General features: G+C 33.7%; 1 protein-coding gene and 1 non-coding gene across 10 annotated transcripts; both read right to left on the bottom strand.

Annotated features, from left to right (window-relative positions):
- Window positions 1–2,093: 2,093 nt before the first annotated feature.
- Window positions 2,094–2,200, bottom strand: LOC124827002 (small nucleolar RNA R71). Its single transcript, XR_007027913.2, has one exon. It is a non-coding gene; the product is annotated as a small nucleolar RNA R71 (small nucleolar RNA).
- Window positions 2,201–12,278: 10,078 nt separating this feature from the next.
- LOC148194038 (transcriptional corepressor LEUNIG_HOMOLOG-like) lies at window positions 12,279–40,085 on the bottom strand. Of its 9 annotated transcripts, none has more exons than XM_088096528.1 (18): window positions 39,739–40,085; window positions 39,512–39,572; window positions 39,279–39,376; window positions 38,953–39,062; window positions 38,547–38,827; window positions 38,387–38,462; window positions 38,187–38,301; window positions 37,233–37,282; window positions 36,871–37,143; window positions 31,369–31,443; window positions 31,005–31,232; window positions 23,558–23,705; window positions 23,367–23,476; window positions 21,931–22,080; window positions 20,337–20,492; window positions 20,134–20,250; window positions 19,831–20,028; window positions 12,279–12,797 (listed from the first exon to the last, which is right to left on the bottom strand). In XM_088096528.1, exons 1-18 carry the CDS (start codon window positions 39,752–39,754, stop codon window positions 12,654–12,656), a joined length of 2,406 nt encoding a protein of 801 aa, XP_087952654.1. In that variant the 5' UTR covers window positions 39,755–40,085; the 3' UTR covers window positions 12,279–12,653. The 9 variants fall into 9 exon arrangements, with proteins under 9 accessions (XP_087952654.1, XP_087952657.1, XP_087952656.1 ...); XM_088096531.1 differs by having other exon boundaries at window positions 23,558–23,699; XM_088096530.1 differs by having other exon boundaries at window positions 38,187–38,298.
- Between the last annotated feature and the right edge of the window lie 21,448 nt (window positions 40,086–61,533).

The following is a 61,533-nucleotide window of genomic DNA, read 5'->3' as shown; positions in this document are numbered from 1 at the left end:
CAAGTTCTAGCTTCCCTTACCTCACAAGACAACTACTCAACCCAAGGAACATTCCGCCAATTACTTGAAACACAAAACTCTAAACAAACCTACGAAATACCAATTTAGAAACGGATAGTGTCCTTAGAACTCTAGATCAAGAACAAAGGAAGAAGACCAATTGATACATGCAAAACAGTTTCTTTGCATGATCATGGACCGAAACTCACAAGTAAAAAGGAGTAGAAATGATAAGTGTGAAAAAGAGTTGTTTTTACACTTATAAATGATCTCAATCTTATAATTATTCATGTTATTACTCAGTGAAATGTTGTAACAGGAAGTAGATTGTTTTGTAAATTATTGTACAGGAAAGGATGTATAATTGGGAGTCTGTAAGCCAATTCTCGCATAGCGCAAGCCAAAACTCGCACTGCCAGGAAACGAAAATTTGCATAGCGTACCAATACTTGTGCGCTGTGCGAATAACATCAGTTGAGAGGCAGCAGTTACACAAAATTCGCATAGCGCACACACACCGGTGCGCTGAGCGAATTAATGAAGTTATGTGGTTTTAAAAGACGTGACAGCAAGGCAGAAACCATCTTCTGACACACGAAAATAGCCAGAGAAAGACTGGAGAATTCAGAAAACGATCCGAAGACCTGTCAAGACATCAAGACTTCACTTTATGCAAGGAATTGCTGTAAAGAGTACGTTTGAGATGTCTAGGATAGGCTAAATTTTCTGTTCATTGGAATTGATTGTATGACGAAACATTAATGTAAAATTCCTGTGCAATATATGTTTTTGTTCATGTTATTTTCTTGACTTGCTTTTGATTATACGGAAGTATTAATCTCTTTAAAAGTTCTTTTGTACTGGAAAGTATTTTTAGAACCAGAAACGTAAGAAAAGAAACTAAAAGTAAATGACGCTAGGAATAGCTTCTGTGCTTTTGGTCATTCTCACATATGAACTTAATGCAAAATTATCTGATGAATTAATTAAGGAATTAATAATTTAATAGATAATTTTAGAACTTGTTTTAAGGAATTGAACCAAGATACTCTCATGTGAATGCTTGAACAGAGAATATATGTTGTCCAGGATCTTACTGTAATGTTAGTCAAAGACCAATTCCAGTGATCTTTTATCGCATTTTTCAGTCTTATTTTTTTTACGTTGTTAATTTCATGCTTAAATCCAAATTGAAATCACAAATATCATCAGTAATTGATCTTGATAAATAATTTTAATTGATTAACGTAACTCAAATTCCCTTGGGAGAACGATACATTTTTACTTATCCACTGTATTACTTGGAACGATTTGGTATACTTGCCAAAAAGTTATCAAGTTTTTGGCGCCGTTGCCGGGGAATTTGATTGTTATTGTTAACTCAGTCATTTATTGTTTATCAATTTCAATTCTGTTCCATTATCTGTAAATCCATTGTTTTAATTTTTGTATATCTGTATATATACGTTGTGTTTTATTTCTGTTGTTATTTCTTTGGGTTGATATCTTGAGATTTTTGTTCTCTGAATGAGTAGGAGAACAAAATTTGAAAATTTATTGTTTGATTCTGAGATTGAGAGAACAGCCCATAGGAATAACAGTAGACGTAGGAGAGAAAATAGAAAAAAGAAGCTAGAGAAGCTAGCTTGTCTGCTATCTTCAACACTTTTTCTTCATTTGATCAAAAGGATAAGGATATGGAGGGAAATAATGAGGAGGAACGAGTTAGGCGTACGTTGGAAGATTATGCTTCTGTGTCTATACCTTCATCTTTCAACAGTATAGCCCGACCTGTGGTAAATGCTGGTCATATGGAAATGAAACCTGCACTGATTCACCTTGTTCCAAGTAATCAGTTTACAGGAATGTCACACGAAAATCCCTATGATCATCTGACAACTTTTAATGAGATTTGTAACACTGTAAAAATTTTACATGTGCCAGATGAAGCAATTAGATTGAGTCTATTTCCCTTTTCTTTGGCTGGAAATGCAAAGCTTTGGCTAAATTCTTTTTCTAAAGGGAGTCTGACTGCTTGGGATGACGTAGTGGCAAAATTTTTGACTAAATATTTCCCCCAATCCAAGATCAATAAAGGTAAACAGGAAATATCCTCCTTTCAACAAGAGCATGAAGAGTCGTTGAGTCAAACATGGGAGAGGTTCAAGGGGTTGCTGAGAAAAACTCCAATTCATGGATTTGACATTCCCACTCAACTAAACCTTTTCTTAGGAGGTTTAAAATCTCACACAAAGCTTATGCTAGATGCCTCTGCTGGAGGTAACATTAGGTGGAAGACACCTGACGAGGCACAAGAAATAATTAAAAATATGGCATCTAGTGATAATGATGTCCAAAGTGAGAGAGTGCAAACGCAAAAGAAAGGCATGTTTGAATTGCAATCCCAAGATGCCTTATTAGCCCAAAATAAAATCATGACTCAACAACTTGAATCAGTAATGAAAAAGTTGTCACAACTACCAAAGGAACTCCAAACTGTATCACAGGCACAACATAATCCAACTGTTCAAGGTTGTGAACTTTGTGGTGGAGAGCACCAAAATGGACAGTGTGCTATTCAGTCCAATGCTAAGGAAGAGGTTAATTATATGGGAAATCAAGGCCGTTCAGGAAACTATGGAAATTATAATCAAGGCTGGAAACCTCATCCTAGCATGGGTCAGGCTAGTTCTAGTATACCACCACAACAGCAGTTTCAACAACAACCTACTCTTTCTGATAGGACATCCAAACTTGAAGAAACACTTCATCCATTCATGCAAGTATCCATCTCCAACCATAAAAGCATTGAAGCTTCTATTAGAAACTTGGAGACACAAGTGAGTCAGCTTGCAAAGAAGCTGGATGAGACATCTGAAAAGAAATTTGTGGCTAAGAATGAAGTTCATCCCAGGGAGGAATGTAATGTCATAATAACCAGAAGTGGAAAAGAAGTGGGGTTTGATTCCAAGGAGAAGCCGACAAATAAAGAGATTCCAGCACACAAAGAGGATGATCAAAAGAAGGTGATTGAAGAAGAAGAAAGTAGAAACAGGAAGGAAGATGGAAGACAAAAAGAGAAAGTGTTGGTGAAGCAACTTCCTTATCCTAAAAATACTTCACAAAAGGATAAGGAAAGACAAATGGATCGGTTCAAGAAGATATTTAATCAACTTGAGATTACTTTGCCCCTGACTGAAGCACTGCAACAAATTCCTGCTTATGCAAAATATGTGAAGCAATTCCTCAGTAAAAAGAAGTATTTAGATGAGGAAACAATTGAAGTGTAGGGAAATTGCAGCGCAATTATGCAGAAATCTCTACCTCCAAAAGTAAAAGATCCAGGGAGTTTCACTATCCCCTGCACCATTGGAAATCATGATATAGGGAAGGCTCTTGTTGACTTAGGGGCTAGCATCAATTTAATACCCCTATCTATGCTCAAAAAGATTGGTGACCTTGAAGTCAAGTCAACAAGAATGATCTTGCAGATGGCAGATAGGTCCATTAAGCATCCTTACAGTGTAGTGGAAGATGTGGTGATTAAAGTTGATAATCTAAAATTCCCTATTGATTTTGTAGTAATGGAAATGGAGGAAGGTTTAGATATACCTCTCATTCTTAGAAGACCTTTCATGAAGACAGCTAAGGTTGTCATTCATGTTGATGATGGAACTGTGAAACTAAAAGACCAAGATGAAGAGGTGATATTTAATGTTTTTGAGGATGTGAAGCAAAATCAAGAGGAAAAGACTAGTTACAAAGTAAAAGATGAAGTTTTAGCAATTACTAGTCTTCCAAGGCAAGTTGTCAAGTTGGCCAAGAAGAATCTTAATTGTTTCAATCCAAAAGTGAAGGAAAGAGATGAAGATAAGGAGAAGCAAAGAGTTAACCAACAAATTGCAGTGAAAAGTGATGAACTCAAACCTAGAAAACCTGTGAATCTTAAGAACAGGTTATGGGTCATCAAGGACATAAAGGAAAATGGAGTACTCGAAATTGAGGCTCCATATTCAAGAAGAATTAAGTTGGTGACAAGAAAGTTACTCAGAAAATGTTGGTGTCATGAAAGGAAAAAACACACTAACATCAAGAATCCAACTTAACCATGAATTGTCTGGGTCAAGCTAGTGACATTAAAGAAGCGCTTGCTAGGAGGCACCCTAGCACATGTTTGTATATATCTGTGTTTTTTTATTTTGTTTGTGTAATTGTTAAGTTTGAGAGTGGAGAGGAAGTGTTCAGGAAGCTTGAGCAATAATTTCTGACGCTCTATTCGCATAGCGCACAGTTGAGGTGCACTATGCGACTAGATTATTTTATGAAGCAGTGATTTATTCGCACAGCGAATTACATGCGCTATGCGAGAGAGAAAAAGAAATTATTTTGAGATTGTAGTTCGCATAGCGCATTACATGCGCTTTGCGACTAAAAAATTGAATTGTCTTTCTGCAAAAGGATTCGCATAGCGCATTGGATAAGTAAGGCGAATAAAATCATTAGAGCAATTGAGGAGAAAGTGAGCATTAATTCGCATAGCGCACACTTTACGCTATGCTATCAAGAGTTTAAGGGACAACTCTGTTAAAATATTCGCAAGGCGAAATTTTGAGCAAAGCGAATTATATGTGAGAAGGGAAGTTTTTATTTTAATTCGCATAGTGCATAGCTGAAGTGCGCTCTGCGAATGTTGTTCTGTTCATGTTCAAAAAAAAAAAAAAGAAAAAGTTTAGTCGCACAGCGCACAGCTGCGGTGCGCTCTGCGACTGAACACCAAAATTCAAAAAAATAATAAATTAGTCAAATGTGCAGAGAACGAGAGAAATTCGCACAGCGCATAGCTGAGATGCGCTATGCGATTAACCTCTCAGTGAATGACATTTATTACGAGCTTATTCGCACAATGCACAACTGTGGTGCGCTATGCGAATTTACTCGTTCAGTTTTTTTTTTTAATCTTACTCCTTCCCCAACTCATTTTACCACTCTTCATTTTACCCTAGCCACCACTCTTCTATTCCATCTCCGCACATCGAACGTATCTTCCCTCTCTGCCAACTTCTCCACTCCATTGCCACCATTTCACATTCTTGACTCTGCTTCTGCTTTGCTTCAAGTGCATCTTCACTCTCTGCTCTTGGTCACTCTCCACAGATTTCACTCCTACTCCATTTGCTTCTTTGATTCTTAGTGTTCATGGAACTATAATAGGGTTTCTTGTATATCTGACTTGATCTATTTGAACCAAATCGTGCATATAAGTTTTCAAGCCAAATCTGTTTGTGTTTAAACATGAATTTGCACTGTTATTTGATCTCTGGTGGATGTCCTCTGCACTGTCTCTCGCTAGGTGACACATTCGCATAGCGAATTATAGGTTTGTTTTCTGGTATGAAATTCGCTTGGCGAGAAATTCGCAAAGCGAATTACATGTTTGCTTTCTGATACGAAATTTGCACAGCGACTCTAGTCGCATAGCGAATGGCATGAGCGAAGACACCTATTTCTCATTTTCGCACAACGATTCGTGTCGCATAGCAAATTGATCTTGACAGTAGGCACTGAAAATGAAAATTCGCATAGCGGACACTAGCGCATAGCGAATTTCATCTGGCAGTATATTTGATTTGTGTCATTCACTTGCTCTAACCCATCTTCCACAATTGGTTGCACTGTCTATTCTTTCTTGCAGATGGCACCTCCCAAGAGCACACAAGAGAAGAAGAGGAAGACCACCCGAGGGTCTTCATCTCGATCCCAACCTTCAGAAGCCCAAGAGGAGAACCTTGTCCTGAACTATGATCAGGACCGTTTTATTTCAGAGGCCAATTCTAATAAGTTTCATCAGAATATCATGAGCAGGGCATTATTACCTGAGAGGAGGATTGAATTGAAACCTGGAGAATATGACCATATCCAAGAAGAACTGGAGAAGAGGAAATGAAATTTTGTATTGGCCAACCTTCCTGATGAAATTGATGAAGTATTGGTCAAGGAATTTTATGCAAATGCCTGGGAACCTGACCACTCTCAGCCTCACTCTAGAGTCTCCAAAGTGCGCGGCAAGCTTGTACGCTATGACCGCAGATCATTGAACAGAATTCTGAATACAATGATGTTTCAGTCGTGCTCTCTAGGCGTTTTCATGTCCAACTATCTTGACCATGACCTTATTGCCTCCACTTTATGCCTCCCAGGATATGGCTATCAGCTAGGAACTAGTGGGACACCAGTGAGAATATTAAGGAAACATTTGAATTCACTGGCCACTATCTAGAGTCTCTTCACGTTCACCAACATCTGTCCCAACTCTCATACTTCCGACATCAATCTGGAAAGGTCGTAGATGGTATATGGTATTATGACAGGGATTGATATGGATGTGGGAGCTTATATCTCTCAAGAGATGGCATTGATTGCTGATAATGAGACATGTAAGCTTGGATTTCCTGCTCTGGTGACAGCCTTGTGCAAGGCAAGTGGAGTCGCTGGAGTCTCTGATATAACTTTGAAACTTCAACCCCCTCTCAACAAGAAATTCTTTGATAGGAATTGCACTAACAGGGGAGAGTTTTCTGCTATGAATGCCCCTCCTTCAGTTCCCCCTCCACGCAGAAATGTTAGAGCTGCCAGACCACCCGTAGCGTCGTCCGTTCCTTCCCCTAATCTTTTCACTCGCTACATGCAGCAGAGTTTGGCTCGACAGGATGACATCCGCGACTGGTGCACTACTATGCGGCAGGGTCAGGTGTCCTTACAGGATAACATGTATAACTTGTCCCTGGGAATCCCTGATTTTCCTCCCGACTCACTGATGACTGGAGCCCAGTTTGCAGCGCAGATTCCATGGCCTGAGGGCATGCCTGAGTCCAGGTGGGGGAGTGCTTATCCAGGAGCATCAGAGCCAGAGATAGACGAGCAGGAGGACATGATGGCAAGTGATGGTGATGAGGAGGAAGAGGAGCCAGATCCCGGATGGACACAACAGAGTTATCATTCACAGGAGAACCAGTGGAGATCAAGAGCTGATGGGTCGTGGTAGAGCGACTCCTGTTGTTTATGTTGATTATCATTTTGTATTTCAGTTCAGTTGTTCGTATGTGGAACTTTGTTTAGTTGATTTATGTTTGTGGTTGTAAAGACAATTGTGTTTTGATTTAATGATTTGGCATTGTGTGATTAAATTATGTGGGTGTGATTCTTGAGGATGATGACATGTATGTTTGTGGTGGCTGTGCTTCAAAATTTTTATCTGTGTGTATGAATATGACCAGGTCTGTGAGTGTTGAGAGCATATGATGATTGAGAGATATTGAGTTATCTAGATATGGAATTGGCTTTTGCACTATTTTGATTCTACGTATATACACACACTTTTTGGTTAAGGATGAAAAAGGCCCTGTTGATTATTGATTATAGCTACTTGACCAGATAGCCAACCTTTAGACACTGTGATTCATTTGTGAACCTCTTTGAGCCTTGATTTATTTCTTTCACCTTGAGTCTATTGTGTGATCCTACCTTACACCTTAGAAGAGAACATGTACAATGCTTTAAATGAGGTTACGGTTGAATTCAAGTTTGGGGGAAGAAAAAAAATATAAAAGAAAAAAAGTAAATGAAAATGATAAAAATGATGCTCAAAATGGAAAAGAAGGTTGAGCTGTGAAAGAAAATGGTATGTAATGTATGATATATTTTGGGATCTGAGTACTGGATTGGGAATTGAAGTTGTTCTCTTCTTAATAGGTGTCTTTGAATCCAAGAAAAAACCATGATTCTTTTTCTAGCCAAGCCAAGCTTTAACCTGAAAAGACCTTTGGACTTAACCAATAGTGTATGAAGTGAGTGAATCAAATGAAATGCAAAAGCTGATGAAGTTCTAGGTCAATTCTACTGTCATGTGAGGACAAACACTTGAGTGTGAGTGATGATAAATGCTGATATGGTTGTTCATATTTTATGCACAAATGATTTTGTGAGTGATGCACCATGTCATACTTGTTGAAATCTTTAGAAATGCATGTGAATTTTTTTCTGATGTGCCAAGTCATTCTATCAAAATGTCAAATGTCTTTTGTGTTGTTCAGTTTCTTTCTGTCATTTCCTGAGGGTATGAAATAGTTCAAGTTTGGGGGAGTTGATAAGTGTGAAAAAGAGTTGCTTTTACACTTATAAATGATCTCAATCTTATAATTATTCATGTTCTTACTCAGTGAAATGTTGTAACAGGAAGTAGATTGTTTTGTAAATTATTGTACAGGAAAGGATGTATAATTGGGAGTCTGTAAGCCAATTCTCGCATAGCGCAAGCCAAAACTCGCACTGCCAGGAAACGGAAATTCGCATAGCGCACCAATACTTGTGCGCTGTGCGAATAACATCAGTTGAGAGGCAGCACTTACACGAAATTCACATAGCGCACACACACCGGTGCGCTGAGCGAATTAATGAAGTTATGTGGTTTTAAAAGACGTGACAGAAAGGCAGAAACCATCTTCTGACACACGAAAATAGCCAGAGAAAGACTGGAGAATTCAGAAAACGATCCGAAGACCTGTCAAGACATCAAGACTTCACATTATGTAAGGAATTGATGTAAAGAGTACGTTTGAGATGTCTAGGATAGGCTAAATTTTCTGTTCATTGGAATTGGTTGTATGACAAAACATTAATGTAAAATTCCTGTGCAATATATGTTTTTGTTCATGTTCTTTTCTTGACTTGCTTTTGATTATACGGAAGTATTAATCTCTTTAAAAGTTCTTTTGTACTGGAAAGTATTTTTAGAACCAGAAACGTAAGAAAAGAAACTAAAAGTAAATGACGCTAGGAATAGCTTCTGTGCTTTTGGTCATTCTCACATATGAACTTAATGCAAAATTATCTGATGAATTAATTAAGGAATTAATAATTTAATAGATAATTTTAGAACTTGTTTTAAGGAATTGAACCAAGATACTCTCATGTGAATGCTTGAACAGAGAATATATGTTGTTCAGAATCTTACTGTAATGTTAGTCAAAGACTAATTCCAGTGATCTTTTATCGCATTTTTCAGTCTTATTTTTTTTACGTTGTTAATTTCATGCTTAAATCCAAATTGAAATCACAAATATCATCAGTAATTGATCTTGATAAATAATTTTAATTGATTAACGTAACTCAAATTCCCTTGGGAGAACGATACATTTTTACTTATCCATTGTATTACTTGGAACGATTTGGTATACTTGCCAAAAAGTTATCAAGAAACTTATTTGCTCTATGGCAGAAAGTGATTGGTTAGAAATATAAACCTCATCGCGGAGATCAATTAGATACTTTCTGATCGTCAAAGAGATGACTCAGGGTCATAACTCTTAGAGAAAAAGTAGAGAACTCTAGAAAAGTGGTTGCTAGAGAGATGATAAGTTTTAAAATAATAAAACTCGTTTATAATAAAAGTATTTATAAATAAACCATTTAATATTAAAATAACTGAATTTGACTATTTTTAAATATCATCCCTTCTAATATATTATTTTCTAAGGTTTTACACCCTACTTGGTGAAGAAGATGAAGTGGTATTGAGAAAGATGAAAGATAAAGAAAAAAAAACACAGTGAAGCTTAATGCTAGGAAACCATATTCATTATCACACCATCCAACACCAAAGAGTTTCACCCAATGCAACTTCGCCTACCGCCTATGGATTTTGCTTGATGGCAACTATGATATTGTGTTTGGGCTTTTCGCTTGAATTGCTATTCTTGATTATTATTCTAGAAATATTTTGTGGGATTTATTGATATAAGATAAAATATTATTCACTAAAATGATAATAGATATAAATAAGATTTATAGTCCTTATATATATATATATATATATATATATGAAACAAATATTAAATATAAATCTTGGAGATGATTTTAGAGATAATGTTGAGATAAATATTAAAGATAATATTAGAATAATAGTAGAGATAATATTTTATCATAAATATAAAGCTCATTGTAATCTTCGTGACTAAGTTCATTTACTTCAATAACCTCACTCATCGTCTCTCAATCACTTCCTCCATCATCATTCTCCTCCATGTCTAGGGTGGTTTCATAAAAAAAACTAATCCATCTTGGTTGATTATGTCATAACTTCATGTTGAATTATGAGGTTGATTATGTGTAATTAAATAGTTGTTCTTTTAATTTAGTTATTAGAATTTATTTTCATTTTTTTTCTTGAATTTTCATTATTGCTTTTAGAATTGTCTTAGAATCCGCGTAATAATTTAATTTTAAATTTTAATTAGGATTTCTTGTAAATGTAATATATTTTGTAAGTGAAAAAGTAAATTTTAAGATGTGTATATACTTAAAATATGTGTAAAGTAATATAGATTGCTTGACTTGTTTACCTTAAAACAAGAGAAGTATTAATAGGTTATCATATGTACTGAAACAAGTGATAAACTAGATGAATTAATTCACACTTGTTTAACTAATTCAAACTTATATTCTAATTTTCTTAATCAAATTGTTACTTCAGTCGTAGATGCTTAAAATGAGTCATGTATAAAAAACACTCAATTATTATTTATGTTTGTAATAAATGAGAGTGTTGACGAAATAATTGAAGTTTATTTAAATTAATTTAAGGTAAATTAATAGAATGATAATAATATAATAATCAGTGAAGAGTTTAAATCTGTGAATAATTAAAAAAATGATATTGAGCCATTGAATCAAATTTGGTAGAAAACAAATTGGATTGGTTTTAACTTTTTATATTTTTATTCACTCTAGGTAACAAAAACATTAGAGAAGCAACATTTGATTGATAACTTCAATAACAACTTATAAAACTTTTGATATTTGCGGTACCTTATGAAGGTGCTGGAAGAAAGAGTTTCATTTTCATTTTTGCTTACAACAGATGAATGAAGAAAGTAATTCTGAAATATTTTCATGAATTAGAGACATTTTTAATAAACTTAAAAATCGATCAGTAAGAAACATTTTCACAAAAAAGTTTAAAACTGTCCCGAATGCAATTTATATTCTAGAAGTTCCAGAATAGATAATTCGAATAAAAACAAATATTCTGGTAATTTAATATTCCGGAGTTTCTGAAACTTATATGCCAACATTACTTTTATTATTTTTTTAAGGATTAAATATGTTTTTAGTTTCTTAATTATCATGCGATTTTGGATTTAGTCCCTATTCAAAAATTTTGTTTATTTTAATCATCTTAATTGAACAACATTAACTTTTGAGTGATGTGGCAAATGGTAAGTCCACGTCTGATGCTACCTTTCCTGACTACTATGTGACGTGGCAGTAAAGGTCTGGTGGTCAGTCGACCACTCGGTCTGGTAGTCGGTTGGCTACTCAGTCTGGTTTGGAGGACCGAACGGTTAGTGATGTGAACACGAAAAACCAAATGGTTAAGTGTGTAAGTGTGCAGGACCGAACGGTTAATTGTATGTTTCTGAGCAGAACCGAACGGTTAAGTGTGTAGGTGTGCAGTACCGAACGGTTAAGTGTGTGTTTGTGTGCAAGACCAAACGGTTAAGTGTGTGTTTGTGTGCAGGACCGAACGGTTAAGTGTGTGGATGTAAAACCGAGAGGTGAGTAAAGGACCGAGAGGTGGGTAAAAGACCGAGAGGTGGATAAAAGACCGAGAGGTGAGTAAAAGACCGAGAAGTGAGTAAAAGACCGAGAGGTGAGTAAAAGACCGAATGGTAAACGAAAGACAGAAGATTGACCGAGGCAAAACAATGCACTAGAGGAGAAACCGAACGGGAAGACAAAGGGAAGTGAGGTCGAACGGTTCGTTGGAGTAGATGCCGAGTGGCCGATTAGGCCGAGTGACCGACCAGGCCGAGTGGGCGACCACCACACCTTTACTGTCATGTCACGTCAATTAAAAGTAGCCAGGAAATGTGACAACATGTGGCTCACCGTTTGCCACATCAAAGAAAATTTAACGCCGTTCAATTTTAAGGACTAAAAATAAGAGTTTCAAAACTAAGAGGACTAAACGGAACAAAATTTTCGAATAGGGACTAAACCAAAAAGTACGTGATAGTTTAGGGACTAAACATATTTAACCTTTTTTGAAATATCCATTCCAGATTTGTTTTTCATCGCAAAAGTACGTTCTGACACTACTCTGTATAAACAAAAATAAATGCTACTTCATTGCATCTCCCATTATTTAAACAAAAGTAAATGTACAATAGATAAATTGTGGGGCGCAAGAAGCAAGGACATGATAATATTATAGATAGGACTTCTCCAACAAATTAATATCATCAATTATATATCCCTCACTGATTCATTAATGTAATTTGCTAATCAGTAAACAGACAATGAACTTGGACAACATACATTTTGGATATTTAAAACGAAAAGGGGCTAATAATAATGACAAAACCCTCATTGCACAATAACTGGCTATAAAGCAAGACTTTTAATTGAAATATTTTTAGGAATAAAAAAAAATAAAAAGATTAGGAAACTAACCAGGAACATAGAAAATGTGCTACTGAGCCCCTTGTCACAATAGATACAACGAGAGAAGTTGGGACTGGTGGGAGTAAGTGGAGGCTTCTGGTATCATTGTAATTTGTAGAGCCCTGTTTGTTTGAAGCATAAAATAGTAAAATTTATTTCCAAATCTTTACAGATTTGTCATGGCTGGCAGAAGCAACCATCCCTGTGACGGGTGATTGTGCTAACGCAGATATCACACAATCATGAGCTTGAATTGTCATACATCTATTCTCAACCATGTTCCATAGCTCCAATGACTGCAATGTATCGGTGAATAAAATGAGAACATATAATTTATTAATTTCCATAACACACTAAATAATAAAAATAAATTAAATCATTGGATATTTTAAACATAAAATTCAATTTAATAAACAATTCAAAAAATAATCAAGGACTATACCTTTTTGTTTTTAATTATTACAACATTAGCTTATTTTATTGAAGATGTTCTTAAGCCCATATAATATTTTCCGAAGAAGATCCACCCTTAAATCAATTACCGCCACACATCAAAGAATATGTCCTATCCTCCAAGATAGAACAACATTCTCTGACAGTTACGTAAGAAGAGCAATACATCACCATTGAGATTCCTAAAAAACTCATTACACATTTGCAATTACAGTGTTTCACTCATCTTCACTATGGTGCAATTAGACTCATCCTTTCTCTTCATGGAAGAAGAGGTTTTAATGTCCGAGGCAGAGTCTCCGTAGAAACTATTATGTTCATTATGAGAATGATGTTATTAGAGTTGCGTTTAACATTTAAAGGAATAAACACAACTCTAAACAAAACTTCTAAGATTTAAAAATTGAAAGCTAAGTAAGGCATGTAAAAAGACAACACAAAACTTAGAGCATTGGAAGAACACAAAAGAAAACTTTTCCCAAGTTTCTAGATTAAAACTCAGCACTAAGGCTCTCACTTCCAAGGAAGGTTCCTTGGCAGTGAACCTAAGAAAAATACTCTCATTTAAACAACTTCAAAGAACAAGGACAAGAAAAATACATAGCAATTAAAAGGGAAGATGACAAGGGGGCAAGAGCTCTATATAGATAGGAGAGCCTCTTGTAGTAAGTGATCTAGGGGCTGTGGGACTAAAACATAAAAGTACTTCAGCTGCACTAGTTTAGGTGCTACTTATGAGAATTAAGTCATCACTCAATACTTGCTCTCTTCAAGTGTTTGCCTTGAATACATGATGTGCACAAGCTTGAGGCTCGTGTGCTAGCTGTGTGCATGCCTTGTTGACCTCTTAAATTAAGGTTTTTGATTCCCTAATGAAGAGGGCTGAAATTGACTCACATTTAATGCCTAACTCACTCTAAACGTGAGAGTTTATAAGGATTCGCTCCTTATTTGAAGGTGTGTGTTAGGATATGGGGTGGCAGGGTATAATGGATAATGGATTTAGGATAAAAGTAAAGAGCGGAAAAGTTTGTTAGGCTGTTAGGGGGAGAAAGAGAGTATAAATAAGCCTTTTGGTAATTCTGTGAAGGGAAGTCATTTTCTTAGTATAGACAGGTCTTGAACCTTGTGAGGGGGATTAGGCCTCCATTAGCGCTATCTGTGTACTTTCTTTGAATATCAATACAAATACTCATTCTTTTTTCAGTGTTGATTCTTGTTTGTGTGTGTGATTGGGTTGTCTTAGTTAGGTTTCCAACTCAGGAACCTAAGTGTGTCTGAGTGAAGAGTGGTCTTGGTCATGTCTTGATGTGCCTTGGCTGAGTCTAACCATGTGCTTTCGGATCTTGGCAACCCAACATTCCCTTGATGAGGCCCATTTGCAATCCTACTCATGTCTATTATTTTTACCAAAGAAAAGCTATAGCTATACATGCATATTACTGTTATACATTTGTTTACAAAACTAAGAAGAAAGAAAATCTTTTTATTCTACTTTTCAAATGTACAGTCTTCTTCCATGAGGCTTCGTCTTCTTTTATCTTCTTAGCCAAAAGTGTGGTGGTCGGATGGTCCTTCATCAAGAACATTTAATCTTAGCTTTCTTGGATTATAATTAAGATTAAATCCATAACTTCACCTAGAATTTCCCCAATTGAGGTTAACTAAGCTTCAACTAAAATTAGTGACAAAAATCAGTTTTTAAACCCTAATGGACTGTAGACAGTCTAGTTATACGAGCTCCATTAGAAATCTAGTCAAATGAGCCTCATCAGACTATTTAGTATGTTGAATTTCACTAGACAATTTGATGGATTGACTATCTACTGAATTTTGATGACAAGTGATTTATATGTTTGAATGCATACATTGTGTCTTGTGCAACTAAGGAAAAATGGAAGTCACATTGTGTCTACGACTTGTATAGCGATAGATTGTCTAGTGGACCTTTTAATCTGCCAACAATTTATTGGATTTGCTGATTTAAATTGAATGATTTTATTTAGAAACAGCGCACAATCCAATTGTGGGAAGAAACGATTGTAATCAGTTGTAATTTGTAATCATATATGCGATATTGTTTTCTTAAGCATAAAAGAGAAAGAAAAACGTTTCCAAAAGGAAGATACAAGCCTGATAATGCAAAATCAATTTTTAACTGATTAGAACTACAAAGATTTCATTCCAAGGGCTACATAAAAAGTTGAGGGCAGAAAGTGTCAATCAATTCAACTCTTACAACTCTAAATGAACATCATTCGTTTAGCATCGTCTACAACAGAAAAACCCCATTTTATTTACTGTTCTTTCTAATTTATGCTTTTCAAAATCTGGTTTACTAAGATTACAATTGAATTCGTTAGAAGACGAATTTGGATTAACTATACTTGGTTTCTATTGACATTTCTTGCAGTAGAGATCTAGACTCTTTTACATTCGGCAATCTAATGCTACTTTAGATGTCTACTCCTTTAATTTGATTGAAAATGACAATGATCAACATCTCTATGTAATTATACTATGATAACAAGTCCATCATGAGCATTGTCCATAATGTAGTCGAACATGAAAAGACCAATCATATTGAAAGTGACAAACACTCTGTCAAGGATAATCTTGAAAGAGGCCTAGTGGTTACAACTCATGTTGCTATAGGACTTTTGGTAGAAAATATTTTCAAGAAAGGGTTTCTTCAGGGCAGATTCTAAGATCTTGTAGGCAAGTTTAAGAATAATTGATATTAATTTACCAACTTGAGAAGAAGTATTGTAAACACCATGTTATTAGGATTAAAAATATATTCTCAATATCAATAGTAATTAGGAAAAAAATATCTTCAGAATCTTCTTATTTATTTCAGCATATTTTTATTTCCTTTTTTAAAGGTTTTGCTTATTACAAACAGAGATGATGAGAATGTAAGTTGAGTGATTGATATCAATAAGATAAATCTTTAGTTTTCAATTGAAACAAGCTCTTCCATTAGAATCATACACTTTCATACCTTCCTTTCTTCCTATTTATCAATCTCCTTTCCCAAAACCACCTTCTCACTTGATCCCGTCACCTTAAACCTCGTCCCAGAGCTTCTACTTGCCAAACCAAGACAAAACCTGAGTCTAGTTCAAGACATTCCTCTTAAATATCTCCCCAAGAATCTCTGATATCCTCTCCTAGAAATCAACCATCATCTAGTAAGAATGTTCGTCAAGATTCCCAGGACCCATATACCCACTTTGCCTTAAAAAACCACATCGTATTCTTGATAAAGATTTACAAGATGAAAACTCTTCCTATAGTGGAACCACACAAATATACTCATCATTTCAAAACTCAGAAGGGAGAGACCCTAGTTATGCTGATTTAATTAATATCTTGATGGCCACTACAACGGGATTAGAGACCAAAACTAAGGCAATATATGACTCTCCTGATGATAAAGTTATTTCCTCTCCCATAGTAGAAACTACAAGTCCAGTCAATGGACTTTGGTTCACCCTAGATGATATCCCTCCTAGCAGGTGGAGAAGACTGACCTCGAGATCAGGTTAGACACCAGATTGATGAAACACTCTAATTCATACAAAGTGATTGAATTTGTGGTCGAATGACTAGCACCCTAAGAATGCTATCATGATTTAGGTGCTATCCAACAAAACCAATTCCATGAATCAAATACTAATGTGGCAATTCTCAGCTTTGCATGAAGAATTCATTGGAGACAGAGTCATCAATGACATGGAAATCCGGCAATATTTCTTTGAGATGATTTTTTTTTTCAATCAGGATGAAAGACTTAGACAAGCATTTTCATAGAATGAGCCATAGATTTTATCTTCTCAACGGTGTAATGATCCATGTCTAAATAATACTTATGTGGGATCAGTATCAGAAATACTACCTCAACATAACCAAATAGCCATGGTCACTCACAACAATTTCTCAGCGTTGACTATTACCAGAGTCAAGAAACATATAAACTCCAATTAATTAATCACATAATGGAAATCAACAATTTTTCAATTGAATCAGCGTTCAATTCATCTCAAGTAACAAAATACTCCTGTAATACATTGTTAAGTAATGTGTAATACAATTTATGACAAACACATAATACTCCTGTAAGATAAGGTGTGATAAGTGTGTTTGTAAAATCCCCCAATCAAGAGTTCTATGTAAAGATGTTTTCTCCCAAAGCTCTCTCTGAACACCTACTTTATATGATTCATATTATTAGTCCCCTCCTTAGATGCTAGTATGCTCTACGCTTGCCTCTATTGAAAATCTTGAGTATCAAAAAACGCTTATGAAAATGATATATTTTTTATCAAGTTAATTATGATTTGACAAATAGGAATACCCACGATGAGACATTATATGCCATGGAGACTCGTGATTGGCTCAAAGACGTGGTATTTCTGTTTATCCTAAGAGTAAGGGGCTTGGCACCAAAATGGTATCACAGCCTAACCAATTTTTCAAGCAAAGGGTCCAGATAATATGAATCATAGGTGGAGGGCACAAACCATGGAATGATTAAAAATAAAAGCAAATGATTAAGAATGGAAAACATATGTGCAACAAAGGGGAAAATGCAAATAGTGTGCGAAAGTTTTTCTACTTGGAGTATACTATAATTAATGGACTTTGTTTACATAAAATTTAAAAATGGAACTAGGCATGAAAAGCAGTCCAACTAAATGGATTTAAAGTAGTTTGGACTGATTATGGACTCATGAGATAATTGGATTGTTTTATCAACATCAGAATAGCTTAACCATCCTTTATTTTTATTTCCAACAACAATTTTCTTTGGTGGGTGGCATGGTTCAATATCTGTCACATATTCCTGTTTTCTTCCCCGAAACTTAACAAAACTTAATTGCCTTTAATTTAATTTCCACATCTTGATAACCTAAAAAAAACTTAAACTCATTCTACACTGTCAAAGTATGCAAAGGTTATTGTAAAGAATTATATATAAGGAAGGATAACTGCAAGAGTACTAAGTTTTTATTTATTTATTGAATAATAAGGATCCTCCGATTAAATATATTTTATAAAATTATTTAATATATTTCTATTATTTAATGGAAATTTAAGTAAATTATTAAATTATTTAAATCAGACTTAATATTTAATAAAAAATTGTAAGCACAGAAATCAACTAGAAAAAATTATTTAAATGCAGTGCAAATCAGTGACAAAAGAAAAATATCACTTAAACACATACTCAATGCCAAAAAAGTATAATTATTAGTGAAGGTTGAAAAACAGATGAACAACTCCACTCCCAACAATGCACATAATGTGTGCATGTTTTTCTAGTTGAAAGTGTTTAAATAAAAATAATGGAGTTTATATTTAACCAAAATTAAAAACGGTACTTAGAAATTAAAATCAGACCAATAAAATGCATGTAAAGTGGTTGGAATTGATGTTATGGACCGGTATAAAATAATTGACCTTTTATTGTCAGCCTTAGAATAGTTTAGCCTGTATTTCTTATATCTCCAACTAAAATTTTCTGCGGTGTGATGGTATAGTCTCTATCACACATTCCTCGTTTCTTACAAACTGAACAAAGTTAAATGCCCATGAACTTAGTTCTTACAGCTTGACAACCCATAAAGTAAAACTTACGCTCATATCCTACATATAGTAAACAAAGTTTATTGTGAACAAAAGACACGCACACTGTTATGGTATAAAGTAGGGGGTAATAATAAGGTTTGGAAAGTATATGAAAAGTATATGAAAAGGAGAAGGAAGGTAGGAGGGAAGTGAGGCTGAACGGTATTGACCGTAAAGGCCGAACGGTGGAAGGCGTGGAGAGGTCTAGCCGAACAGTGGAAGGTAGTGAAGAGCTGGAGTCGAACAGTGGGAGGCAAGGGAAAGCAAGCCAAACGAAGGAAGGCGAGGAGCAACTAGGCCGAACGGTGGAAGGCGAGGAGCAACTAGGCCGAACGGTGGAAGGCCAGGAGCGAGCAGGCCGAACAGTGGAAGGCAGGGAGCGAGCAGGCCGAACAGTGGAAGGTAGGGAGCGAGCAGGCCGAACGGTGGACAAGGGAGAGCGACCAGGCCGAACAGTGGGAAGGAGCGAAGGACCTGAGCCGAACGGTTGAAGAGCTACCATCCTAACTGTCACAACTGTGACAGTTAGGATGGGTGAGAACTAAATACAGTAAAGGGAGCTATATTTGAGGAGAATATTCAGTATAAGATAATTAGAGTAAATAAATATATATTCCAGGGAAATATACAATATAAGATATTTATAATTAATGATATATGCTAGGGAAATATACGTGGAAATATTTACATTAAATATAGGGGTATTTATATTAAATATAGATATATTCTAGGGAGATATTTAGTATGAGATGAGCGAGAAACAATTAGTATAAATAAAGCTAGAGTCTAGGGTTAAGGGTATGCTTTTGATTATTGAGTTTTGTTGATTGGCAGCTATGCGTCTTGTGAGGGAGGTTATGCTCCCAAGTAATTGAAGGAGGTTATGCTCTCAATTATTGTTTACTTTTGTTTATCCAAATATTACAATCAATAAAAGAAATTCATTTGTTCATTATCATTCATTCTTTAGCTTTATTTCCTATTGTGTTCGTGGATCGTATCGACCTCAGGTACGTAACACACACCCAAATATAAATGGAAGGGTTACACTAAGATTAACTATAAATCTTCATCTTCTATGTTTTTTCTCGGCTTAGTACGTAATCACTTTTAACAGTTTGATTATGAGAAAAAATGAATGGAGTAAGTAGCATTTTTATAATAACTTCACACATATAAACCAAATAAACAATAAAAGAAGTGACAATGAATAGCAAACAACAAAGCTTCATAGGCACATACCTGGTATCCTCCAATAACCAAGAGAGTTGAGTAGCTTGGGTGAAAGACACAAGAATGATACATGTTTCCACTGGAATTAAGTTCATGAATGCACTCCCCAGATGCAAGTGACCACACTTTGACAGATTCTTGACTCACAGAAGCCAAGTAATCTCCATTTGAATCCCAACAGACACAATGTACGTCTGCAGAGTGTCCCTAGCAATGCATTAAAATATAATTATTACAATATATTTATCACAAAACAATAGGACAGGAATTTTATTATTTTCTTAGATTTTGAAGTTGTGTCCATGTTAACACCTGAAACATGTGCATCTGCCTATCAGTCTCAACATCAAAGAGAGACACTAGACTCCCACTTGCTGCAGCCAGAAGTTGACCAACCCTTGGCTGAAACCTCACCTGGGTAGATCCTCCCTGCTTGATTAATTTAATATTGTTTAGAATTGAGGAAAAGCATAATTCATATATCTAGATAACTGAAAGTAAATTTTGTAACTGACCTTAAAAACTCGGCTGCAAGAATATTGGTTAATATTCCAGATACGGATCTCATTGTTATCATCACAGGAACAGAAAAGATCATTTTTCTTTGGGTGAAAATCAAGGGACACCACGTGTGAAGTATGGCCACTATATGCCTGTAAAGAAAAGGTTGGCTGCAAAAGTAACAGTCATTGGTAAGTCCACTTACAACGAAACCAATACTTGAAAAAGCTACTTCTTTTCCCAGTGCAAGAGGATAAGATTTAGCACCCAATTTTCATGTATAGCTTAAAAGCTCCAAAACAATATATTTAATTCAGAGCAACACATCTTCAAAACAAGTTTTATCCATAGGGTAAAAGAAAAACTTCTAAAGAAGGACACCTGAACATACAACAATAACAATAATCAAACCAGATTCTAACGTAGTTAATTCTGTTTTATAAATACAGTTCAAACTACAATCTTTTGAAAAGCCAGCAACCGTAGAAACAAACCATCAACATAAAAGCCAGAGAAGAGTTCTAACTTCCAAAATATAACTTTCACAAAAATACCATGGGTTCTCGATTATACCACATTTTTAAAGTTCAACAATCATTGGTCAAGAAAGAGAGGTTTACTGAAAGTTGCACGTCTTGACTAGCAAACATGTATGTCTTAGTTATTTATAGTATAATTAGAATCAATCAATGACCTAACTAAAACAATTTTTGTGGCCACCATACAATCAACTACCTATTTATCAATGTGCAAGATATGTTATTATTTTATCTACTGATATGTACCATCAGGGTCCATAAGATTGGAGACAAGAACTAATGAATTATATTTTGCTTGAATCTGTTGGAGGTTTGGAGCCCGGCCAACATAGAGAAAAGTTAAAATCAAGGCTTTCATACAATCTCTTTTAGTTGTTGACTCTGAAACCTGAAGATAAACAACACTTTCCAAGACATAAAATGATACAAGGTGTCTGTGACCATTGAGAGAGAGGAAGAGATTTAAGAACTAAGTTGAAAACCAAAGCACGACATAGACTCAATGGACAAAATTACACAGTAAATACAATATAAATCTATGACTATCAAAAGGAAAAGAATCTACTTATTTCAAGAGTACTGATAAACACCACTGAAGGACATTTTGTAAATTGAATCTGATAAACTCAGTTCTTTAGATTAAGAGATTGAAGTGGATAAAGTGTACAAAATTTTAAGAAATGTAAAATCTTGTTGATAAAATATAAACTAACTTCATTTTAATGGATATTTTACTCTTTGAAGTATAGAAGTAAATTAAGTTGCAAGATTAGAAGTCTATGAATGCTTAATTAATCTAACATTTGGTACGTGATCATGAACATATAATCATTCAAGAAAGTTATCAAGAAAAGTAAACATTCAAGAATTACACTTTTTCATGGAGTAAATTAATTCTTTCATTTTTCCAAAGTTCTCTATTACTATATTTTATGTACCTAGACATCATATGTTCTGAAAGTAATCAAACTACAGTCTAGTCTCCATTGACACGGCATTTCGTTTAACAGAAAGCAGATGTAATTCTGAAAGAAAAGGAAAGGTCTGCAATAAGAAAAGAATAACTTACATCAGCAGCATCCCACAACCGAACAGTTGTATCAAATGAAGATGTTGCCAGCTGAGTGGAATTCGGTCTGAAGCGAACATCAGTAATAATAAGGCTGTGTTCCTCTGGTGTACTCTCTGTTTGCAGTGTCTCCATGTTCCACAGAACAACCTAATAACAAGAAATAGAATGATAAGTATAATTTACATCGTATTACTAGGACTTTAAATTAACAAGGACCAAAAATAGAAACAAAAAAATTGGAGAACTAATATCAAAATCAAAATTTGATACATTTGCAAGTACAAGCAAACATACCAGACCTGCTAGAAATATTTCCATCACAATCTATAAAACAAATTTACAACTTGTAAGGACAAACAACCATTTTATCGATCTGCTCAAAGGCCAGATTCTTTATTTGAATAAAGTATTAATCCAACCGAAGGGATGATAAGTTCACCAAATCAATTGGGTATACTATTTCTCTTCATTTTTTTCTCTCAAAATCTCTCATTTTGTTGGACTAAACCTGGAGATCCCACAGAATACGAAGACCACAAAATGCCTGCATGAAGCTATCTTTTTTTATTGAATATAGTATCTCATAAAGGGGTATGAATTTTCATTGTCTAGAAATAGTGCGAATAAAAAAATTCAAAATGTTTTTCTGGGTATTTTTGAGACAGACTAATTTTTGCAACTCAAAAAGTCAATTAATTGATGGTCAATGTTAAGTATAAAACAACCACCAATCAGTCTTAATATAATAAAAAAGGCACTATGACTAAATGGTTGATAGTTCGGCCCCATCCTATTTTCTAAGTAATTGTTTAATTACAGCAGGACAAATTTATTGCATTAGGGGGTGCAACGGACATAAATCATTCACGAACATTCCTCCATTAGCTTATGCTTTCAGAACTTACTCTTAACATTAAGTATATGCAGCAAACACAGGAAAAGACAAATACCTAAGCTTTTAATTTTTAGCTTTTCAACTTAATTGGAAGGTGCTATTGGGTAAACTAATTAATGCTTGTTCTTGTCCCAAGTGTTATATGCTGATGAGAAGAGTAAAAGTTGCGTTTTCTCCCTATGGGAAGGGACACCATGCCTGTTAAAATCACAAGGCATATATGCCCATTTTATAAGATTTCGCATGAAATGTACGAATGCCTAAAAGGTACGGGCAGTTATCACGTCAATACGAAATCATCAACTGCAGCTGATTCATTAATATTGAAATGCATCAAAAAATTTAAAATAGGTAATTAATCTTGTTAAGTTTTAAACTACAGAAAAAAAAAAAAAATATATATATATATATATATATATATATTCAAGTTTACATTTCACAAGCAGAAATATAACTGGTGATGCTAGTGTCTTTCAACTATTTTGAAGCTCTGCTATTACTTTAAATCTGTTAAGTTAAAAAACCAAATATGTTCTACCTTTTTGTCATGTCCAGCACTAGCCAATAATTTCCCATCTGAAGAGAAATGACAGCAAACAACTTTGCTATTGCTTTTGCGGATAGAACTAACTTCACTGAAGGAAAAGCCTGAAATGGGAAGCAATATAGACAGCAACCTGGTTAACGTGAATGGTAAAAATATGTACACGCATAAGAACATGAGATTACCTTTCGAAGCATCTGTAGCATGCTCAGAAGGGTTCCGTTTCAACGTGCCAAACAAGTCCCTTCCATCACCATCATCCTGTGAGAGAAATGATTCCACATTATCCTCTAAGGAACCAACATCCCCAAAATGTTCCATGTCATCCTGCAACTAGAAGGATATACATTATTAAGATTCAAGAACTATGATCTGTAATTTAAAAGATTTTGCTGATGATTTGCGTTAGGTAAACAAAATATTCTAATGATACTTTTAGGAAACAATATTATTTTCAGAGAACTACGAAAAGAAAATCCAAAGTTCCTTATTTCAGCAATTGTACAAAATGGTTAAAAAGAAACACTTTTCACTAGATTATTCCAGTTACAAGAATCTTAAATCTAAAAAAACTGCCCACTTTTCCCTCCTAGCTTCCTAATGGGCTCCTTTCAACTAACTCTTAGTTGTAAAAACTACCTTACAGCTACATTCTTAGTTTTTCTTTTAAAACCTCTATTACTTGTAATCCTATCTCTGACCTAACAGTACCACCCTCTTCAAGATAGTTAAAATCGAGATTATGGTTAGGATCATGAAAGATCGTAAAATTGAAATACAGATCATAGATTTTACTTTATAAAAAGTATGTTATATATGTGTATATATATGTGTGTGTGTGTGTGTATATATATATATATATATGTTTGTGTGTGTTTGTGTGTATCTTAATTGAGTTTTATTTTAATTGAAACTCATTTAGCAAGGAAGGCAACACCTTTAATTTTTAATTAGGTTTGTATTTTGTTTTAATTGAAACTGCATTCACAAAGAGAGTGAACAGGTGGTGCAGCTTAAAAATAAAGGCAAATTTTAATTACCTTAATTTTTAGTTGGTGGTGTTGTGGATAACAAGACACATAATAAGGTGAATTTTTAATTGCATTATCTTTTAATTATGTTTAGGTTCAATTTGAATTGAATCCACTCACCCAAGAAGGTGAACAGGTTATGCAACGAGTAATTTAGAAAAAATGGCAATCCACACAATTTTACAATTTTGCTCCACAATCCTAACGAATTTGTTGTGCCACGATCATACCTGGAATTTGAATCAGAAATGCTACTTAAAATTGTATGATCTTCTCGTTTTACGAGTTAAATATTGATTTTGATTACAATGACCATCTTCATAAACAACCTTGTCCTCAATGTTAAAATTAGGAAATCAATTTTGAGTAGAAGTTGAATTATCCCACATGGATTCCTCAACTGGTACATCAATTGAGTGATCGTCCAACTACCTTGAATTTAAAAGCTGGAATGAACACAATTGTAGGTCCTTGCAATTTTATTGGTAGTGCAGCTTCCACAAAAATGATGCCCTATTGCCTTCCTGAGTTGCGTTACGTTGAACATAGGATGAATTCAAGCTTGTTGCAAAATTGTAATTTGAAAGCCACCTCATCGATTTGCTTAAGAACCAAATATGGTCCATGGAAATGTGCCGACAATTTGGGAAGAATCTTGATAGAGTTTTGTCTATGTGGCTGAATTTTTAGATACACCAAATCACCTAGTTTGAATTTGGAAGGTTTGCAATTAACATTAGCATGAATTGTCATTTGAGCTTGTGCTCTTTGTAAATGAAATTTCAGTTGTCTCAAGTATAAACCTAGTTGTTGAAGGGGGAGGATGACCATAAACCACCACAACAGGAATGCAGTTAGTAGCACTTTGAAAACTGGTATTGTATCATTTTTCTGCGCAAGGGATAATTTATACCCAAACTTTTGGCTGATCAGAACAAAAGCAGTGTAGATAAGTTTCTAAGCTCCTGAATGTCCCCCATTAAGCAAATAATGATACTCATAGTAACTCAGGAATCCACTATTATGATGCTGCAAACACTAGTCCTCCTTTGTAATATAGCCACTCACGTTGCAAAGTATAATGGGGGTACTGGTTTGGAGCCTTGGTTAAATCCTCCTAGACTTTTTGACGAAAAAGGGTCAAGATTAACCTCCTCGTCAATAGATTTAATATCCTACCGAAAAGTTCAGATATGGCTTGCAACTCCTTGCCTTCTTCTTTCCTTGATAAGCCATCTGCTACCTGATTTGCTGCTCCCACCTTATATATGATTTGAAATTCATACCCTAATAGTTGGGCAAACCAATTACATTGATTCTAAGTTGTGATGCATTGTTTTAACAAGTGCCTTAGTTTTTTTTTTCTGTATACACTGTGAATTTATGTCCTACCAAGGGCGCCAATTGATAGAGAACTATCTACATGTATGAGAAGAACTTGAGGAAAAATATTTGTAATTCAAAGAATCTATGACAAGGTCAAAGATCAAAACACGTCTTCTTGAATTTTATAATGATCCATGAAGGAGGGAACTTAAAAATCACGAAGATTATGAGCACAATTAAAAAATAATTTAGGAAATTAAATAAATTGTAATCTATGTTAATTTTACAAAAATGTTAAATTCGCTGAGCGAACCAATTTGTGTTCACTGGCGAGCGCATCTCACTAGGCAAAAGTTTGCGTCTGTAATTTTTGTTTTATGTTATTTTTATGTGTTTTCGGCTTTGGGCTTTATTTTAGTTTTCTAGGTTTTCGTAAATTTATGTGACTATAGATAGAGGTACCAAAAACTTATGTAAACACTGAGTCATATTATATGCATTTGCATTCTTGAGAGAGGATTCTCTTGATTTTTGGGTTAAAACTCTGACTCTTATCAAAGATTAACATCCTCATGGCGAATCTTCACTTGACTTATCAATCTGGTAGATTGTGGCATCCTCATCCCTGTCTTATTCCGCATTCTTCTTTGATTCATTTTTGTCATGTCTTTTGAAGATTCAAATTCTAAAAAGATTGTACTCTTTCTTAGGCAGGATCGTATCACCAATGCTGAATGGCTAGGACCATAGCCATAAAGTTCTTTTTCATATATAGACTTTCAGAGAGAGGTGTTTGACAATGATTCTTTGCTGAAAAGAGCTATGGGTCTTTTGTCTTGGAATAAGACAACCACCAACCTTTTCCCAAAAAGTGTTGCATTCCGTGGGAAAAGCTTAGAAAAATAGAGCATCACCAAAATTGTAGTAACAGCGATTGGAAGTCCTACATCGACTAAAGATAAGGCCAATTTATAATACATAAGTGGGTAAAAACCTCACCTTAAAATCCAGTTTTGTTGGGTTGAGTTAGGCTTAAAGTCCACTTTTTAACATGGTATATCAGAGTCATGGGTTAGAGTCTATCCTAGCAAGATTTGTGTTTGGTAGGCATATCATTCCACCTGCTATTGGGTCACTATTGGACCACTCATTAATGTCTAGTCTCACGTACAAGATGTATATACCTCGACGTGAGGGGGTGTTGAAAGTGTCACATCAACTAGAGATAAAGCCAATTAACAGTATACAAGTAGGTGCAAACCTCACCTTAAAAGTCAGTTTTATAGGGTTGAGTTAGGCTTAAAACTTACTTTTTAACAATAACTATCTGCAACTGTCTAAAGGCATCTAGGCTATATTGAGTCCACTCAATTTTGTTTTATGAAGTTGTCAAAGGTATGGCTATCTTGCCATAATTCCATATAAAATGTCAATGATATTTGTTAGACCAAAAAAATCCTCTCAAGGCCCTACTGCTCTTGGGAATAGGCCACTACAGTATAGTTTCAGTCTTTTCAGGGTCCATGGGAACTCCTTTTTATAAAATAACATGACCCAAATACCTAGTACAATTTTGTCTATCAAAATATCATTAAAAAAAACTATAACACATTGACTAAGAAATTGCTCTAAAACTGATTGCATTGCACAATGAAAAGTAGTTGGGAATTGATTAAACAAAAGGCACAACCAAACATTTATAATCTCTTGATGTGTTCTAAAAGTTGTTTTGTGTACATCTAGCTCATACATCCTAATTTGGTGATATCCTCTTCTCGAATAGAAAAATATTTAGCTCTATTTAATTCTTCAATCATTGGAGTATGGACCTTATTTGAAAAAGTTGCTTTATTTAGGGTTCTGTAATCAGTACAGACTTTACAACTTCCATTCCTTCTCTTGACTAAGAGCATAAGGCTTGAGTATGGGTTGTTACTAGGACAGATGATGCCACTTGTCAATGTTTCTGCTACTTGCTTCTCAATCTCATTTTTATGAAAATGAGGGTACAGGATTTGTTGAACTGCTACAATGAGAGTCAAACCAAAGTTCTACAAATACCACCGAATACTCATTTAAGATTTGTTGAGTACAGGATTTGTTGAACTGCTACTAATTGCACTATCTACCCTGTCTCATTAATTAGTTCATTTTCAGTCAAAAGATCAAACCCCAAAACTCTTTTCTGGATGACACCGATGATTGGACAAAAAGCTCCAACACACCGATAACAAAGATTCCCTTCTCTTGATGTATTCGTTCAGGAAATGAAAGATTCCTGGTTTCCCTAATCCTTGTCCCTGCCTAGTCTGAACCAGGGTTGGCCACTGATGATCCGAAGAATGATTTTTCACCCCCTTGCCATGTTTGACAAGACCCATTGGACAAGTGTCCACTGAGCGTCCTTCCTTGAGGGTTCATTAGAGAAACAGTTTCTCTTCCACCTTAATATCAGAATCCTAAATTAAGTTCACAATACGAAGGTCCACTTATGTGTTGTGTATCCTTCATAGCCTCCTCCATGGCTCAAATCAGGTCTTCTGGGTCATATGGATGAACCTGATTTTGTATATTCTGTTGTAACCCTGCAAAAAAATACCCAACCAATTGATCTTTCATGTTTGATTTCATTGAGATACCAGGATTTCAATTCTTGCATGAAATCTTCTACACTCCTAATCCATCTGTTGAAATGTAATGTCTTTATTATTATTAATATTTATGTAAGGGTTTTTACTTTTAGGGTTTTTGTTAAGGGGCTTCCAGCCCTTTTACTTTTTTACTTTTCGGAACTATTATACCTATAAATGCAGTAGTAAGTTGTACAGGATTTACTAAGTGAAACAAAAAAAATTTCTTCTCTCAACTCTTCAAGTTGGTATCAAGAGTCAGACCTTTGTGTCTTCCTCGTCTATCGTCGGCGTCTCTCTATTATCATTTTTGTCCGCTAGCAACCGTCGTTGTCCGCCGTCGTCTTCGCCGCTGTCTGCCATTGCTGTCAACCATCGTTTTCTCCAACGAAGTCAAGGATTAGGTTTGCCTTGAGAAGCGCAACCCAACCTTGGTGGTCCCGTCCTCAGAAGCCTTTGCACATGCCGCCACGCGCCGCTTCTCTCCGGCTAGTCTCGGGCGCGTGTTCCTCACGCGCCGCCTTCCCGGTGTCGGAGTTCCACCGCGCCACTACCGATCGTCTTGGCGGGGCTTCCTGAGTGTCTTTTGGTACTTGTTTCTCCGTTTCGTTGGTTGGGGCTCATACCTAGGGTTTCCTTCGTCAAGTTATTTGGAACCCTAAGTCTTGCTTCTTCTCACAGTTTTAAAATGGCCTCTTCTACTGGAATTAGTTCCTCTTTATCTGCTACCCCTAACATTAGGTCTTTAAAACTCAATTGAAAAAATTATTTATCATGGTCTTCTGTTGTGGAATTATTGTTTCTTGGTCAAGGACACCATAATCACCTTGAACAAGATATTTCTATGGTCCCAGATGAAGAAAAATCTCAGTGGAAGAAACTAGACTTTCAGTTATGTGTTGTTTTGTGGCAATCGGTTGAACAAGAGGTTCTAGATATCTTGAGACCCTATAAGACATTACATTTCAACACCATCTAATTGCAGCTAATCTCTTAGAAAATATGCTTTGCCCACTAGCTCCAGATCTCCATAACAGTGTTGTTGCAAGATCTTCCCAAGAAGGGTTCTTGGAATTTTGTCGCCAGAATCTGAACCAATGGTCAGTGTTTCCTTCCATGCCAATTAAGGTTATTCATAACTTTCCCAATCTTTTGATGCTCCATACTACAAAAAAATTTACACTCTGGCTATACATCATAGTAGATCACTCCTATCAAACATGGGCAACTCTACCAATTTTATCCAAGGGCAGAGTTGTTCTTCCTTGTCCCTATTAGATCCATTATCGTCGATGTCCTCCTCTTCTCTTTTCTATTCACCATTGACTAAGCTTTCTCCTAGTTTTGACAGTTGCTTTCCTTTCTTAACTTCAAGAAGCAATTCCTTTGTTTCAGTGTTTGATCATGGGTAGTAGCATACTCTTGTGGCAAGCTATACAAGCCCATGGTCATAAATAATGTCTTCTGGTTCTCAAGATCCTTCATAAAAGGGGCTCAAAAAAATCACGTAAGGCAACATGATGTCAACCAACACAAGAACACAAGACCCTCAATTGTCATGGGGCAAAAAGTGTTCTAAGATATTGGAAGACACCAAAGTGATATTGTGTGCCATTGGAACAAAGGACACTAGCCTCACTCCAAACTGATGCACATGTCTCATGCGTATGGAAAATACGTTTGAGTGAGACATGAATAAGTGGATTTAATAGCACTACAGAGTTAAGCATCAATCTTTATCCATTGTTCATGCTTTTTCGTAGGAACAGATTTGGCACCGGTGGCACAACCCACTTAACCATAACCCGATTTTGGAAGAATAAGTAGAATAGTTAAACCCATCCATCTTCTCAATACTAAGAATATGGTTAGAAAATATGGGAGTATCTGTTCTAGAGGTTGATGTGGTGTTGAAAGAATTTTTTTTTTCTGGAAAACAACAGAAAAAACAATACAGTTAACCGGATTTTGGAAGCCTAAGTAGAATAGTTAAACCATCCATATTCTCAATACTAACAATATGGTTAGAAAATATGGGAGAATCTGTTCTAGAGGTTACTGTAATGTTGAAAGAATTTTTTTTTTCTGGAAAACAACAAAGGAAAACTTGCCAGAGAAAAAGGTGGTTGTTGGAAAACTCGCCAAAGTCGGCACCAAAACATAGAAAACAAATCTGTAAGAGGTTCATGAAAAGAAATCCTTCAAATACATCAGGTCTATCAGGTCAACATGATTTTGAAAAAGGCTCTAGAAAACATGTTAAACTTTATGGAAGAGAAAAACATTAAGTTGAAACCATATGTTTATGAGACAACACAAGTACCTTAATTTATATTAGGAAAGAAGAACCAATACAATAAATAGAGAATTATCTCATAACAAATATATGATATGGTAGTAAATAAAAAATTCCTAATAATAGATATAAAATCTAGATATTCCTGATTATATAGGATTAGCTCCGTATTTCTATAATTATAACAGTCTCATAAGGGTACTACAAAATGGTATTTCTATAATTATAAGGGTACTTGATCATTAAAATTAAAATACTACAACAGTTTTTTACAACAAATGTTTAATTTGGAAGCAACAAGTGAAGTAGATTCATGCTCCTCAAGTATAAAATTATCAATTTGATTTACCAGTTGATTTGTGGAAGATGCAAGACCACCCGGTCCATCAGTACCATACATCATCAAGCCTTTGGATACGCCAGCAACATTCTGCAAGTTACCCGTCATTGCAACTCCATCACCAGGAGTATGAGTCGATGGAGTTGATGGCTGAGAATTAGAAGGGCCAAGTGTATTTCCTGTTCCAGTACTGTTTGCAGGTCCTGAAGATGTAGGTCCCTTCCTTTTCCGATTATTCTACAAAATGGTTGGCAATTGATTATCGCAAGCAAGGGAAAAAGCATTTAAATAGAAACTGCTAACTCGTATAACTTTGGTCAAACAAAAAAGCAGAAGTATCTAATACTGATCATTTTAAGCATAAAAGTAAAACCTGAATCAATTGTTGTGGATGCAAAGGATCCTGTTGTTGCTGGGAGGTGGATTGTTGGATCTGTGGCATGTTGATCTGCATCAAAAATGACAAAAATAATCATATTAACACAGAGAACAAATGAAATTTCTATTATAAAACCAAAATTGATTATTCTATCAAACTTCTATAAACAAAATTTTCTATTTAGGCAGAGTAACAAGCTAAAATATTTATGGGTACCTTTAATAGAAAATTCTTTAAACTTTCTCATGGCTAGAGTATATCAAGAAGACAAAGTCTGACTTGTTCTACAATTTGTCACTCCCGTAGTAAGTGCAACTAATTGTTTCAATCAAATCTGTGCCATGCCACATTACATGACTACAAGGAATATTTATTTAATTTTCAGAAAAAATGAATAATTGACAACTTCACAAAACTAGGTCTAGTTATTCATATTAGGAAATATTCAGTAACAAAGTATACGCCCTAGAATTAGGCTCATTTAATTGTATTGTTTTATTTTGATAGGAAGTCCCATAAACCTTGGGATAATATGAATCTAGTTTATCTTTTTTCTAAGGAGCTTTCGGTAGATATTTAACTCTTTATCTATCTTCTAAATTGTGAATAACATTCCACATTTTCCAATTTCATACATGATCACAGCAGTTCAGTTCAGATATAGGACTGCATCTGCTTTTATATAAGCTAGCTGAATGCATTTTCGGTCAAACTATAACAAGTCTTAGAATTTGAGTTTAGATCCTAACTCACTTGTAATGTGAAAAGCCCAAGCTTTATAAGCTCTATAGAAGCCACATCTCTAGTCAATGTGACTATATCAACAGTCTTGAGGTTGCAATCAAGGAATTCCCATAGAGGCCACAACTATAGCAGGCTAGGATAACCACAATTGAAAAGGCATTCCAACACTTCGAAAAATCATCTCTAGTGAATATGGACTGTACCTTAATTGAATAATCTATATTGGTCTATGTTAGACATCTTATAAGTAAGCACTATAAGAGGAGAAACCAGAAATAAAGAGTCTGTAGGGTCTATAGTAAATAGGACGGTTATTGTAATAGTTTTTGCAGTTCTGTGTGCAGTCAGTTTGACAGTTTTCCATATTTTATTAGGGCCAAGCATAACTGCTTTTAGGTAGTTATCAGACTGGAGAAAAAATCTGGAAAGGGAGAGACCAAGCTCTCAATAACTTGGAAGATGCATACTGTCCTAAGTGTTGTTCTATGTAATGTTGAGAGGGGGAGTTCTCTCAAGTTTGATAAAGAGTGCTTTTGATGATGAACTTGTTAAATGTTCTTTCTTAGGTGATTAGATTGTTAGATTAGGATTAAATTCATATAAGATAGATTATTGGTTGAATAGAATAGCAAAACTGCATAAATCTGGTGTGGTGCTACTAACTTAATCGATTAACTTAGTTCATAATCAGTTAAAGTGAGTCAGAGGCACACCAAGATTGTGTTGTCTATTTTAATCGATTAAGGAATTAACATAATTGATTAAAACAGAGATTTGGGCCTAATTGATTAAGGAATTAACCTAATCGATTAAATGCATCAGTTTCACATCTTTGGCTATATATACGCATATAATTCCTTTTGTAAGCACGTGAAACATTCTCAGAACTATCATTTCTGAAACAAGAACACTTTGTGAAAATTCTTGGAGCATTCTTGGAGGAGCCAACATAAATTGTGAAGATTCAAAGGTTCAAGCTTTCAAGAGTGAAAGGGAAGATCCAGGAAGTGTCTAGATCCTGAATTCTTTGTAAGATCTGCGCAAGGGTGTACCAGATTTTGTTTGTTTTTGTAATTCTTTGTGAATTGTGATTACCTTTGTTGTGTAGGCAAGGTTCCTAGTGTGAGTGTGTAGCCTCACCCTTAGGAGTGTGTTCTTGATTCCTAGTGTGAGTGTGTGTAGCCTCACCCTTAGGATTTTATATTCTATAATCTTGACACTTGTTATTAGTGGATTTCCTTCCAACTAAGTTTGTTGGAAGAAGATTGGATGTAGACTCTTGAAAAGTTGAACCAGTATATAAATATTTGTGTTGATTTCTTTCTTTATTCTTGCTTATTATATTGTTGAATCTTTGATGTGTAAAGATCCTTTGAAAACAACCTTATACACCTGAAAATCTTTAAAAACTTTAAAAAGTGTTTTCAAACAAATTCACCCCTTCTTGGGATTGAGATATAAGGGCTTCAATTTTAACAATTGGATCCAGAGCTAGTTATCGAATTTTAATCAATTAAAAGATCTCGTCATGGCCAATATATCTCAAACTTTCTCTGAAGGGGAATCCATAAACAGACCATCTCTGTTTGCCGGAGAAAACTACACTTTTTAGGAAAATTAGAATGAAAATCTCCTTAGAATAAGTGGACAAAGGTGTATGGGATGATGTTATCAATGGACCCTTTCAACCTACAAAGATTGAGAATGGGAAAACTATGCCAAACAAGTTTTCACAATGGACTCTGGATGAAAACAAGAGGGCACATTATGATGTGAGGGCTAAAAATATATCATCTGCACTAACCCTTGATGAATTCTATAGAGTTTTCGTGTATGAAACAGCTAAAGAAATGTGGGAAGTTTTTGAAGTCACACATGAAGGCACATATGAAGTTAAATGGGCATTCAAGGATGAACAACAGCCCACTAAAGAAGAGGATGTTGACCATATAAATGTGGATATGTCTCTGTTAGGCTAAAGAATGATTTTGAAAAACATGTGCTCAAGCAGCTGCAAACCTTGGCTGGCCATCACTCTACTCACATATCCCGTTTTGACAAGCTGGATAAAGAAATTGTTGCTCTTCAAAGGAAGTTGGGAAATCAAAATCTTGAAGAGGATGGAGAGGTAGCAGATGATGAGGATGAAGAAGAAGATGATGAAAGTTCAGAAGAAGAGGGAGAGCAAGAGGAAGAAGGAGACGAGGAAACAAATTTCTACTTGATGGCCAAATCTACATCATCTGAAAGCAGTGTGAGTAGTTTTGAACTTGAAAGCATTGAAAATAAGAATTATCAACTACTTGATTCATTTAAAGAATTGCATGAGGAAGCTAGGAAACTCCAACACTCAAACAACAAGTATAAAAGTGAAAACAAGTGGTTGGAAAATAAGAGGTTCTAGGTAGTGAAAATGAAAGTCTAAAATCAAAACTGGAATCTCTAGAAAATATTTCTAAAAACACCATGCATGAGAACAAGAAATGTGATCAAAATTGTGAAAATTGTCCAAGACAAATGGAAAGAATCAAATATCTTATGAACACCTTGTCTAAGTTTACACTAGGTAGTTCAAATCTTGATGCTCTTCTTGGTTCACAAAGGAGCGTGTTGAATAGAGAAGGAATAGGGTATGCTGGTAAAAATAATCGATTAAAAACAAGAGGGTTTATTGACATAAGCAAACCCTCTTCAATTGTCTGTTTTTATTACAATCAGTTAGGCCATGCATCAAATTCAAGTTATTACAAAAATTTTGGTGTTCCTAAAGGAAAGTTTTAATGGGTTCCTAAGAAACCATTGAAACACCCTAACATAAAAGGATCCAAATTTAGTTCGGTACTTGCCACCTCTGCTTAATTTGTGTTCCAGGCTAATTTTGAAAACACATTGTTTGATTCTATTGTATGTTTGTTTGCTAGAAATGATGAATCATGATTATGACAAAGGAGATTAGCTCATTTATCATGTCACAGTTAAACAAACAATTTTCACTAAACCACTACCTAAGGATAGGTTTTACACTATTAGAAATGAACCAAGTATCGTAGATGTTGAATGTGCATCCTAAAACTGAAAATACCCTTGCTCTGCATATTTTAACCGATGTCATAATGGATTAATATGTTAAGCTGTCAAAAACCATTTGTTCTCTGCTTTAATCAATTAGACCACTTATCTAATCGATTAATACACTTAATACCATCAACTGCATCTGCTTAAAGCCCAAAATATTGATGAAAATGAATGAAATGAAGAGGAAGAATCTGACTAAATTTTGTGTTTTAATTCCTGTGTCTTGATTCTGTTTTTTTTTTTCTTTGTTACTTTGTTTTGTTTCAAATTTGATAGATTGTTTGACAATTATGGTTAATTTTGTTGGATGAATGTATTAAACATATATATATGCTAGTTAATCTGCTTATATGTCTAGGAATTACATAGCTAATGTGCCTATCCTTTATGGTTAATCATTCTCTAGCCTTGACTTTTTTGCTAATGCCCAAAGACGGAGAAAGAGTATGTTTAATGATGCAGGTTCAGAAAGAACATGTGATTGAAATGGAAGTGTTGGTCATCATCAAAAAAAGGGGGAGATTGTTGAGAGGGGGAGCTCTCTCAAGTTTGATAAAGAGTGTTTTTGATGATGAACTTGTCAAATGTTCTTTCTTAGGTGATTAGATTGTTAGATGAGGATTAAATTCATGTAAGATAGATTCTTGGTTGAATAGAATAGCAAAACTGCATAAATCTGGTGTGGTGCTACTAACTTAATCGATTAAGTTAATTTAGAATCAGTTAAAGTGAGTTAGAGCCACAACAGGGTTGTGTGTTGTCTATTTTAATCGATTAAGGAATTAATATAATCGATTAAAACAGAGAATTGGGCCTAATCGATTAAGGAATTAACCTAATCGATTAAATGCATCAGTTTTGCATCTTTTGCTATATATATGTATATAATTCCTTTTGTAAGCACGTGAAACATTCTCATAACTATCATTTGTGAAACAAGAACACTTTGTGAGAATTCTTGGAGCATTCTTAGAGGATCCAACATAGATTGTGAAGATTCAAAGGTTCAAGCTTTCAAGAGTGAAAGAGAAGATCAAGGAAGTGTCTAGATCCTGAATTCTTTGTAAAATCTGCACAAGGGGTGTCCTAGGTTTTGTTTTTCTGTAATTCTTTGTGAATTGTGATTACTTTTTTTGTGTAGGCAAGGTTCCTAATGTGAGTGTGTGTAGTCTCACCCTTAGGAGTGTGTTCTTGATTCCTAGTGTGAGTGTGTGTAGCCTCACCATAACATCCTATAATTAACCTCTTTTCCTAAAGATAAGAAAAAATGAAAAGACAAAGATACAAGGATAGCTAAATTATTCCTATTTTTCCTGATAAAGATAAATAAAAAGATAGGTAATTTATTTCTCCTTTTTCTTGGATAAATAAAAGAATAATTAACTTATTCCTAATTTCTAGGAAGTCTCCTAACATGTTCAGGCATCTTATAACATAAAGACTAACAAGTATCATTCTTTGGGGAGAGCAGAAAAGACATTTTCATTAAAAAGTACCATAATCTAATCAGTTGCACAAATAGCTGTGTACATTAACACATCCTACAGATCATCCATAAACACATCAATGCTGTATACAACACTAGCATAAAGAAAACTCTTTGATTTAAATGATGAAATTGTTCTAGATTTACCACATTCAGGAAACATGATATCAAGAACGTAAAATAGACTTTACCTTAGAGGAAGTAGATTGCATTGGAGAGCCTATAGATCCATCATTTGCAATTGATTGACCGTCTTTCGCGTTCAAACTTCCCCTATTTAATCCCCTTAATCTTTGAGGATCCATATCTCCATAAACTGGTGAATTGCCAATATTTCCTTGCGCCTGTACCTGTGCAAGGAGCTGCTGCTGTTGTGGTTGAGGTAAAAGCTGAAACTGATTTGCACTCTGAAGGAGAGGCTTCTGAACTGGTGCTCCAAAACCAGGACGAATTTGATCAATGCCCTAGATCATATTACAATTTATTTAAATTGGATCAGAAATAGTGCTAGATGTGTAAACAAAAAATAAACTGAATTCTCAGCAGAACTTACAGTTAAAGGCCATCCTTTCAATGTGAGACTACCTACTCCAGCATTTAATCCTGAAATGGGAGAAGAAAGAGAATATTGAAACCAAGTAATATGATTAGCCAAAAAAAAGCATAGTAACTATGTAAACCTCATAAAACATTGTAAAGAAACTGATCTTCAAAACCTTTATGACAACTGAACCAGCGAAGAAACCCCAAATAGTGGAAAGCATAACAAACTGAAGTATCATAAAAGGTTTGGAGAAGCATAAAAGTTTGGGTAAGTTCGTAAAGCTTCCATAGACTCAATCACAAACTTGCAAGATTACAAGTTAACCTTGGAAAAAAATAATATTAAAAAACTTAGTAAATAACACATAGATATAACATAATACTCTTAACACAACAATAATTCAACTTTTCAACTTCCAAGTAGAGAACAGTAGCAAATCACAATAATAAGGTGTGATAGTACATCAGTACCAAATAATTCAAACTACATAAATGACCACTCATAGATAAATTCATAAAAACATAAGTTCCCAAAATGTGAAAAGATTTTGAAAAAAGCATTAATTTCTTGAAATCATTTGAACCATAGTAAAATGTTACACTTACTTAAGTACAAAAGCCATGCATGAGCAACTAAAAGCCAGTTATTGTTGGGTCATTTGGGGTTAAAAATTACATTTCATTTCAAACTTGATAACTCTCTTCTTGACTCAAGAGTTTATGTGATTTTACATAAGTTTAACAGGTTCACCTGTGTTTAACCAAACAGAGGTTGTTCACAATGAGTTATCTCATTTTCTCTACCTAGACTCACGAACGTGCAAGAGTCTTCAAGTTAATTAGAGGCTTTAGTAATAACGGTAACCAAGTTTAGTTGCCTGTTTTACATTATAAATGGTGGAAATTCAAATTTTTTTAATTTCATTCCATCTTTAAATTGATTTCTCTTGTACTGATTTTACACCTGTGTTTGCAATGCCAGTCTTTGACTGCATTCCTCCCTGCCCATAAATTGATGAAGGGTCCATAGGCAAGGATCTCTGCATGGCACCCATGTTGACTTCACCTTTGATATCCTGCTGAGGAAGAAAATGGAAATCAGCATTGTAATTTTATAGAGAAGTAAAAGAATTCAGATGAAGACTGAGCAGTAGAAGCACAAACAGGGGTTTGCTGTGTTCGAGCCTGGATTTGCTGCAAAGCTGCCGTCACACTTCCTGAATTTCCTTGAACCATCTGACTGTTAGGGGAAAATGCACAAAATTAGTAAATATGTACAAGACAATTACATTTCAAGTTAAATAAAAGTTACCAATAATATTACCCAGGATGATTTGTTGATTTCAAGATGGCCATTCTAGGGTCTAAAAGTGGTTGGGATGTCTCTGTGTCCATGGGGTTAGAGTGCTTCATCCGCTCCTCATACATTTTTGCAGCCAAAGCACTTGCAGTAGATTGCCCAAGCACTCCTTCTGTAGTGATAGCATTTACAGGGCCTCCTAGGGGAGGATGATTAGAATCCCTTCTTTGAAGTTGAGCTTGACGAATTAATTGCATATGCTGAATTTGCAGTTGCTGTTGCTCTTTCACTTTATTCTGTTGTGCCTGCAAGTCATCAATAAAGGAAAGGCAATTCCTCTTAAATGTTATGAATATTATCAATAAAACATCAATTAGGTGAACCTAATGAATGATTTTATCTTCAGAACTAAAGGAAGAAAAGGAGGTACCTCCAAATATGCTGCAGCAGTCTCTGAATGTTTCTCATTTGTCCGTGCAATAAAAATATCCCAAAAAACAGACCACCACTCAAAAAGAAAACCACCAGGAGCATCAATTGCTGCAATTGCAAAGTGTTAGCTATAATCAATTGATGTACAAGTACCCCAAAAACATCCACCCAGGAGATGTAAGGAGCACTGTACATAACTGTAGGAATCAGGGTATCCAAAAACTCACAAATAGAGGTTGGGGCAACTAAGTATTTAATAAAAATAACTAAACAAAGAATAAAAGTAATTAAAAGCATTAAATTACCACATCAATTAGCTCTTACCGACAGGATCAGGAGAAACCTTCCCTTCTGTCATGAATGCTTTAGCAGTGTTATGCAACTTCTTCTTCACCAAATAATCATAAATATAAACATCAAGCCTAGAAGCATAGACGGAAAGAACCACGATATAAGTAGTAAGAACACAAAGTAAAGAACAATAGTAATTAAATGCAAGCAGTTACACGGATCAATAAACTCCAGTGCCTCTATCAAACATAAACTATTCTACTCACATCTTATCTGCTTCCCAATTACTCTGCGCCATGATTCCCCGTTCAGAAGCAAAATTAACTGCTAAATTTTACAAAAAATCAAACAAAACAATTGCAACAAAGTCTCAAAGCAAGGAAAAACAAAATTAACTGAATCACAAAAACTCAAAGAATAGCAGAATGCACGTAAATCGCTAGAAACCGACCTCAAAACGCAACAAAATAGATGGATCAAACTCGTACATTACCAATCCGAGACTGCATGCACCAATGATCACCACCGACGAAGAATTGCGCTCAGTTTCGGAAACCGCGAACCGTGAACAGTCGTATCCGATTGAAGGAAACGGAGCCAGTCATAGAAATCACGTGAATTTCGCAATTGGTGTCACCGAATCACGGAGAGAAAGATCGAAAGCGAAGAGAAGAGAAAGGGAATTAGGGTTCGTAACGCAGTGACAGTCAGGCCTAGTCCAGTTTCAACTATGAACTGGTTCCGACCAAGCTTTTCAACTGTGAGTTATGTGAAAGATGAAAGAGTTTGAATGAACGAAGTTCCGAAGCTGAGGCTCGTTAACAAAACGAAGCTGAGGAGAGCTTCGGGTTCCGTACTGGAGTATTGATTAACATACAGCTTAGAAATTGTAGATCGCAAACTTTTGGATTCTGCATCTCAACCGTTGATAGTATTGATGGACAAGTGTACGATTGATGTTAGAAGGTGTGGTTCCCATCTAATGTGAAGTATCAACTGTCACCATGTATTATGCATGATCTCATGAGAGGGGGTATGTATTATTCCGCTTTTTCTTCTGCACCCATCCATTATTACTATATTCACCTCCTTAATTTTTAGATAATATTCTATTCTTCATAGTTTATGTCAACTGTGTTTTCTCTCTCTCAATATTTTTTGGCTTTGAGTGTGTTTTTTTAAACTCCATCACGAAGTTTGTATTTCATTGATATAAGCCTAAGGATTCCAAAGTTTGTTATAATAGGTACTGTTTCGGTAGATACTTTTAGGGACCGAGAGACTAACCTGCTGACGCGTCTGGGCCGCTCGCTCGCTTCCAAACTCCTCCTGTTGGCCGATCGGTGTTGGCGCAAACCGATCGGTCTCCTTCTTGACGAGGGGGATGTACCTGCAAAAGGTACTCCGACGCCCAAGTTAGGCGTGTGATTTGAAGAGCCTCGGCTCCTGGTTGAATATTTAGTGAATGATTATCACTATTGAGTATTTGAGAGTCATGTAGAGTAAGTGGAACGTACCTGGCTTTTGGCCCTGGCTTTGTATTTATAATTTATCTCATGGATCCTAAGCTGATATAAGCCCAATAAAATATAAACAGAATAAGATATAAACAGATTACCTGAATATCCGGTTGGTTGTTTGTAACCACTCGGTTAATATTTTATACTGTACACTATGCCCCCCAAGTCCGAGTTAAGCGTTTGGCTTTAGCCGTGGTTAACTATAGGACTGATGAGTTTGAAGGAGGCTGCATTTGCGGAATTGAAAGCGTTTTACCGCTCGACTTTCAACATTAACCGAGCGGGATTTACCGCTCATTCTTCAACAGGAACCGAGAGGAATTTACCTCTCGGGCTTCTACGTTAACCGAGAGGGCTTTACCTCTCGACCTTTGACATTAACCGAGCGGGATTTACCGCTCGTCCTTCAACATGAACTGAGAGGAATTTACCTCTCGGTCTTCAACATCAACCGAGAGGGCTTTACCTCTCGACCTTCGACATTAGCCGAGCGGGATTTACCGCTCGTCCTTCAACATGAACCGAGAGGGATTTACCTCTCGGGCTTCGACATTAACCGAGCGGATTTACCGCTCGTCCTTCAACATGAATCGAGAGGGATTTACCTCTCGGCCTTTGACATTAACCGAGCGGGATTTACCGCTCGTCCTTCAACATGAATCGAGAGGGATTTACCTCTCGGCCTTCGACTTTAACTGAGCGGGATTTACCGCTCGTCCTTCAACATGAACCGAGAGGGATTTACCTCTCGGCCTTCGACTTTAACCGAGCGGGATTTACCGCTCGTCCTTAGACATTAAGCGAGAGGAATTTACCGCTCGTTCTTCAACATGAACCGAGAGGGATTTACCTCTCGGCCTTCGACTTTAACCGAGCGGGATTTACCGCTCGTCCTTCAACATGAACCGAGAGGGATTTACCTCTCGGCCTTCGACTTTAACCGAGCGGGATTTACCGCTCGTCCTTAGACATTAAGCGAGAGGAATTTACCGCTCGTTCTTCAACATGAACCGAGAGGGATTTACCTCTCGGCCTTCGACATTAACCGAGCGGAATTTACCGCTCGTCCTTCAACATGAACCGAGAGGGATTTACCTCTCGGCCTTCGACATTAACCGAGCGGAATTTACCGCTCGTCCTTCAACATGAACCGAGAGGGATTTACCTCTCGGCCTTCGACATTAACCGAGCGGAATTTACCGCTCATCCTTCAACATGAACCGAGAGGGATTTACCTCTCGGCCTTCGACATTAACCGAGAGGGATTTACCTCTCGGCCTTCGACATTAACCGAGAGGGATTTACCTCTCGGCCTTCAACATGAACCGAGAGGGATTTACCTCTCGGCCTTCGACATTAACCGAGCGGAATTTACCGCTCGTCCTTCAACATGAACCGAGAGGGATTTACCTCTCGGTCTTTGACCTAGGAGTGCTTCCTAGGGAACGGGCTTTACCGTTCGTTCTTTGAGAGGGCTTTACCTCTGCTTTGAGCTAGGAGTGCTTCCTAGGGAACGGGCTTTACCGTTCGGCTTTGAGAGGGCTTTACCTCTCTGCCGAGCGGGATTTACCGCTCGGTCTTCGACCTAGGAGTGCTTCCTAGGGAACGGGCTTTACCGTTCGGCTTTGAGAGGGTTTTACCTCTGCTTTGAGCTAGGAGTGTTTCCTAGTGAACGGGATTTACCGTTCGTCATTGAGAGGGCTTTACCTCTCTCCCGAGAGGGATTTACCGCTCGGTCTTGAACTTGATCGCTAATTATGAACTTTGTTGACGAAATTGGTAATTAGTGCTTGCAATAGGAGACTTCCCCTTCGTTAATTGAATTTCATGATACTTTAAGCATGAAGTTCGTTTATGACTAGATCTTAGTCTGCACTTGCCTAGTTGATGGCGTAAATTTCGATATATATTTGTTCAAGATGTTCATTGCTGAAATTCTCGTGATGATATATATTATGGTATATAACCGTATAATAAATGATTCGGTTACCAGATATTATGAATTGCACCGAATAAATAACATAGATAATAAACAAGGTATCAAAACCGTTTCGAGATTTTATAATATTGTTGTTGATAGTTATCTCTAACACAATAATTTATTTGACTATTTGAATCATGCCAGAAAATGTTTCGGTTATAATAATTAGATAACTATATTTATAGTTATGTACTATATTATATATCATATATCATATAATATATTATGGATTATACTATATATTTAACATAAAAATAGTTGTTATAATATCTATTATCAATTAGATATTTTATGAAATATTCATATTTCAAAAAATACTTATCTTGTTGACGACGTCTCACGTGTAGTTTTTACTTTGTCGAAAGTTTCTCGTGTTGATCCGAAATAGTGATGTCGAGACCGAACGCTCGTCTTGGTTTCTTGTGGTTTCTAATAATCTTTCTGATGCTTTGTTGTTCCTCCATGCTCCTTGTGGTCATCATTGGGTTTGACGCTCGGCCCCAAGGTGGGCGCCAAAATGTTTCGGTAGATACTTTTAGGGACCGAGAGACTAACCTGCTGACGCGTCTGGGCCGCTCGCTCGCTTCCAAACTCCTCCTGTTGGCCGATCGGTGTTGGCGCAAACCGATCGGTCTCCTTCTTGACGAGGGGGATGTACCTGCAAAAGGTACTCCGACGCCCAAGTTAGGCGTGTGATTTGAAGAGCCTCGGCTCCTGGTTGAATATTTAGTGAATGATTATCATTATTGAGTATTTGAGAGTCATGTAGAGTAAGTGGAACGTACCTGGCTTTTGGCCCTGGCTTTGTATTTATAATTTATCTCATGGATCCTAAGCTGATATAAGCCCAATAAAATATAAACAGAATAAGATATAAACAGATTACCTGAATATCCGGTTGGTTGTTTGTAACCACTCGGTTAATATTTTATACTGTACAGGTACAAAAGGTATGAATGGGTAATATTAATAAAGTTCTTTTTTTCATTGTTTAATTTGCAGCTTTCGAATTACTCAATTTAAAAATGAACTTTTTTGTAAATACAATAAAAAATGTATTTGTAAAGAAAAATAAACACTTTGAATGGGATGATCCATAGTGTGAATTTTGACTTTTGGATAAAACATTTCAAAATAGTAAGGTCACTGAAAGTTTTTGGAACAAGATTTGTATATATCATATATTGCTTTGAAACTCAAAAACATATGATATGTTTTTTAAATTATCTATGAAACAAGTACTCCATCTCCATATTAAATCTTTTAGAATACTTTATAAATGATTTTCAAAATGTGATATGTGTATATTTTAATTTAGATATATTGAACTCAGTTTTCTAAAACAATTAATATATGAAATATATATTTCAGATTAGGCATTCTATAACTAATTTCGAATACATATTTCAGATTTTGGATGGGGTATTTTAGAAAGGAAATGTTGTCTTCAATACTTAACTTTTTTAAAGCTTATACAATAGTATTTTACACTTTAAATTTTATTTTGTTATATTTACTATTGATGAAAACGTATAGATGAGTATTGTAAGATGAAATTTGACATTCTTCTAGATATAGATGATGTTGATATGGACTATGTTTTCACTTTTGAGCAATGTATAACAAATTTATATGACGCGACTATAGTGATGTGTTCATAGTGGATTAGGTAAATATAACTATTGTATAATTATTTTCTTATAATAAACTTATAAGCATTTAGTAATGTTGTACTATGTTTTTATATATACTTACTACCTATGATGACTAGTTGGAATGGATACAAAGAGTTCTTTTAATTTAGGATTTTCATTTTTCATATTAATGTTAAATACAATAAATGGATAATAAGTAAGAAAGACATATGTATTGTTAAGTTCAAGATAGTAAATACAAATAATACAAGAAGGATGTCATTAGAAGTAGGAAATGTGAGTGTCTTTTTAGGCTATTAGAAAATCAATGAAAGATGGTGAATGATGGATGTCTTTCATAATCACAACTTGACATATACGTTGTTAGGTTATCCACATGTTGATAGATTAACATGTAATAAGAAGTTTATCTTTGTTGATATTGAAAAAATTCAGTTAAACCTATAAATATTTTGTTAAAAGTCAAGAAATATAATGAACAAACTGAGATAACCATAAGGCAAGTGTATAATGCAAGGTAAACATGTTATAGATCAATTTGAGGTCATAAAATTGAAATGCAACAACTAATTATGTTACCTGAGTGAGACATGTATTTCATTGGTTTAGGTTAAATTAGAGTATAAATGTGGTAACAAATATATTTTGGACATAAAATTCATGATGGATAGTACATACAAAACTAATAGGTATATGATGTTCTTACTTAAGATTGTTGGTGTAACATCCACTGAGATGACCTTCTCTGCTATATTTGTTTTCTTAGCATGTAAACATCAAAAGATCTTTGTGTGGACTCATGAAAGACTTAAAGGTTTGTTTTATAGAGTTTATTTTCTTCCTAGGGTTTTTAGTCAGTGATAGAAATATTGCTTTAATGATGCAATAAAGACCATATCCCTAAAAGTTTTGAATCTTCTAGCTTTCACATAAAAAAATGTAAAAGCAAAGTTTAAAATATAATGCATCCAAGAGAGGTGTCGGATTATGTTGTGGATGATTAAGAAAGTTTTATGGATTTTGTTGTTGCATTTGAAGTTGTTTATTCATCATGGCCTATATTTGTTGAATATGTTAATGGTGTATGATTAATTCCACATAAAGAAAAGTTTGTTAGGGTGTGAATTAAGTTGGTGCACTTGAGGAACACAACTTGTAGGTATGCCTTTTTTTAACTATATAATTGGGTTATGTAGTGTAAAACTTTTAAGGTATTCATAATTGTTTTGATATGTATGGTTGGGGTTGCAATTTGAGCCTAAAATTTATGCTTTAAACCTTCACATGAAACTTAATTTTTTGTTGATTTTGATTAACATGATAACTTTGCAACATAGTGCAATTAAAGTTTTGTTTAAGAAGATTCTTTGTGTTTAGACATGTGTTTAAAATCACAAAATACAAGAGAATATTATGTCAAAATATGCATTGTGACATATTGTGAAACACAATGATTGGGTGACGAAGTATGTTGTGGGTGTACACTAAGATCTACTCTTAGTTTTTCTCATCTTTGTGAATTGGCTACATATTGAGTTGGTAGTACGACGTCCTTAAATGTGATATAGTGTGATTTTTAACTTAATTATTATTTAAGAGATAATTAAATTATACTTAAATCATGACAAAAGAGGGATATAAACTTAAAGATGCATGTCTATATTATTGAGTTTACATTTTATTTTACAATACGAATCTTCCTAATATTTAAAGATGGAGAAGGAATTTTGTTGTTTATTATTTTGTCTTTTACTCACACTATTACTAATCTTCATATACCTCGCAGAAATAGGTTAATGAATGAGCTCACATGTATAGTAGGATCATGATTGGTTCTTTTAAAATAACTTGGGCATTTGATAACTTAATTTCTACATTCTCATATGTAGACTCATTACACTCCTTTAAGATTCTCATTACTTTTATTTTACATTATTAGTGTAGTTTATGCACTTTTTAGGACTTTAAATCCAAAGTTGAAAATGGGGCAAAAGTTAACTCTTAATGTTGAAAATTTTATCAGAAAACTCTGACCCTTGTTGATTATTTTGTGTATAAATTTCTCCACATGTGCTCAATTGAGTTGAAGTTTGTTGCATTGGATTATAGACTCAAAAATCTTCAATTTAAGTATTACAACATATTTTTTAAAGCTATAGACAAGATGTAGTTTAATTTGGAAGTCAGAGGTAGTTACTTGGGTAGAGACAGTTTCAACCCTTCTTGAAAAGTTGGTGCAATTAGCAAAGTTTGGAGCAAATCCCATTTTCATCTGATGTACTATTAAACTATACAAGGACTGACCCAAATGAAGTTGAGCTAAGGTTGTGCTCTAATGTCACATTACCATGCATAACAAAATCAAGACCTCAATTGGCAGCATCACTCATTCACACATAAAAACTACTTTTTTTTGTCAAATATGGTGCAACTTTTTCGACACCTTTTTAGATTTTTGTTAGGAATATTTATTTTGTTTTGTTTGTTCCAAGATCATGTAATACGTAGAGTCATCTGATACCCAAGGTCGTTTGATACCCAAATTCGTTCGATGTCTTAGTTAAGTCATCTAATGTATTCATTTTACAACTTTTCTTTCTTTCTTTTATACAACTCTTATTTACATGTTAATGCACTTATTGATTTCTAACTTTTAGCTTTAGTTGTTTCCTTTTGTTCATGCTCTAAAACCCCTCTAAAAGTATGTTCTTTTGCACTCAATATACTCATTTTATTAGTCTTGTCCTTGGAATGACCTATTTTAATCCTTATGCTACATTAGTAAAAGAGTTAGTTCTGTTTTGTTTAAGATAGTTTAGGCAACAAAGTTGCACCATCTCAGAACTAATACAAACTAATACAAACTAATACAAAGCTAGTGGTTAAGAAATTCACTCTTTGAAAGGTCACATAATTATTAACAATATTTATATTCCAATTCATGCCTCAATAGATTGGTGTGATTATTGAAAAATAAAAGATTTAGGACATTAAACACCTCCACCTATTTAAAGTGAGATTTTTTTTTAATTTTCTTTTTCATAAACAATCAATAAAATAAAGAAGGGAAACACATATCATGTAAAATAATAGCATAGCGCAAAACAAGATACAAGAACGGTTTTATATCCACAAACTTCATTCATTATACTTTATAAAGATTTAAATTAATTTTGTAGATGTTAGTTGGGATAAATCATGACTAAGAAAATAACCAAAATTTATTTTATCTTGAGTAAAATGTAACTTTTTAATTCCTCAAAGTTACAATGATACTTTAAATTATTCTTATCATATTTATTTACCATAAACAAATATACTTTAAAGCTAAACAATATAAATGAACAAGAGAACCACTAAAAATAAATATAAACAATTACGTAACCAAAGATAAATATAAAAAAATAAATAAGACAAATACATAGACAAAAATTAATAAAAGAAGTTAAGTGTGTAATTAAAAATTAATATAAATAACTAAATAAAATTTATGCCTAACTAAAAATAAATATAAAAAAATAAATAAGATAAAGTTAAGAATACTTTACAGAATATAAATATATATATAAAATAAACAAGATTAAAAATGTATTTTTCCTTACATAATTATAGAGGATATTTACCACATTAAAAAACCCTCGGCAATTTATTAAAAGAAATAAAATAAATGAAATCTTAGCTGTAGTTTTGGTTATAAATTATCAGGAATTTTTTTAAATAAAATAAAATAAAAAATAGTTGCAATTTTCATCTAAAACCCTCGAAAATATTTAGAATTCTCCAAATTCGTGGAAAAAAACCTTCCTATAATATATTAATTTTGTAGTGTCTTTCTTTTTCTCCTTTTCTTTTTCTCCTTTTCTTTTTCTTCCCTCAACTTTTTGTTCTTCTTTATCTTCCATCATATATTCGGGATAACTTTTCTCTTTCTAAAAAAAATTTTATTATCCATGTATAATATATATATATATATATTTATTTATTTATTTTATGAGACAATAAAAATATTTATAAAATTAGTAAAAAATATATCTTTATTATATAAAAAGTTGTGAATTTTTAGATGTTACAGATATATCATTAGATTCGATGCACATCATATGAATAAAATTACGCTTTTATGATATTTTATATGATCAATCATTTATAAATTCGTCTGTTGAGAAAGAATCTGAGATGATATTTTTGAATTGATTTAAAGAGGTTTTTGCATTTCTAATAAAGTTTATATGAGAAGAAATCATTTTAATACAACAAAAAAAAATAATTATTACCGACTATCAAAATCAAAATTCGTTGGTAATGTCATTTTTTTGACGGCTTACCAATGGAATTTGATCCGTCGATAATAATATTGTCGGTAATATTTATCGACGGATTATTATCGTCGTCGGTAATGCATCATTTATTGACGGAAATAATTATGTCGGTAATTCCATGTATTTTTGTAGTATAGTCAATCATATTGAAAGGAAGAAACATACACAAAAATCATGATGAAGACTCTCAAAATATACTTGAGACAACGTCTTTCTCATCAATAACCAATCGAGAAAAGGTCGATGACGTGCCCAATAACACCCATCTCATTCAAAGTTATCATAATGAAGGCATATGGGAGAAAACATTACCTTAATAGGTGTTTATTTATTAATATTGTCACATTTATAATTTTTTTATTTTTTGTATTCTAACCTTATGGAGTTACCCAGTGAAGCTCCAACAAGACATCATGTGAGCATAAAAGGCTTATGCTTTGCTGCAAATCATACTAACTAAATAAGTCAGTATGATCTATTGGTTTATGGAGATCCTCTATGTGTAATGGTCATATGATGACAACTTGAAGGAGGACAAATTATCCATGGTGCTCCACTACTGCCCCAGAATGTGTGTGTCATGCTAAATGAAGTTCGAGATTCCTATACTCGAGTGTTTATCTCAACTTCAAAAATCAAATTCGTAGAGGAGGCCTTAGGCACATTTATAGTTTGATTTAATGCATTGATCATGTCATACTTTGGTCCACCATAGGTACTATAATATATTATTCTTCATGTCATACTTTTAAAATCTTTATTTCGGTTCTCTTGTCCTATCAAGAAATTCAAGCGTCAACCTGTTATCTATAAAGATTATGACATGCCAAAAGTAGATGATCCTCTAAGAAAAATCTTGAAGAAATTAAACAGGTTGAATAGAGGACTACTAGTGTTAGAGTGAGAGTTAAGAGTATTTAGTCTCTAGTGTCATGTCTCATTGTACATTAATCTAAATGATGCATTATAGATCATTTGGAGAGACAAGACGTTGAATCTTTCAATTATACAACTATGATGCATGTAAGATTTTTCATTATATTCCATATTTAAATCTTCGAATTGATACTTTTTAGTTTATACTTAATTATCTTATTATAGGTACATGGACACAATCATTATGGACCAAGATCGGATTTCCATGCATGAATTTATTGAACCTCACATCATTCAATCTTTTGGAAACACACTTGTCCACAAGTAAACTTATTTGCAAATATGGATGTCTGAGTTTAAAAGAGACATGTACCTTGGCCATATATTGATGAGTAGGTATTACTGAATGTAGTATTTTATAAAGTATTGTTAATTATTCGACTAACTATTTGTGATTCATGGTGAGGCCATTGACAACTAATGGTCATCATTCCAACGCAATACACAATTGTATGGTTTTATTCCCTACACACAAAGATGAAACCTGATTTGAAATTCATGTTACAATTGTAAGTGTTACCTTTTTTTCATATAATCTACTTAGATATATTAATACTAACCTATGTTTCTAATGTTTCCAATTTAATTAAAGTTGTCGGTAAGCCCAAAACACAATAAATTCAAGTATTATATCCAAAGTTTTGAACACATTTATCTTAAAGTTATTAATTTTCGCATGTCAATTTATGACCTTGATATGTGATTATTTTCTATCATGTTTAGTGTAACAAGCAAAAACATTCATGAAAATATGGCTATTACATCATGTCTTAGATAAAATTGTCATTCGAGCTTTAATTAGAGCTGACTGGACAAAGGTAATAATATATATATATATATATATATATATATATGTATGTATATATATATATATATGTATGTATATATATATGTATATATTTCACATATTAGAAATCACATCAAACTTTAAACATTAATATTCATATATAATGAAGTTGTGTTATTTTTCGGTAGTTCAAGAATCTATCACCTATGATAGATGACACTGAAGAAAATAAGATAGGAGTGAACAACATATCTACTCAAATAATAAAGTTAGAAACCACAATAGCATTAAGACATTGCTTGAAAACTGTAAAGATTCTAATTGTGAAAGTTCTAGCTTTGTCTTAATAGTTTTAGTTTTGAGAGTTTCATTGTTAATAGTTACATTTTATGTTAATAGGTTTAATTTTGATATATATTTGTGTTAATTATTTCTGCCGCTTCTGTTATTGCTGCTGGATTGGCCGTAGGGCTTGCTTCTATTGGACCTGGGGTTGGTCAAGGCACTGCCGCAGGGCAAGCTGTAGAGGGGATTGCACGACAACCAGAGGCAGAGGGAAAAATACGGGGTACTTTATTACTTAGTCTGGCTTTTATGGAAGCTTTAACAATTTACGGGCTGGTTGTAGCATTAGCACTTTTATTTGCTAATCCTTTTGTTTAATCCTAAAAAGATAGAAATACATATGTGGACTTCCTTTTTCGAATTATATTAATATTTCACTCCTACAATTCTTTATCCGTTCGGATAAGAACACAGGAGAAGGACTAATTGAAAGGTGGTAAATTTATTGAGTTATGCTAAAAGATTGTATGTTTTTCAGGTTTGGATAAATTGTAAATATAAACAAAAATTGAAAAAATAAAAAGCATTTAACTCTGTTAATGCATTAACAAGGCATCAAATATTTTTCAATTTTAATTTAAAATGACATAGACGTCGGACTCTCACATAAATGACATTCTGAACGTTTATTTTCAAACCTCAACATTAATTTGATGTCTTTGACAAGACGTTGGAATTTCCTTTGTCAAAAATAACAAATAAAAAAAACATTATCAAAAATAAAAAAACATAAAAAAGAAGTCATTTTTATAATAATGTTAGTAACAAATTTGAGGTAGATTGAAGAAGAAAAAAACTCATTTTAGTTTTTAAACCAACTCAAGTTGACCATGAATTTAATTGCTAACTAAATTTAAAAAAAACAAATGTAAAACATATTATCTATTTCGGTTGTGACCCTTCGATCTACCGTCTGGAGGTGTACCTGTCAAAGGTTTTCCGATGCTAAAGTTAGTAAGTGTCTGTTCGGTGGCTCAATGCAATAGTAATAAATACACAGTAAATGCGATTCATGTAAGACCCATAAAAAAAAAAATAAATAAATATATATATATATATATATATATATATATATATATTTATAGTAGTAAACTTTAGTATTTTATTAGTAATAATAATTTTAATGGATATAAAATTGTAAATTTTGGATATAAAATTATAGTAATTTTAGAAGGAGAGGTTCAAATTTTTGGTAACTTATTTAGTAAAATTTTTTTAATGGAATAGTAAAAAGTAAATAGTAAATAGTAAAAAGTAAATAGTAAAAATAAATTTTCAGCATTAAGATTCCTTAGCATGGAAGAAAGTAGTAGGTAGAAATTAGGATCAGATTTGGTGAGAAAATGATTGAAATATTATTTTTAAGTAATATTAAAATAATAAATAATATTAAAATATTAATGAATAGTAAATTTTTTTTTTACTATAAATAGCCATGGGAGGGAAGGGTATTTTGCACTAAGAAAAGAGGAATCAAGTGAGAGCTTGAGAAATAGAGAAGAAAGAGTTAGGGAGAAATTTTTAGTTGCAAGAAGAGTAGAGGTTCTGAAGGGTTTCGGGGAAACAAATTCGGAGCAGGAGATTAAGTCTGGAATAGAGGTAAGGGGAGCTAATCTTTCTTGTATATGATTTTTATCCATGTTATGATAATGAATATGAGTTATGAGTATGTTAAAATTTTGGTAATGGTAGTTATCTATTCACTTATATAAATTTAGTTTTCATGATTATAATTTTCTTATTTTCAAGTTAGTATGGTAAAAATTTTCTTTTAATTATTTTGACCGTTGGATTTAGCTAAAATTTTAATATATGAATCTTAAGACCTATTTCTTCACTTTGACCGTTGGGATTTGTAATTAGAAGTCTGTACTTAGAGAAATAAATCCTGCATGTTTGAGTAAATTAATTACCCCTGTAGATCTATTACTGAGTCATCTCGGTAAAATATATATTACGACTTATTTGACCGTTAGATCAACTTGAAAATTTTATATATGATTCCTAAGATATATTAATACACTTTGACCGATCGGATTATAAATTGAAAGTCTATGTTTGGAGAAAATAATTTTTAAGTTTTGAAAAATCTGATGAACACTATATTTCTGTTCTTAAGTTATTATGGTAAACATTTCATATATATTTTATTTACCGTTAGATTGAGCCCAAAATTTAGTATGTAATTCATAAGACATATTAAGTCATTTTGACCGTTCAGATTTGAAATTAAATGTCTGTGATTAGGGAAATTAGTTCCGCATTTTGAGTATAACCAAAAACCACTTAAAATTCTGCACCTGAATTACCTCGGTAAAACCTCAATATCTATCTAGTTAACCGTTGGATCAACCTGAAATTTTAATATGTAATTTATAACAAATAGTGAATTATTGTGACCATTCAGATTTGAAATCGGAGTTACAGATTTATAGATATTAATTTCGTATCTTCTCAGGGATCTCAATATTGCTTAATTTCTATTTTTTGATATCTATATTAACTTTCGGTGTTAATATTATATGCTATTGTTTTAAATCTGTAAATAAGAAATTTGTTAAAAACTAGTTGAGGAACGCTTTGGCTAAGGAAAGATTTGGTACTTAAGTTGTCCATTGTGACGCACCTCTCTTTCCTGGAAGTATACTCGACGAGTTTTTAACTTAAATCCTATTGAACAGATTATGTACTGTTAAATTATTGTGTAATATATCTTGTTGGAATATATTCAGTTTGTATGATTTCTGAAATAATTGGACTTTATTAGATTTGAATTTATGCATCTGAATATGATTGTGAATTATAATGATGTGATTTATGTGGAGAGTATGTGAATGTATGCGATATAGTCAATTTGTATGACTTTTGGGATGGATGGACGTGATGCATATTGGTGTATGCATTCTGATTTGGTGTTTGATGCATATTGGTGTATGCATGATGCATATTGGTGTATGCATGATGCATATTGGTGTATGCATTCTGATTTGGTGTTTGATATATATTGATGCATGCAATGTGGTTTAGTGTATAACTCATATTTGTTTATGTAATTTGATCTGGTAAAGTAAGCATAGTATGGTTTGGTATCGAGGTACGTTTATTGTATTGAATTGTTAGCTCACCCTTACATGTGTGTGCATGTGAATGCGATGATCGTATAATGCGTGATATTATACGGGAGCAGATGAAGGAATGTCGTCTGAAGCAATACCAATGAAGAAAGAGATCGAAGATAAGTTAGAAGGATTCAAGTTATACTTAGGAGATTATAGTTGAAATCTGAGTTTAAAATATGTATATCAACTGTGAATTTTTAAGTGTGAGATTACGGGATGTTACCGTAAATGTAATAATATGAATTATCCAATGTGAGATATTGGGATGTTACATTAATGGTATCAGAGCAGTTCGTCCTTAGGATGACCTCTGTGTTGTGGGTCTTCCGTGTCTTCTCTGTGAAGAATTGAGTCTAAATGGTATAATTTACCATTTCCTCCAAATCTAGGTAGTAGAGTATTGTGTCTAACTACTCATGACTTTTACCATAGATGATTTTCCTTTCTTAATTCTGAGGGTTTGAGGAAAGATATTAGAATTAGTTAAAGCCTTGATAGGGAAATATAATACTAGAGTTTAAGTTTCAAAGGATGAGTGAAGATGTTGGTGTTTAGAAGTAAAATTTTTAGAAGTTTCTAGAACAAAAATTAATAGATCAGATATCTTACGTTTCACAAAAAGGAGTTGAGTTCAAAGGCTAGATTTAGAGAAGCTTTGGATAAGCATGAATGTAGCAAGGTTTGAGAAATCAGTTTGGTTTAGTATATCAATAACGTTAAAAGTCAGAAGAGAAGGAAGTGTTGATGAGAAACGGAATGACATTGTGTGAGATTGGTAACATGGATTGATGTATCAGTGATGATTGGAATCTGAAGAAAGAAAATGGTGGAAGATTTGAAGAGAAAGTTTTAAAAAAAAAAAAAAAAAGGATAGGAATACTGAAGTAGATTAAGAATAAATCAAATATTAGACGAAGAAGAGTAGATGAGAAGTTATATAAGGAATAAAGAGGATTGAGAGAAAGTTTAATAGGAGGAGAAATTTATAAGTTAAGAGGACACGAGATCTTTTATTGGAAGGATTTTAAGCTAAATGGATGATTAAAAGGAGATGGTTAGATTTTTTTAGTAAATGTATTAGAGATAAGATTTGAGAGTATGTGATTGTGGTATGAGGAGTAGTGGAGAAAATCCAGGTACGAAAATTTTGGCTTTCGACTTATGCAAATATTTGGTATTTTTATGATAGGATTAAAATGTCATGATTTATGGTTGTAAATTTTATTGATTTTGGAATATTAAAGTTAGTAGAGGTAGTGTAGGTTGAATTGATATTATTATGAACATGACAAGATAAGGAAGAAGAAGAGTTTGGAAATAGATAAAAAGGAGGGTTGCAATGTGATTAGGGAATTTGGAATAATTAAGAAGTTGTAGGTTGTGATTGGAGAAATTTCATCAGGTATAGTTATATGGTAGTATTCAAACCTCAATAGTGATGTAAAGGATGGGTAAAGATTTATATGTCGCACCTTGATCTCTATCCAGTGATGTGTATGAGTGAACTTGTTTATACTTACTTTTAGTTCGCATAAGATAAAAATTTGAGATTTGGTTAACACTAAATATCCTTGGGATATGGTTTTGATCTCGGGGAGCACATTATAATTGAGGTTGCGTTGTGGTTGATTGCCTGATAATCTCTATAGACGAGTGGTAGGAAGTAACATGGTGGTTAAATGGTTGGGAAGGTGTACTTGCCTGAAAAAGTTCTTGAATAGAGTGGTAGGAAGGGATACTTGGCACAATGGTTTTGTGCTATGACATCTTTTGATGACCCATTAATTCTTTATATCTATGGGAGTTATTTCAAGTATTAGAGGATTAATTAGTGTAACCATTAAGCTATATTTTAATGTTATAGGATGGATTTAACTTATATGGCATACGTAGTTTATTTAAATGGGTAGGTGCAGTACTGATAAGGAAGCTAGTTAGTTTTAAATTCGGCCTTATTGATATAAGTGGTTTCATAAATTATAACATTGTTGATTGAGTGATCTGTTGAGTCTTATCAAAGATACGCAGTTGTTAGGTACTGGGTTACGGATAACATTAAGTTTGTGGATTCATATTAGGTTAGGATGTGGGAAGGTATTTTGAGGACACAATTTATATTCCTAAGATTTAGAGTTTATAAGTTAATTCTTGAAGAATGTTTTAACTTAGGCTAGTAATGGTTGCTAGGAAAATAATTAAATAAAGGTTGAGGTAATTTGGAGTATAATCTTGAAAGAAGCTTGATTATTCTAGTTTTGTTAAGTATTTCAGAAGTGTTTATCAGGTGAAGAAAATAGTGGTTCAACATTTAGTGTGAGTTAAATAAAGGATGAGGACAAGTATTTTAGGGATGTCTGACCAATGCAAGTGAAGGATAGATATTGCAGTCTAGGGTATGATCGAAAGGATAGTTTGGTCATGTTACAATATGTTTTTAGAAGTTTATGGTCTTCAAGAATTGTGAGTTGATTGTTGAACATTAAGTGTAGTTAAGGGTGAATGCAATATTACCGAGAATCAGATAAGTTCATCAAGGACGAGTGAAGGAAATGATGCATAATCTTAAGTGTGGAAGAGTTTCTATGGATGTTATAAAGCATACTCAATATAAGTATTATTTTTGGACAAGTCCTTGTTAAATGGGTATAGAAAAGAAAACATAAGGATGAATTGTTTAGTAATAGTGTTTTGGACTCCGTGTAATCATCAGAGTAATTAGAAATTTTACGGAAAATAGAAGTATAGGGTAAGGTGGAGCAATCTAGTATAAAATTTTGGTAATCATAAGTGGCTTTTGGAGGCGTACGATTTCTAGGAGTAGAAACTGTATTAAATAATGGAAAGTTGTTACGGAAAAAGAATGATTCTTAGAGTTTAACAGGGTCATGGAAGTCTTAAATAGGGATCTATAAGGAGAATCACTTTCTTGTTATAGTAGGAATGAAAAGTTTTATGGAATCTTGTGATTAATAGTTTATGAGTGATGAGTTCTTTTAAAACATTAATGAATTATTTTGAGACTAGTGAGGTATGTTTAATGGTGGTTCTCATGGGGCTAAAAGAGTCAAGTAAAAGTGTTTTGAAGGTTTATGATTTTAATTTTTTTCGTGAATACATTTCAAATTTGACATGCTAGAAATTTGATGCACAAAATAAGTAGAGTAAATGAATTTACAAGGAAACTAGGAGATAAGGTGAAATAATCATAACTTTATTTCGAATTTTTGAATTTTCGAGGACGAAAATTTTTTTGTGTTGGGGAGAATGTAAGACCCATAAAAAAAAAATAAATATATATATATATATATATATATATATATATTTATAGTAGTAAATTTTAGTATTTTATTAGTAATAATAATTTTAATGGATATAAAATTGTAAATTTTGGATATAAAATTATAGTAATTTTAGAAGGAGAGGTTCAAATTTTTGGTAACTTATTTAGTAAAATTTTTTTAATGGAATAGTAAAAAGTAAATAGTAAATAGTAAAAAGTAAATAGTAAAAATAAATTTTCAGCATTAAGATTCCTTAGCATGGAAGAAAGTAGTAGGTAGAAATTAGGATCAGATTTGGTGAGAAAATGATTGAAATATTATTTTTAAAGTAATATTAAAATAATAAATAATATTAAAATATTAATGAATAGTAAATTTTTTTTTTACTATAAATAGCCATGGGAGGGAAGGGTATTTTGCACTAAGAAAAGAGGAATCAAGTGAGAGCTTGAGAAATAGAGAAGAAAGAGTTAGGGAGAAATTTTTAGTTGCAAGAAGAGTAGAGGTTCTGAAGGGTTTCGGGGAAACAAATTCGGAGCAGGAGATTAAGTCTGGAATAGAGGTAAGGGGAGCTAATCTTTCTTGTATATGATTTTTATCCATGTTATGATAATGAATATGAGTTATGAGTATGTTAAAATTTTGGTAATGGTAGTTATCTATTCACTTATATAAATTTAGTTTTCATGATTATAATTTTCTTATTTTCAAGTTAGTATGGTAAAAATTTTCTTTTAATTATTTTGACCGTTGGATTTAGCTAAAATTTTAATATATGAATCTTAAGACCTATTTCTTCACTTTGACCGTTGGGATTTGTAATTAGAAGTCTGTACTTAGAGAAATAAATCCTGCATGTTTGAGTAAATTAATTACCCCTGTAGATCTATTACTGAGTCATCTCGGTAAAATATATATTACGACTTATTTGACCGTTAGATCAACTTGAAAATTTTATATATGATTCCTAAGATATATTAATACACTTTGACCGATCGGATTATAAATTGAAAGTCTATGTTTGGAGAAAATAATTTTTAAGTTTTGAAAAATCTGATGAACACTATATTTCTGTTCTTAAGTTATTATGGTAAACATTTCATATATATTTTATTTACCGTTAGATTGAGCCCAAAATTTAGTATGTAATTCATAAGACATATTAAGTCATTTTGACCGTTCAGATTTGAAATTAAATGTCTGTGATTAGGGAAATTAGTTCCGCATTTTGAGTATAACCAAAAACCACTTAAAATTCTGCACCTGAATTACCTCGGTAAAACCTCAATATCTATCTAGTTAACCGTTGGATCAACCTGAAATTTTAATATGTAATTTATAACAAATAGTGAATTATTGTGACCATTCAGATTTGAAATCGGAGTTACAGATTTATAGATATTAATTTCGTATCTTCTCAGGGATCTCAATATTGCTTAATTTCTATTTTTTGATATCTATATTAACTTTCGGTGTTAATATTATATGCTATTGTTTTAAATCTGTAAATAAGAAATTTGTTAAAAACTAGTTGAGGAACGCTTTGGCTAAGGAAAGATTTGGTACTTAAGTTGTCCATTGTGACGCACCTCTCTTTCCTGGAAGTATACTCGACGAGTTTTTAACTTAAATCCTATTGAACAGATTATGTACTGTTAAATTATTGTGTAATATATCTTGTTGGAATATATTCAGTTTGTATGATTTCTGAAATAATTGGACTTTATTAGATTTGAATTTATGCATCTGAATATGATTGTGAATTATAATGATGTGATTTATGTGGAGAGTATGTGAATGTATGCGATATAGTCAATTTGTATGACTTTTGGGATGGATGGACGTGATGCATATTGGTGTATGCATTCTGATTTGGTGTTTGATGCATATTGGTGTATGCATGATGCATATTGGTGTATGCATGATGCATATTGGTGTATGCATTCTGATTTGGTGTTTGATATATATTGATGCATGCAATGTGGTTTACTGTATAACTCATATTTGTTTATGTAATTTGATCTGGTAAAGTAAGCATAGTATGGTTTGGTATCGAGGTATGTTTATTGTATTGAATTGTTAGCTCACCCTTACATGTGTGTGCATGTGAATGCGATGATCGTATAATGCGTGATATTATACGGGAGCAGATGAAGGAATGTCGTCTGAAGCAATACCAATGAAGAAAGAGATCGAAGATAAGTTAGAAGGATTCAAGTTATACTTAGGAGATTATAGTTGAAATCTGAGTTTAAAATATGTATATCAACTGTGAATTTTTAAGTGTGAGATTACGGGATGTTACCGTAAATGTAATAATATGAATTATCCAATGTGAGATATTGGGATGTTACATTAATGGTATCAGAGCAGTTCGTCCTTAGGATGACCTCTGTGTTGTGGGTCTTCCGTGTCTTCTCTGTGAAGAATTGAGTCTAAATGGTATAATTTACCATTTCCTCCAAATCTAGGTAGTAGAGTATTGTGTCTAACTACTCATGACTTTTACCATAGATGATTTTCCTTTCTTAATTCTGAGGGTTTGAGGAAAGATATTAGAATTAGTTAAAGCCTTGATAGGGAAATATAATACTAGAGTTTAAGTTTCAAAGGATGAGTGAAGATGTTGGTGTTTAGAAGTAAAATTTTTAGAAGTTTCTAGAACAAAAATTAATAGATCAGATATCTTACGTTTCACAAAAAGGAGTTGAGTTCAAAGGCTAGATTTAGAGAAGCTTTGGATAAGCATGAATGTAGCAAGGTTTGAGAAATCAGTTTGGTTTAGTATATCAATAACGTTAAAAGTCAGAAGAGAAGGAAGTGTTGATGAGAAACGGAATGACATTGTGTGAGATTGGTAACATGGATTGATGTATCAGTGATGATTGGAATCTGAAGAAAGAAAATGGTGGAAGATTTGAAGAGAAAGTTTTAAAAAAAAAAAAAAAAAAGGATAGGAATACTGAAGTAGATTAAGAATAAATCAAATATTAGACGAAGAAGAGTAGATGAGAAGTTATATAAGGAATAAAGAGGATTGAGAGAAAGTTTAATAGGAGGAGAAATTTATAAGTTAAGAGGACACGAGATCTTTTATTGGAAGGATTTTAAGCTAAATGGATGATTAAAAGGAGATGGTTAGATTTTTTTAGTAAATGTATTAGAGATAAGATTTGAGAGTATGTGATTGTGGTATGAGGAGTAGTGGAGAAAATCCAGGTACGAAAATTTTGGCTTTCGACTTATGCAAATATTTGGTATTTTTATGATAGGATTAAAATGTCATGATTTATGGTTGTAAATTTTATTGATTTTGGAATATTAAAGTTAGTAGAGGTAGTGTAGGTTGAATTGATATTATTATGAACATGACAAGATAAGGAAGAAGAAGAGTTTGGAAATAGATAAAAAGGAGGGTTGCAATGTGATTAGGGAATTTGGAATAATTAAGAAGTTGTAGGTTGTGATTGGAGAAATTTCATCAGGTATAGTTATATGGTAGTATTCAAACCTCAATAGTGATGTAAAGGATGGGTAAAGATTTATATGTCGCACCTTGATCTCTATCCAGTGATGTGTATGAGTGAACTTGTTTATACTTACTTTTAGTTCGCATAAGATAAAAATTTGAGATTTGGTTAACACTAAATATCCTTGGGATATGGTTTTGATCTCGGGGAGCACATTATAATTGAGGTTGCGTTGTGGTTGATTGCCTGATAATCTCTATAGACGAGTGGTAGGAAGTAACATGGTGGTTAAATGGTTGGGAAGGTGTACTTGCCTGAAAAAGTTCTTGAATAGAGTGGTAGGAAGGGATACTTGGCACAATGGTTTTGTGCTATGACATCTTTTGATGACCCATTAATTCTTTATATCTATGGGAGTTATTTCAAGTATTAGAGGATTAATTAGTGTAACCATTAAGCTATATTTTAATGTTATAGGATGGATTTAACTTATATGGCATACGTAGTTAACTTGTCAAATAGTAAGTTGTCAAGTAAAAAAAAAAACAAAATGAATTATGTTTAGATTGAATAATAAGTATATTAGTTAATTAAATTTATCTGCCTATAAAAATTAACTATTGTGCATTAAAATATTATCGCTTATTATCTTGAATACAATAATTAATGTTTTTCACTTCTAACTAAAAATAATTAATGATATGATACAAAATGAACTATACGATGATGTAAGGAACTTATCTAATAAATATTTTTGAAGGGATTAAAAGAAGAAAATATATTTGTAGAACTAAAATTATATAAACATTTCACTACAAAAATAAAGAGTTTTAGAAGGGGTTATTTTTCGACGGTTTTGTAAATCTCGAAAATTT

Source organism: Vigna umbellata, chromosome 8 (genome assembly GCF_029865625.1).
Source record: "Vigna umbellata cultivar VRB3 chromosome 8, Vumbellata_1.0, whole genome shotgun sequence".
Classification (NCBI taxonomy): Eukaryota; Viridiplantae; Streptophyta; class Magnoliopsida; order Fabales; family Fabaceae; genus Vigna; species Vigna umbellata.
This window is presented reverse-complemented; position numbering and strand designations above follow the sequence as displayed.

What these genes read in the sequence shown, in the direction of transcription:
- LOC148194038 (XM_088096528.1), bottom strand. An exon ending in GACTGGCATTGCAAACACAG is followed by an intron (nt 37,283 to 38,186) that starts GTGTAAAATCAG and finishes CTCCCATTTCAG; the next exon opens with GATTAAATGCTGGAGTAGGT. An exon ending in TGCAATCTACTTCCTCTAAG is followed by an intron (nt 31,444 to 36,870) that starts GTAAAGTCTATT and finishes TTTTTGATGCAG; the next exon opens with ATCAACATGCCACAGATCCA.